The sequence below is a fragment of the Phragmites australis genome, chromosome 5, assembly GCF_958298935.1.
Source record: "Phragmites australis chromosome 5, lpPhrAust1.1, whole genome shotgun sequence".
Classification (NCBI taxonomy): Eukaryota; Viridiplantae; Streptophyta; class Magnoliopsida; order Poales; family Poaceae; genus Phragmites; species Phragmites australis.
Window position 1 is genome coordinate 33,548,176 of NC_084925.1, and position 71,822 is coordinate 33,619,997.

General features: G+C 43.6%; 4 protein-coding genes and 1 pseudogene across 7 annotated transcripts; 1 reads left to right on the forward strand and 4 right to left on the reverse strand.

The window, feature by feature from the left end:
• Window positions 1–911: 911 nt before the first annotated feature.
• LOC133919337 (E3 ubiquitin-protein ligase PRT1-like) lies at window positions 912–6,639 on the reverse strand. 2 transcript variants are annotated; one of them, XM_062363702.1, is made up of 8 exons: window positions 6,399–6,639; window positions 5,172–5,200; window positions 4,906–5,085; window positions 4,363–4,428; window positions 4,092–4,268; window positions 3,813–4,016; window positions 2,478–2,548; window positions 912–1,618 (listed from the first exon to the last, which is right to left on the reverse strand). In XM_062363702.1, the coding sequence occupies exons 1-8, from the start codon at window positions 6,518–6,520 to the stop codon at window positions 1,205–1,207; spliced, it is 1,263 nt and encodes a 420-aa protein (XP_062219686.1). In that variant the 5' UTR covers window positions 6,521–6,639; the 3' UTR covers window positions 912–1,204. The 2 variants fall into 2 exon arrangements, with proteins under 2 accessions (XP_062219686.1, XP_062219685.1); XM_062363701.1 differs by having other exon boundaries at window positions 2,478–2,566; window positions 6,399–6,638.
• Window positions 6,640–14,991: 8,352 nt separating this feature from the next.
• LOC133919338 (uncharacterized) lies at window positions 14,992–41,520 on the reverse strand. 3 transcript variants are annotated; one of them, XR_009909920.1, is made up of 2 exons: window positions 40,636–41,520; window positions 14,992–15,339 (listed from the first exon to the last, which is right to left on the reverse strand). XR_009909920.1 is itself a non-coding variant. In XM_062363704.1 (1 exon), exon 1 carries the CDS (start codon window positions 41,258–41,260, stop codon window positions 40,796–40,798), a length of 465 nt encoding a protein of 154 aa, XP_062219688.1. In that variant the 5' UTR covers window positions 41,261–41,520; the 3' UTR covers window positions 40,428–40,795. The 3 variants fall into 3 exon arrangements, 1 of the variants encoding a protein (XP_062219688.1); XR_009909919.1 differs by lacking the exon at window positions 14,992–15,339 and adding an exon at window positions 39,006–39,480; XM_062363704.1 differs by lacking the exon at window positions 14,992–15,339 and having other exon boundaries at window positions 40,428–41,520.
• On the forward strand, window positions 25,675–26,970 carry LOC133918003 (uncharacterized; annotated as a pseudogene).
• Window positions 41,521–49,791: 8,271 nt separating the features above from the next.
• Window positions 49,792–53,962, reverse strand: LOC133919339 (putative disease resistance RPP13-like protein 1). Its single transcript, XM_062363705.1, has 3 exons — window positions 53,838–53,962; window positions 50,728–53,759; window positions 49,792–50,360 (listed from the first exon to the last, which is right to left on the reverse strand). The coding sequence occupies exons 1-3, from the start codon at window positions 53,902–53,904 to the stop codon at window positions 50,274–50,276; spliced, it is 3,186 nt and encodes a 1,061-aa protein (XP_062219689.1). The 5' UTR covers window positions 53,905–53,962; the 3' UTR covers window positions 49,792–50,273.
• Window positions 53,963–64,385: 10,423 nt separating this feature from the next.
• LOC133919340 (putative disease resistance protein RGA3) lies at window positions 64,386–67,343 on the reverse strand. Its single transcript, XM_062363706.1, has one exon. It carries the CDS (start codon window positions 67,155–67,157, stop codon window positions 64,737–64,739), a length of 2,421 nt encoding a protein of 806 aa, XP_062219690.1. The 5' UTR covers window positions 67,158–67,343; the 3' UTR covers window positions 64,386–64,736.
• Between the last annotated feature and the right edge of the window lie 4,479 nt (window positions 67,344–71,822).

The following is a 71,822-nucleotide window of genomic DNA, read 5'->3' on the forward strand; positions in this document are numbered from 1 at the left end:
GGTGTCCTCCTTTTTCCTCACTCTTCTTTGTGTATGCTATGTTATTTACTTTGTGGTAAGTAAATTGATTGATTTGTACTGTATGTGTAATAAAGATTCTATTGTTCATGAGAAATTTTGAGCAAGGACACTGAGGCTACGCCCAACGGTTTTCCTTCGGGGACGAAAATCCCGTCGTGAAGAGATTTTCGTTCACTTCAGCGTTCCAACGGTTTCCTTTCACGGTTCCCTTCATGACAAGATTCTCAGAGTCATTCCCTTCAGAACGAGATTCTCTCTCCTTTCCTTCGCGATTCCCCTCGAAAGAAAGCTGTTGTAGATGAGAGAAAATAAAGAAAATAAGAATGAAAAAAAGAATCGAAAAGGAAACGAAATAAAAGAAATATGGTTAGAGATTGTCTGATAAGCTTCCCCAGGACCCCTCTGGGTTTCGGGTTTATTTCAAATTGTATGCATGCTGATCACAAAAGCCGTTCCTCTGGGCTCTGGTCATGGAGTACGTTGTCCGAGAAGACGAGAGTTGGGGCAGGGCAGCGGCTGGCACGGCCGACCAACCAACCAACTTGCTGCGCTGGTGTCCTCCACAGCCCAGCAGGCGTTAGGCTGCGGGCTGCCAAACTGCCTCCACCCAATTACCCCGCCCGATCGTGCAGACAGCCGCAGAAGTCTCGTCTCCGGCCGCCTCGTGCCCGTGCCCGCACTGCCACGTTGATTTGGGCACTCCCAACTCCCAACTGCCCCACTTGACTTCGCTGGTAGACCACGCTCCTGCACTGCACACATTATCAATTGGCTCCATTCGTAGGGTGATGCGAAGTTTTAATGCGCTACTGCAGGCACACGCTGCAAAAGGGGCATCGCCGCACCTGTCACAAGTTTTAAAACCCTAGCACAAGTCTGTACTCTACAGATTTCGTTCATGCAGTGTGTTCCCGGAAAATAAGTTGGTACAAATTTACAAATACAGTCCTTATTTGGATTTCCTATAGAAAGAACACATGCATGGATTTACAGAAGCAGGAAAACAAATCATATGGCCATTAGATGGCAGTAAGTACAGAACCAGAAAATTAAACAAGTCCGATCCAGCCATATTTGAGCTTGTGCAATCCCTCTTTCACATTGCATTCATGTAATGTGCCTCTAACAACATATATAACAAAGGCTCACGCTCAGAAGCAGCTTTACGGCAACCGCTTTGCCTCTAGAGCAGCTGGTTCTCCTCACCGTTGTCCTCCATTTCTTGATTATCAATGACTATATGCAACATTGTGCCAGGTGCAACAGGATCGTCTTCAATGTTTGGCCCTTCCAGACCTTCCGCGCCATTGCCCTCCATTTCTAGGTTATCAATGACTATCTGTACCATCGCGCCAGGAGCAACAACCGCATCTTCCATCATCAGCTCTTCCGGACCTTCCTCAGCTATCCCATGGAATCTCAAGAGCCTTTGCAGGAGTGCTGTATTATCAACTTCCATTCTGTGGTCAGGGGTATGCTGCTGATTAAAGCGTCCCGGGAGCTTTGAACTGGAGTTGTAGCAAGTTTCGCAAAGGTCAAAGCCAATTAACTCGGTGCAATCCTGGCATTTGTACCTCTTACCACGTATTGGATACACCTGCAAGGCATTCACGAGTTTCATCTTAGCAAAAGAATGAGAATAATTCTATAAACGATACGAACACGTCTTATCAATATCGTCCAATTTGATATTAAGGCTTGCCTCTTGCGAGTAACAAGATATTAGAAGCTTAAACAACAGCTAAGGTTAATAAGGTCCATTACTGAACAGTGAGGACGTAATTAGCAAGAAAAAAGCCATGATCCTGCAATAAAAAATATCTTTGATAAACCGAAACTGTGTTCTGCCAAAAGTCACAAGCTAGAGAACGAATATTACAGCACCAACTTGATGTGCTATGCCCAGGGCCCTCTAAGAACTGTAAGGAATTAAAGGCAGTTGTTTTTTGCAGCAAAAAAAAAAAAAACCAATATTGGTAAACTTCTAAGAATAGCTTGAAAAAATAAGCGAGACAAAAGACTAGTGTTCTCTGCACTAAAACAATAAGCATTTTGAAGCTACTCAGATAAATAATTGTAGCATGTTTGAAAGGTAACAACACTAGACTACACATAGGTTTACACATTTAGCATGTTACTCATCATAACCGTTCTTCTTGTAGAAGTTTTTAACAGCTTTGAAATAATGTTGGTCTCAAGAAACAACCGGAGGAATTTCATCAACCCTTCCACAGAAATAAATTATCTAGCATGAACAGTACACTTAATTGAAAAAGAAGAAGATGAAATCGAATCTCTATATGCCAACTCCAATGTGAATTATTTACGACTGTGAAGTGAAGGAAATCATTCTATCTACTCATAGTGGCCAAATTGGTAAAGGTTTACCCATTGAGTGTATGTTTTACTAATTACTGGTAAGCTCAAAACTTAAAAACTTTACAACTTGTACATACCCCACATGAGTCACATCCAACTCCAATGTGAATATTTGACAGGTCATCATCATACCGTGCTCTGCTGCTTTCTTTTGTACATGAAGTACCTAAACAGCACAAAACACTTGAGTTAGCTACAAAAGAAAAAAGGAGACAATATGTGCTTCATGCCTAATTTATAAACTTAATTAAGATATCAGATTGCACGACTTCATAGGACACAAACGTTTTTATACCAAGACAAAAGAAAGTTGCAAAATGCCTTGCACGACGTGTACCTAGACAATTTAAAACTTAAAAGTAATTCAGATAATCCAGTCCATTAAAGAGTTATCCTAGACACTGACTACACTACCAATCAGTAGCAGGTTCTTCCTCACCCTCCTATAGTGGTGGACCCTGCACCTGCCGGTTGCCCACTGTGCAGCTGTGGCCTGTGAACAATTGTAGTGAATTGTGCTGGTAATTTACTATCTCTACATCCTAGTGCAGTGGCTCTACACAACTTTAAATATTAGAAGACTTCAACTACACACTGCACAGCCCGACATTTGTCAACTGACAACATAGAGTAACCAGCAATAATGGCTATTCATTCTCAACACACCATAGCAATAGCACTATATCCCTCTTCATCCCTAAACTAACATCATCCAATCTAATATGCTAGTATTCCTCCCTAAATGCAAACGTTTAACAACTAATTAGCATCACATGTTAGTAAATTAATTCATCAAGAAAATGCATATTTTATAAAAGAGCATCGGTGCACAAGAAAACCAACTCAAAGATATCTTATACAACTCCATCTAAGGTATTTATGTAACATTATTGCTACAAGCCAATCACAACTAAAAATAATAAACTAATTTTGCTGTAATAACACTAAGAGAAATTACACCATAAACTAAGAACATGTACGGTTCAGTGGTTCTCTCATTTTACGAAGAGTTTCTGACACAAACTACAGACTAAAGTGTATTTTGTATTTATACAACCATGTGAAAAGTAAGCCTTATTGGTGACAATATTACTGTCAAGATCTAAGCATGACTGTTGGTACTCATCTTAAGCAAAATAAGAAAATCATAAGGAAACTACCAGTGGCCATCCAGCCAATAAACCAACAATAAATAGCACAGATAAAACAATTAGCATGGCTAACCAAGGGCAAACAACTTGATATAGAATGGTATATAGCTAACCAGTGGCACACCATTGACTGGATCAGCATGGGAGTAGCTTAACACTGTCGGATCAAGTTAATAAAAGGAACCATTCAATCCCATGCATGGTATGGGTTTCTGATTCTCTCCATATAAGTTACTGTCAGTGTGGCAACATAAAGCTTACCTGAAGATGATCCTTCACGATCGCGCTGGCCCTTCTTAAACTGAACTTTCTCCCCTCTTGATTTATATTCTGCTGGAAAATATTCTTCCAGGAAATGATCAAGGTCCAGGCAAACATTAGGAAACTCTCCAGGGTGAAGACTTCCACAAACTTGGCATTTGAGTGCTTCCTCATTTAAGGACGATAAACAGGATACACAATACACTTTCACAAAACCAACACAAGTTAATATCTCCAAAACAAGTTAAAAACGTTTTTTATTCTAAAATTAGAACTTACCATGACCACAATTAAGAACAGCCGGTTGATACAGCATCTCCTGACAGAGAGGGCATGAAACATCCTCCAACTTAATTTTCTTCGAATGCTCATCCACAATGTTGCCATTAGATGAAACTTCTTGTGGGGATCTCGTTCTACTATCTTCAAGTCTGTTCTCCCCATCTTTTCCAATTTCTTACAAGAAAAGTGGTACACCGTATTTAGGACTTTATGAGCTATCATGGGAATGGGGAGAAGTACAATGGTAATTATATGACACAATTCTTACCATTGTTCTTGGAGTTTAAAAACTCGATGATTTGGGGAGAGAATGTTTCTATACGCTTCTCTTCCTCTGAAATGTAAATCCAAAATGAACATAAGTTGATGCATAAGGAAAGTGTAGACAGCACTAACTAGTAAAATCTGTGAAACATGTGCTGAGTGAAGCAGTGAGACTCCAAACCTATCCCTGTAAAATGAGACACCATAAGCCAACACACCTATGCTCTTCACCTAAGAAGTAATACCATGCTCCTACTCAGCATAATTGTCTCTATTTTGACCCATCAATTCATGTAGTGTATCCTTGCTTAGTAGAACCGGTGTAGTATTTTAGGGGGGGGGGGGGGATAACTTAAAAAAGAAACAACTTCCAACATGGGAACAAAATAATGAGAATTAAATATGTAAGAACATTAAAATTTAGATAAAGCATTTGTACATAAAACACAATACATGCAGTTTCCAGGAACAGAATATGAACATTTAGTATGGAACAGCATTTTACCTATTATCACAAAAGATTAGTCTTTGGTCTTTGAGCACTCACCTAGTACTTCTTTTTCCCTTCTTTTGTAATCCGCAGGCTCAAGCTTTAGAATCAAGTGATGCAAGAGTTGACAGATACTCGGAAAATGTTTATAGGGTTGCCTACACACAGCACAATGGGATTCCCGGACGATATGCATAGCTTTGTGGACGCACCAGAAACATGACATATGGCCACATGCTGCACAAGTAGATGATAAATGAGTTTTGGAGAGTATGGCACACAGTCAAGCTGCTTTTATGTGAACAGAAAAAACAAACTCTTACCAATAACAACTGGTTTGTACAGAAGATCCCTGCAAAATAGATTGAGGGAAAATATGAGACCATTGGAATATTTGTGCAAATTTGAAGCCACGCACATGTCAAATAGCCAAAACAAAAAAAGGAACAAGAAAGTGTATTTTAAGCATAGATGGAAAATTCAGCGTTACCATGTTATTTAGAGATATACGAAGACTGCAATTTTGGGGGTCAGCATTATTGCGGTGCCAACCAACGCTGGCGCTACACGAACCTAACAGACGGCCAGCTGAATCATTAGATATTCTATTTAAGTTTGCATAGGCGACTATTTGATTAGTTGCGTTAGTGATAAGATTGGTTAAGACTATATTCTGTTGTTAGGAGTCGAGTCTCTCCTATACAAGAGGGAAGGCATTATGCTTACAATTCAAGCAAGAAGTTAACACCTATCCTCTATCTCTTTCTCTATCTCTCCCTTTGTATCCCCCTCTCCGTGGGCATTCTGCCTCTACTCCAGCCGCACCTCCTCCACTGCAACTGCAGGTCGAAAAGGCCAGGGTCAAGACCTCCCATCACCAACTGCTACATATCACGTTCTTCCCAGGAGCGTGGCAGACACCAAACTTGTACCTCCAGCACGAGCCAAATCTATTTATCTATTTATTTAATGTTCCACAGGGCGTTGAACCCAGTAAGTCGTTGTGCCTCCAAATCATGCTTGGTCATCAAACTAAAACGGTGTTACCACATTGTGTTACTGGTATTCCTGGATAAGAATTTTGCTATATATATGAGTTAGGTCAGCTGCACGCGCATTTGTTTCAGCATAGATGTAGACATTTGCAGATGAACTGTTGTGCATATTTTGAGGGAGATTAGGGAAAGGTAAATGTGGCCCCTGGGCTTTGGCGTGATCAAACTCAAAACGATTTAACATTCTGCAGCGTGCAAGCACCTCTAGCTAACGAACAAGTGCTCATAATTTTTGGGGAACAAGTTGTTCTAGAGTACTATCGACACAAAAGCTAACGAACAACGCAATCCAGCGTATTTCTGGTACAGAAAAACCCAGGAGCAATTTATAAGGACGAAGAAAAAACCGATCTGCGTAGGATAAAATCGAGGGCGCGTGATCGCGAGACAATCCACAGCACGAGTCTATGCAATTTACACGGTTCTGACCTTGCCGACAACAGGAGAGGAGAGGGGGGGGGGGGGGAAGGAATGCCGTATCGGCAACAAACTCACAGGCAGACGCAGCACTGGAACTGGGTGTCCTCCAGATCGTCGCAGCCGGGCGCAGCGACGGTGGAGGCGGCCTCCCCCTCCACCTTCTTCCCCGGCTCCGGCTGGTGGCCGTCGGAGGCCATCCTTCCTCCTCGATTCGCCTCGCCGCACGAAGGAACAGGTGGTGGAATCTTGCGCGAGAGGACAGAAGGCGACGGGCGGGTCGGGTCGGGTCGCGTAGGAATGGCACGGTGGCAGCCCAAGGGGCAGTTTGGTTGCATGCCTTGGGGGCCAAGCCAAATTTTGATTTTGCCAAGCTAAATAGGCCTGTCCTAAGCCAACTTTTGGCCCTGCCTCAGAAACTTCGGCCTGTCCTATTTCCACCCAAGCCAATTGCTGGGCGCGATTTGGGCGCACGAAATGGCGGCCCTGTTTTTTGGCTAGTGTGATCACCGAGTATAAAAAGGACTAGGTAGGCATTTCTTCTCCTGCAGGAGCATCCTTTTTCTTTCCTCATCAAGAGCAGCTGCATCTTCCCCCAATCTTATCGCCACAACATGTGCATAAGGAAGGGATTTTTTTATTTTAGCTTTTTTAAAACTAATATTTTAATAACAACCCATCAAAACCTAAATTTTCAAAACTAACCTATTTTGTCACGTTAAAGTGTCTGGCGTGACTCCCCAATGTAGTCACGCCATATTCATTGGCGTGACAAAGTGACCACGCTGCCAGAAACCCTGACACCTTTACATATGGGTTCAAAGTGGTGGCCTGATTCAGGTCAAATTGGTTTCGCGTGACTTGGGCGAACAGTATTTTTCGCGGATGAACAGTATTTTCTGCGGTTTCAATTATTCGTTTTCCGCTTTCTCTATTTGAACAGTAGGGTTGCCATACTCTAAAATTCATGAAACTTTTTCTATATGTCCTATAATTCATGATGAATCCATTTTAAAAGGATTCACCTCAACACCCCCATCTAGGTTTTAAAATAAAAAACTCCAAAAATGGTTACTTTTAGAAATTCTAGTATTTTTTAAGGCCTCAAATAAATTCCTAAAAATCTGAGAAAATTCACTAATATTCCTATCATGTGGCGTAATAATTTCTAAAATTATTTTTAACCCTAGTTTACTTGGTGAAAAAGTGAGTTCCTTTGCAATGCTCCATTTATATGCATTTTTATCATTTTATACTATTTAGCCTCGTAAACGTCCTCTAAATAATTAGCAATTATGTTCGATTTTCCTCAAAATTTTGCCAGCGCTTAATGCAACATGTACAGGTCCTATTTGCAAACATGCACATCGAATAGAGTCGTAGAATTTGAATTATTCAATTTCGAATGTTGGTATATGTTATAATTTGTTTTATAACAATAATACTTAGGTGACTTGTGGAGCCAAAAAGAATTACCATTTGCGGTCTAAACCATACCAAATTTATTGTATGGATAGTTCAGAATATATTTTAGCCGAACCACACACATGATTTTTAGGAAGACTAATAAACTTTAAATTGCGCATGTTCAAACATGGCTAAGTGCTATGGCTACCCACAGCCTTTGAGACTACATGGTGAATTAAGCATTTTGAAACGTACATTTAAATTAGGAAATAATTTCCAATTTTGTTGAAAGTAGGCAATTGATAACATTAATCTTCTTAGGTTTAAACCATGAGATATGTTCATCAAGAATCTATACACAATTTAGGTTACATTGAATAAAACAGTGGTAACCATTATCCATGAGTAGTTTAACTATGGATTAGAATGAGCCATCCGATGGTGATTACACGACAGAGCTTTTAGCATGAAATGATAACACATCTGTCGTGACAAGATTATCCAAATATATTCTGGATGACAAACCAGAAAAGTTCCATAGGCTTGATTTTGTACTATTGGATCAAGAGGTATCCACAAACATTAGGTACTTTAGAAAAAAAAATAAAAGAGTATACATCATTTACAATAATTTTCTATGCAAATGTATAGGGAAATGCAATGGAAGCTCAAGTGCCACAACACCATGTAGATCAATTCAAGACACACCTTAGAGAGGAGTTGTATATTTCATAAAGTTTTTCCAAGTGTTCCTAGCTAAGAATAATTATCGAGCAGTTAACCACATATACATGATAAAATTCACGGGTCACACTGAGGTAATTGAATTCCCTGGTGCTTCTTCAACATTCCCTAAGTATGCATATACTCTAGCATCCTTTGATACATTAAGGACTAGAATTGATTACACTAGAGACATATCAGGTAACTATATATTCATTTATATATTACATCTACCATTCCTAATATACATTTTATCTATTGTAATACCATCATATAACTTTAATAAAATAACATATAATCTAACATTATACAGACACAATAGGACAAGGGGTCTCTATTGAACCTGCTACAACAACTTATGTCAAAGGTATTAAGAAGACAATACGACACCTCTATATTTCGGATGGGAGGTATAACTACATAAAATAACTTATTGTAATTTATATACCAATCTTTACTCTTTTTCATTTATTCTTTCTCTTTAGTCTACTTATTTAAAGTTTATTAGTCTTCCTAAAAATCATGTGTGTGGTTCGGCTAAAACATATTCTGAACTATCCATACAATAAATTTAGTATGGTTTAGACCACAAATGGCAATTCTTTTTGGCTCCACAAGTCACCTAAGTATTATTGTTATAGAACAAATTGTAACATATACCAACATTCGAAATTGAATAATTCCAATTCTACGACTCTATTGGATGTGCATGTTTGCAAATAGGACCCGTACATATTGCATTAAGTGTTGGCAAAATTTTGAGGAAAATGGAACATAATTACTGATTATTTAGAGGGCGTTTACGAGGCTAAATAGTATGAAATGATAAAAATACATATAAATGGAGCATTGCAAAGGAACTCACTTTTTCACTAAGTAACCTAGGATTGGAAATAATTTTAGAAATTATTACGCCACATGATAGGAATATTAGTGAATTTTCTCAATTTTTTGGGAATTTATTTGAGGCCTTAAAAAATACTAGAATTTATAAAAGTAACCATTTTTGGAGTTTTTTATTTTAAAACCTAGATGGGGTATTGAGGTGAATCCTTTTTAAATGGATTCATCATGAATTATAGGACATATAGGAAAAGTTTCATGAATTTTAGAGTACGGCAACCCCACTGTTCAAATAGAGAAGGCGGAAAGGGAACAATTGAAACCGCAGAAAATACTGTTTATCAGCGAAAATACTGTTTGCCCGAGTCACGCCAAGCGTGACTCAGGCTGCCACGTCAAATTCACGTGTAAAGGCGTCGGGGTTTCTGCTAGCGTGACCACTTTGGTCATGCCAATGAATATAGCGTGATTACGTTGGGGAGTCACGTCAGACACTTTGGCGTGATAAAATGGGCTAGTTTTGAAAATTTAGGTTTCGACAGGCTGTTATTAAAATATTAGTTTTAAAAAGACTAAAATAAAACAAAAAGTCATAAGGAAGCTACTGCTATAGCAAGCGAGAAAGGAGCGACCGCCCAAGCCTCCGAGGACCACGCGATGCCTTCAAGGACGGGAAGCATCTGCTATGCAGCAAGCTTGAAGAAGCAAATGGCGTAAGCAATAAACTACTTATGCTGACTCAACTACTTATGTTTATTTGATACTAGCACTTCTTTCTATATTTGTAGGCTTTCTTTCTTATATTCAACTTCAAGAATTTGCTATGCTAGATTCATTCCATCCATCTATCAGTGTGCTGCCCACCTTCCTCCTCATTGACCGTGGGAGTGAGTGACGTTCCAGTCCCGATCTCTCTACATCTGTCTTTTGCGTGGTGGATTTGTGTTTTGTTTTATTGTTTATTCATACTTGGAGAGGTGGAAGCTGGCAATTTATCTGTAATTAATTACTTGTTTGTGTCGATACTGAATATTCCTTTGTTGGTTTTGTCGGTGGTGAGATGAAAGGTGGTGTCTAGCTTGTTCTAGTAGTCTTTCTGGTTAGGAAGTGAGCAAAATTGTGTAGTGTGCTATAAATAGTACTGAATTTGGTTTTTATCGACACCTATTCTGTATGCAAGGCAATATAGATTTTTTTAGTTCTGGATAAGACAATTATAGAATATCATTTATGTGAAAAAATTTCAAGTGGATACGGTAGCCCATGGATGGTAAAGATAGAGTTGTTTATTCCCCAGTTTGATTTATTTGTATTCCTAATTATCTGTTTAGTTCATATTTTATTTACTTAGCAAATGTTATCGTATTACATTTTTCTCATGTGCATTTGAACTTATATATGTCATATACATACAGATGGACAACAATTGACAGCAATATCTTAATTACTGCATGTGGAGGCAAAAGACACTAGCTGTTCTTATTCTTATGTTAGAGCATCTTCAAGAAACTCTCTAAAACTCACTCCCTATATTCTCACATAGGGGTCTTCCCAATAATATTCTCTCCTTAAATTGCTACACTCTCCAACAGACTCTCTATACTCAATCCCTATATTCCAACAGCTCCCCCTCCTATCTCACCGACAGGTGGACCCTAGTGTTAGCTCCATCTCTCCTGAATCCTCCACACATGCAGCAGTTGCTCGAATCCTCCACACACGCAGCAGCTGCTCGAATCCTCCATCTCTATCTCGAATTCTCCACACATGCAGTAGCTGCTCGAATCCTCCACACACGCACCAGCTGCTCGAATCCTCCATCATTGTTCACACGGCGGAGCGCGGATGCGGGGAGAACGACGAAGGAGGCGAACTCCTTGAACTCGCCGCCGCCTCCAGAAGCGCGGGTGGGGAAGCGGAGGATGTCGGCCCTGAGGCGCATCCGCTCCAGCAGAGGCGGCACCCTGTGGCGGTCCCCCAGGAGCAAGTCGAGGAGCGTCTACGTGGAGGCGAGCACCAGAAGCTTCCTCCGTGGCCGCCTCTCCACCATGGCTGCAATGGCGACGGGGGTCGAGAAGAGGAAGCACAGGAGAGAGAGACCACTTGACTTGAAGTACTGAACAAATTGACGATGCGAGGTTGGAGTCTTTGGGGAGAAGAAGCTCGCTGGCGCTGGTGAGGAAGGTGCCGCAAGAAGCAGGAAAGGAGAGCGACGCAAGGACCTGAGTGGATGGGCAGGTGGGCCAGGCACGGATAGGGAGAGGGACTTGGTAGGGAAAAATAGCGAACGAGGGGGCCGGTTTTGGGGTTCGGTAATTTTTAGGAGACCTATTGAGAATCTGTTGGAGATCAATTTTAAGGCTAGAATCCCTAAATATGACTATAGGATGAGTCTCTTGGAGATGCTCTTAGTGTTATGATAGAGAAACAGAGATGGTAGAAAGAGTAGACACAGAGGTGTGAAGTATGGGCCACTAGTTAGCATGGATGTATGGAGGACTAACTAATTAGTTAGATTAATCGACTCATCTGATAGGATATGCATTAACCAGTTAAGGATATGTCGATCTGTGTTTTACAAGCTATGTGCTTGCCTTAGGAATAAGGGGCTACTAGTCGACACATTTCATGTTTTTGTAGAGGAGCAAGCTGCAATGTTTTTGAAGATGGTTGGACAACATCATACAAATTCGTCTGTAGGGCATTCATTTTGGTGATCTGGTGAGATAGTGAGTAGGTATTTTAATATTGTGCTATGTGCAATGGGCAAGTTAGCTCATGAACTCATTTATGTGAGATCTACATATACACATTGCCCGTAACAGTCCTACAACTAATGGTTCTAGTTCGTATAAGAAGCGCAAGCTTGCTAAATCACCAGCCAAGAAGCCATCCAAGGACAAGCCAAGCCGTAACAAAATAACAAATGACAATGTTTCAGCTAGTATTATAGGCTTTCTGAGTCTCTTGCATCTTCTAACCCTACTGTTGCTGCACCTGTCCAAAATATTGAACAATTGGACCCTCATGTCAAACTTTGGAAGCGCATAGAAGACCTTACCATCACAGCCAAGGACAAGTTAGAGAATTGTGCCTATCTTGCAAGGCAAGATCAGGATAACTTTCATAGTTACCTTACTTTTGCAGTGATGCTACTTTCCAAGCTTGGGTCATTGAATTTTTGGACCGCAAATATGGGGGTGGCGGTGGAGGGGATAGATTTGGCTCTCTTTGAAGATGCATGTGTTGGTGTTGATGGCATTTTGTAAGTAATCTATGCTGCAAGTGATGACTGGCCACCTTATTAGATATGACTATGGCATGATGATAACCTTAGGCAATGTAGTTGTGGTAACCTCTCATGATTAGAGTCTCCTGATGGTAGGATGACACTATAGGTTATTTTGTGTTGAGCTTGATGCTACTTTTAATTGGACAATGGTGGACTGATGGTGTCCTTTTTTAACACTTGATGCTACTTGTTCATGATGAAGACGGTTGTACTTATTTTGTAACATGAGATGCTACTCTTAAATGATGAATTAATTGTGCCATATTTTGTATCATTGGATGTTAATACATGTGAAGTGACAGTGCAATAGATCATGTGAAAGGAGGTATCTCACCTATTCATTGGTAGAGTAACATGATCCAAAGTTTGATGTCAAACCAAATAGAACAAAACCAACCAAGCCAAATTTTGGCAACCTATTTCACTCCAAACCAAACATAGCTCAGGCATCTTTCCAATATTTGGCACTTTAGCCTGTTTATAAACCAAACGCAATTTTTTTGACCAAAAATTAGTATTGTCCAAGATTTGGCATGGCCCCAATTTTGATTTAGCCACCTGGGACTACAATCCAAACAGGCCCAAGAGCCGAGATACCCACCGGCTTCTGGAGAAGCTGCGGCCTTGAGAAAGGCCAGGTGTTGAAGGCTGCTTGGATCCGGGTCCCGTCCCGATTGCGTTTAGTGGCCGCGCCGCATCTGACTTGCGTCCGATTGGGCCCAAATAACGAGCAACAATCCTGTCCGTACATATGTATTAGCAACTTGAATTTTTTTATTTATATATTTTTCTCAATATTTATAAAATTATACAACCATTTCAACAAATTATAAGAATAAACTACCGTCTCGCTGCACATATTTGCTCATGTCCTCTGTATGTACACACGTTAGTACATGTGCGCTTATTTTTTTATTCAACTCTCGATTTTCATTTAATGCTAGTGACGTCCTGTCTGGCCCAGCATCAACCGAGCTCGAGGTATCCAGAATTTTAGTTGCATACTTCTTTAAAGCAAGAGGGAGTTTAGAAATTCCAGTTCGTTTGGCACCATGCTAGCAAATAAGATCCGCAGCTATCAAAGCCCAGCTGATAGGATGCAAGTTTTGCATTATTTTTTTCATTAGGTACCCAATAAGCTGAAGATTAATTCCCATTATATCCCAACTAGTACTTGTTTCCCGTTAACAAAGCCGGATAGGGATAGTTTCCGGATAACAAAGCCGGATGGGGATAGCGACCCAACCTGCCGAACCGATCGAGTGCCCATGCAGGCAAACGTCACGTTTAGCACCATCAACACTCGCACTTTAACGAAAGCCTTGCTTGACGTTGGCGCCCGGCGGCAAGTTTCTCTTCTTTTCCTGCTGAGCAGGCACGAGACGAGACTTGCTGAATGCATCTCCAGGCGAATCACCTCGACGACCATGCCGCTGCACACATTGGAACAGCTGCTAACATGTTATCGTTTTCTAACATTAAAAGAAACATGTTATCATCTGTTAATGTGATTTAAAGGAAAAACCCTTCGTTCATCGGTACCGTTGGAATTGCAGGTGGTTATTACGAAACTGCAGTGTCTCCCATGTGCTTGCTAAACATGAAACATATGTGCTGGCTCGTGTCTTTACTTTCATGGCTGTTCATACAATCATACCTTACCGTGCTGTGCTAGAAAATAATAAAGCTTTCGGAGACAGTACAGAATCGAAGGAAAGATCCAACTGGTAGCTGCTAACTAAGGATGCGTTTGGTTCATTGTATGAGGTTAGATGGAAGGATCTCATCTAGTTAAACAGTGTCATCCCTCTAATTGGTTGAATAAATAGTACCACTTCGTCTAGGATCACTTCGTACAGATTCTAGAATATGCTTAAAAGATGTTGTATCATCCCGTGTGAGAAATTTAGGTGTATCATGTCATATAGGATGCACTACAATAGAAATAGTCATCTGAGTCAAGTCATCAGTACCGACTAAGATAGAAGCGACATTGATAAAGTATCAGTGTCAGTTCATAATTTTTCGTACTTAATCAACGATTGAGCCAGGTTAAACTAGCAGTATCAGTGCTATCTCTTGGAACAAAACGGCACTGATACTTCAGTGCCGACTGGTAACCATGAGCCAGCACTGATACTCAATATCAATATCGGTTCGCATTACGAGCTGGCACTAATAAGTCTACAACATATAAAAGACGCATTCTTCTCCCTCTAACGTGAACATAACAAGGAGGAGCCTAACTTTACGCTTGGAGACTTCAAAATTTGGGAGAAAACCTGACGATGAGCTGCGCCTAGACCTCGCCCTCGACCCCTCCCTCGGGAGGAAGCCTGACAAGGAGCTCGCTTGCGCCCTCTCCTTCTTCTCTGGCCAGGCACCTTGAGCTCCTCCTCTGCCTCCACACCGACAGCCACCTTCGGCCACTCACCGACCACACCGAACCCGAGGTGACATCCCCCTTCTTCCCAGGAAGCTCATGCGCTCCTCCCTTCTCTCTCTTCCTCGCTAGATCAAGTCGCGACCGTCCTCTTAGAATGCTGCCACCGCTATTACCGTCGACGAGCCATTCACCGGTGTGCATGTCACAATTGACCCTTCAAATATGTTCCTCTCTTCACGCCGGTCCTCCTAGTACCACTCCTCAGCCAGACATCGTCGTCGTTTATCATTGGCGGCCGATCAAAATTGGGTCAAAGCCGATCCCCTCCCCCCTCTACTGTAGGTCGACCGCAATCATGGGCCCAGGACCTATAAAATAGAGAGAAGCTAGATAGATCTGAGTAGGAAAAGTATTGAGGTTAATTAGATTTTTGAAATAATAGAGAAATGATGAAATGAATATATGTTGTACTGTTTAATCAACTAAAAGATTATAAAAAGTGTAGAAAAATAATTAGAGCTAAGAAAAAAGGTGAAACTAATTTTATTGTATTCACATTGATCTAATATACATGTTAAAAATACATGCACTCTTGAAAAGTGTACCGAAATTCCTTTATTCTATTAATTGTATTGTAAATTATTAATTCCATAACTAATTAAGGAGAAATCCAAATATGATGACACCAAATTTGTTAAGCTTCTTTTATCGTCATCTATACAGAAAATACCATCAAGCCACGAAACAGTTAATTAACATAATTTCTTGATTAATCTTTAATTAACCCTTACATTTGATTAATTTCTAAAGAATTTAATAAAAATAAAATGGATAAACATTGTTTTTAAGACTTCTCTAGATGTATCTTACACATAAAAAAATACATATTGCCATGTAAGCCCTTCCTTTATATGAGTTAGTTTGCGTCCTCTTTTTTAATTATTGATTAAAAACAGCACGTAAGCAAATCATTAATAACTAAAAAAAACCCGTGACGGGTCAAATCGTGCCACAATGCCGTGCTACTTTCTAGTTGAGCTCTAATTAAGTAAAAATTATAATTTTCTCATTGTAGGGCATATAGAGATTATCTACTTTTCATTTGTGGCTACTTTTCTCATTGAAAGTATGTGATTATGTCATTGTTACCTAGATCTCCAATTTTCTAGTAGCGATTTAAAGAAAAAAACTGTTTAAATCACCTCTAAATAGATTAAAGCCTAGCTCTAATTTTCTAGTAGTGAATTAGTAAAAAAGATTAAAATCACTTCTAAATAGATCAACATATTAAATATGAATATTATGTTGTAGGGATGGTCAATCTACCCACTAGTCGTAAGCGGACGTGACAGTATTTAGAAGGTGGGTCATCTGACCCGGACCAAGTGCTGGAAGATGATGGGCCATCTAACATGGAGCAATCAAGATGCAAGGTAATTCAATAAATTACATGTGCATTTTGATATATCACATGGTTATCATTTCATTGGTTTTTTTATTGATTTCTAAAATATAATTATAATTATAAATTTACAGATGGACCGAATATGGATGTACAAGTCTGACCGTCGTGGCCCAGAGTTCTTCATGGCGTGGATGCTTTTTTGAGGGCTGCCGTGACGTACAGAAAGCAAAAAAATAAGCGCGATGATCACTATATGTTGTCCGTGCGTTGATTACAAAAATGAGAAGTAGTTCTTAGGGCATAGAGCAGATCCGTGCACACTTATTTCGCACGGGTTTCAAGCCTAGCTATATCTGTTGGACCAAGCATAGTGAACATGAGGAAGCTGCGCATGAAGAGTAGCCCACAGTCGAGGAAGATGGAGGAAACGATATGACGACTGATGAAGATATCGATATGTCAACATTCGAAGATACTTTTGTCGGCAACGATGATGACGATCTAGACGAAATGTTACGCAATGCGGAGAGAGACTTCACTAGTGATAGGCAACATAAAAAGTTTGAGCGCATGATAGAGGACTATAAAACACCAGTGTTCCCGGGCTGTAAGAAAAGCACAACAAGCTGCATGATGTGCTGACATTGCTGCAAATAAAGCCTAGCAATGGTTGGTCTGATAAGGGCTCGAACGAGTTATTACGATTCTTGAAGGACTTGCTTCTAGAGGGAAACGAGTTACCTAAAAAACATGTACCACGTCAAATAGATTATTTGCCCATTGAGGTTGGAAGTAGAGAAAATACATGCATGTCAAAACGAAGCATGTTGTTTCACAATAGGGATACAGACTTGGAAGCGTGTCACGTTTGCAGCGTATCACGGTACAAGTGCAACATTGATGATATCGATAGCGATGACATAGGGAAGAAGAGTAAGGATAAAAGACCACATGCTAAGATAGTTTGGTATTTCACTATAATCTCCCATCTGGAATGATTGTTTGCCAACAAAGCGAATGCTGAATTGATGTGATAGCATGTTGAAGGGCGCAAGAAAGTAGAAATGCTTAGATACCCTGTTGATGAATGCAATGGAGGAATTTCAATACAAAATACAAGGAATTTGAAGCTGAAGTGAGGAATATAAGGTTCAAGTTAAGTACAGATATGATGAATTCTTTCAGCAACATGAGCAATAGTCATAGCACTTAGCATGTGACTCTCTGTATCTACAGCCTTCCATCTTGGTTGTGTATGAAGCGAACGTTACTTATGATGCTTTTGCTGATCAGTGGGCCAAATCAACCTAGCAACGATATCGATGTGTATCTCTAACCATTGCTTTAAGATCTCCTTGTACTATGGAAAGATGGCGTACATGTGTGGGATGAATACAAACATGAGCATTTCACCTAACACTTAATGTTGTTCGTAACGATCCAAGATTGTTTTGCTCTTGCTAACCTATCGGGAAAGACTTTAAAAGGCTACAATGAATGTGTATGGTGTTTGGATGAAACATAGGGTTGTGGCTGAAGAATTGTAAGACAATAGTCTACATGAGTCACCGTAGGTTTCTACGCCCGGATCACTCATACCGTAGGAATAAAAAAAAGCTTTTGACGGGATGATGGAGACTCGTCAAGCTCTAAAGTTTTAAACTAGGGAACATGTACATAAGATGGTAAAGAATTTTAGAGTTGTCCTTCGAAATGGGAAAGAAGTACAAAATTTCCAGCGGGAAAACTCGTTTCTATGTTTAACAAGGAACACACTGGTCGCACATGCGGCCTTAGAAGGCCCGATTCGAACAAAACGTCGACACTTGCAAGAAATGAAAAAAAGAAAATATGCCAAAAATGATGGTCATTCCAAAAGAAGAACTTTCAGAGAAGAAACAGGTGAGGGGTGACAGATGCCAAAATAGAAGTAGTTGTGCAGCAAGCTAGGCAGCAAGCAACGCAGGAGCTGTTAGTCATTGTAGATAATGCTTTGGGGCCAAGCCCTGGTGATCCCTGGAGCAGTTGCTCATCCACGAGGCTTTCAGGAGAAGCCTTAATATGTCACACTATGGACGACATCACAGAAAGCACACCATGAAAGCTTGTTATGTCAGTCTTGGGTGTTCCCACCATGATGGCTAGGGGTCTGGTTGAGTAATAGGTGGAAAGGACCCTCTTCAATGGTCATTCGATACAACAGGGATACGCTAGGATACACGTGCACAATGAATACATAAGTACCATAAAAATAAGCTAGATTACCCTAGAGAGGTGGGGGAAATGAGGCTCTCAAAAAACATAGGCCATTACATCCTATGGCGCAAGTGCGACGTATTATTTGGTGAAGACACAAATGAGTCTGGGTCTAGTTCGGAGTCATCGGATGCACCCAGAGGATCTCTACCTCCTCCGTCGTTACCTCCATAGCCACCCAGAAGCTCTCCACCTCCTCCGTCGTCGCCTCCACAATCACCCAAAAGATCTCCACCTCCGTCGTTGCCTCCACAGCCACCAAGAAGATCTTCAACCCCTTCGTTGCTATTGTCTATCCCGCTTTAGAAGTCGGTAGCATCTGCACAAGCTCAGAAGTCGATGTCATCTTAGAAATTGACTTCATTACAGCAGCGAGTAGCAGCTAAGAAGTGATAGTCAGCATCTAAGAAGTTGGCATCTCCTCTGCCTTTTGATCAAACTGATGAGGAAATCAAAAGGAAAGTGAACACCAATATCACTACACACTTCAAACGTACTGAGCCAGAGAAGAATGCTATCGATCTAGCAACGGTGCCAAGTTTCTTCAGACTTTGGCAAGACCTGTGGACCCATCGCCAAAATATAACTACGCGCGCATTATGGGTAAAAAATAGTTAAAGAAGGCGTCGATCGAGAAGGTAAAAAAATAAAGAGTGTTAGAACAACAGAAAGAATTAGAAAGAAACTTTCTAATTGTGAATGGAATGACAAATGAAACACTTTATGATGAGTCCAAGGTCGAAAAGGCAAAATCTAAATGACAATTTAAGCTTGGTGAACCACTGGTTGAGTCCCTGCTAGAGCTAACAACCCAAATGTGGATATTTCATTCGTGGTACTTGGAACAATCAAAGGCCGGTAGAGAAATATTCACGTTCCAATACATGCATTATGATTTCCTCCACGCAGACGACGAAGTCTGTATTCATTTCGATGAAATGTATCAATTGTACCACCAAGACGCCCTCGATGTTCAACTCTTAAGTTGTGGACTATGTAAGTGTCTTACATGTATAATTCATAGGATAGATTCTTATACCATTAGACTAGATGTTTAACTTGTGTATGTAAAATGGAGATATATACATGTGGTCAAAAGGGCATCACTGAAGTAGGATTCCTCAACCCAATGAAAATAAACCAAACGATGGTCGTCACCTAGCCACAGGCAACCGAGGATTATGCACTTAAATTTATTCAAACGTACCAATTAAAGAGATACATACTTTTACCTTACAACTTTGGGTATGTGTTTCTCTTTATGTTTGTACTACTCTTTTTTAGCATAATGATATTAGAACTTAGGACTAATTACCTATGGTGACACATGTGTAGATTTCACTGGACACTCTTTGTCATCTAGATTGACTATAGCAGTATTGTTGTCCTCGATGAGAAAAAGATCCAGTAGTTGAATACCAACCCATCATAGACTTGCTACAAAGATAAACTAATTATTTCATTAACACTTTAGTAAACTTCGAATTGATTGAATCTAAGTCTAGTTACGGTCAATAATCTCACACGTACAGGGTGTACGTGCGCTATGTCAAGAGGAAATGATGTCACTTTCTATTCCGAAATGAATGAAAAATCATAACAGACTTTCCTTGTAGTCTTCAGACCTAGAGCAACAATTTATGTGGCTACTATGTATGTGACTTCATGCATGGATGAAGCAAAAATAATTATAGTACCATTACCAAAACTTAGGTAAGTGGTATACATATTGATGATTAATTTTAACTTCATAATCATGTTCAAATAGATTGATTTCTTCAATTCTGGTAATTACAGGACCTTGAGTTAGAAACAGGTATCCTCATGCCACAGAGAATCAACACAATTCAGGAACAACTCCGCAGGTTCATTAATGACCAAGTCATTCTAGAGTTCAGGTGGTACCATATTTTCAAATGGTGATATTCGGACGCCGTCCCTTCACCTAGCCTATGGAGTTTGTTACATGATTCTTCAAAAGGCAAAAGGCGTAGTTCAGAGTCTTTGGTCAATAAGAACAATTGAATGACATCTCTTCTTACCCTTTTGTTGCATACTTATGTTAATTATGAACTTTTGTTGTAAACATGTATTAGTTATGTTCTCTGGTCAATGACATGTGAAATAACTTGGTTACGTATGCATGAATAAGATGAGATTTGAATGAATTGTGTATGTGTGTGATATTATATGTGCTGAGATAATTATATGTGCATGTGAAACTTGAATGCATGTTTATCTTGTTGTATGTGCTATATGTGACATTATTTGTGCTATTATTGGCAATGACTAGATTCTATACAGGGGGAGGGGCCATCTATCAATGCCAATTTTTTATGAGCTGACACTGATACTCAACCATCAGTGCCGGCTCATTACCAAAAACCGGCACTGATAGTTGAGTATCAGTGCCAGTTCTTTGTTATGGGCTTGCACTGATAGTCTCAATATCAGTGCTAGTTTTATTTTTGAGCCAGCCTTGATACTTATTATTAGTATCGGTTCAAAAACCGTCACTGATAGTCTGTGACTATCAGTGCCGAGTAATCAGTGCCGGTTTAAAAACTACCACTGATTGCATTTTTAAGCCGGCACTGATGACAATTTCTATAGTAGTGATGGGACAACCGCGTACCTCACATACCCCTTCTTTCCTTTTTTTTCTTTCTTCAGTTCACCACCTTCCCTTCACCTCTCGTGCACTCTCTCTCTTAGTGGTGACGACTGGGCGACTATGCCGTCCTTTGCCACGCCACAACCAGGTATGCCCCTGTGACAACCCAGATTGCTTAAGCATGTCATTAAGCATTATTAGCATCATGTTTCTTTATTTTAATAAATTTTTGACATACAATTTCAATTAAACATAAATGGTTAAAACTAATATTAAATGGTGCTTTGTGAAGGAACTCACGAAATTGCTAAGAAACATAGTGTTGGAAATAATTTTAGAAATTAGTCCATGCCATATAAAGAATATTACTGATTGTTCCCAAATTTTTGAGAATTATTTTGAAGACATGAAAATTACAAAAGTTAGAAAATGTTGCAACTTTGGAGAATTTTAATTCAAAAGCTCAGGATTTTTAGGCCAAACCACTTCAAATGGGTTGCACATGAATTATAGTTACACACAAAATTTGTGCCCCAAATTTTTGAGCTCAGGAAGGCTTTCTTTTGGATGAAAGAAGTGGTGTGGATATTTTTGCTCGGCTATGCACTGTTCATCGAGCCCCACATGTCATCCCCTCCCTCCTCTTGCTCTGTCGGGCAGCTTCGAGAGAGGCGACCGTTGTTTTCGCTGATTTCCATGGCCAGGCCATGTCACCGGCCATTAGGACACGCCTCTAACTTCACGAGGGTTCGGTCGGCACCATTATCCCTCCCCTTGCCCTCTCTCCCTCTCGTTGCTCTCTCTCTCTCTCTCTCTCTCTCTCTCTCTCTCTCTCTCTCTCTCTCTCACGCGACAGAGCACAAAGCAACACCTCTGTTGGCCAAAATTTGCCTTGCATGAGCCACAAAACGTGAGCCCTGAGCCTTGTGGAGCACCGTGGAGGGTCTAGCTGCGCCTCCCCAACCGAATTGCCGCACTTCCCCGCCGGATTGGAGCTTCCCGTGTCGTCTTCCTCGGCTCCGGTGTTTCCCTTCCGCCGCTCACCATCAAGCCGCCAAACCACTGCCTCTCTGGTCCAACCAAACCCGTGGTGAGCTTCTCCGTGCTGTCCTTTACCTATTGTGCATGTTCTTTTTGCTTTAGCCCATCGTCGGCGGGGTAGTCCGCGATGGTCGAGCCGCCGTCGCCTCCCCGCGTGCTCTGCCAGCCGAGCCACAACGGAGCTTGTTGGCCAGTAGCCAAGCCGTTGTGTTCGCATGCCCACGTAGAATACGTTGGTGCCCTCGACCGGGCCGAATGGCTCGCCATTCTCCACCGGCGTGCCTAAACTGAACTACCACCGTAAAGTTCCATCGTGCGCTGCCGCTAGCTGCTCTCTGGCCATCGCCGTCGACCACCTGTGCATCCACCAGATCCACGTGTGTGCGCTAGTGCCCCTGCTGCCTTCCACTGGCCATGCCGTCGCGCCTGTCGCTCCCAACGAGGCCAGCCAAAGCCGCCGGCCAGCTCTGCGCTGTGCGTGTCGTGGCCTCGGTCGATTTTGACCAAAGTCAAGCCAGCCCACTCCCCCCAGTCCATGGCTGTAGCTAGCTAGCGCCGGGGTGTAAAAAGGGATTCAGCATTTAAATATTCGGTAAATTCAGAAATCATGAAATTGAATATTTGTTCAACTATTAAATCATCTGCAAATTATAAAATGCATAGAAAATTAAATATAGCTCCAAAAATTGTGAAAGAATTTTTGTTAGCCTTGTATTATCATACTATACATGTTAAAAATACTAGGAGCTATGAAATATGTATTTAAATTTCATGGGTTAATAAAATAGGTTTAAGCTTCATTAAATCATAGTTAATTACTGGTAAGTCTAAAATTGATCAAATCAATTTTGTAAATCTTTGTATGTTATTACCTGTTCATTAAAAATACTCACACTCATTTTAAGCATAGTTATCTTCTATTTTGATTTAAGCTTGGTTTAAGCTAAGTTAAATCCATAAATTATTAAGTGTTTACCAATAAATTAAATTAGGGAAATCCTCAATGATTTAAACTCATGGCATGATGCATTGCATATCCACTGTGATCATGCACTGTGGAGAATCTTTCATTATATGTGATCATACTCATTGCGATGCATCGTTTCTTTTGTTTAGAAGCCGACGCTACGGATTGTCACATGATAGAACCTGAGAACGAACCCACTGATTTTTGTGAGTGTTGTGTAGGAAGCATTTGTAGGCACCAGGTAAGCATCTATCATATTTCTTCTATACTTTTGTGAATTTTTGGTTAATTTACGAGGTCTTGCTATATGTCATATCTGCATGTTTTGCGAATCGATGTCAGGAATCGAGTAGATCCTAATTGATGCATAGTACCTACCTTGATGAAGTTGTTAATCCTAATCCTTGTAGCTTGGGAATAATTGTATCATGATCCAATTTAAAGGTGATATGAGAATTGCTTAGCCATTGCTCACCGTCGTTCGCGAGCTACAGGACTTTTCAATTATTGTTTCAAAGGAATGATAAGCTGGGGTGATGAGTTAGAAAAAGTGAGACGAGATGTGAGCGGGTGCTAGGGGCAGTTCGGCACAGGAGACCCCAAGTGTCATAGACCGTTTGCATCATTTAAGCACCGTCTGTGGTGTCTGTTAGCTTTAGCACTTCTCTGTACTTACAACATGTCGTTCTAATTATAAGATAAGTCGATTATCGTATGCCATGCTAACACTTGCCTTGCATCCCTATGACACATAAGAGAAAAAGTATGAGGAGAAGCAAGGTGACGGGTGCCGGAGCATGACCGGGACTTGCTCGCGGTAACCCTAGTGCCATAGGGGCAAGTGCAAGTGGGTAATTCCGAGTATGAGAAAGGTTATCTCGGGGGCCAAGAGTATGGACCCGAGTCATGTGGGTAAAGATGTGCCTCCTGCAGGGTGTAAGAACAATTCGAATTATCGCGCTCCCGGTCATGAGCATGCTTTAGTTTCATCGGGCAACATCATAGAGTTACCGTTCAGTTTGAAAAATGGAAAGTATGTGGGCTTCTGGGAGAAGTAGGTGCTGGTACTTACTTAAGTTGAGAAAGTTTACTTTATTGAGGATTATGTTTATTGTCAGTCGATGCTAGTTGTTCATGTCATTACATTGGTCAAATTGCCTTTATGCTAAGTCAACTTGTGGCTAATTCCTTGCTAATAAACTCAATGCATTATCTTTTGAGTCGGGATAGTATATATCCATATTGTGTAAATCTTGCGAGTAACTTCATACTCAGGATACTACCCTTAAATTGATGCAGATAACGATGAAATGGTTTATGAATACTTTTATCCTATTGATGCTAGAGATGGTCAGGAGTAGAGATCGAATGTACGAGTTAGTCCCGGTGGTTCCTTATGGGCAAGGGCACCATTGGCCTTTTGATTTACTAATATCTTTCCGCTGCATATCAAAACTCTGTTAGTAAGTAGAAACTGAACTTGTGATCAAGTTATGTAATAAAAGTCAAAAAATTTGCACTCTATTCATATCTTGTGATGAAACTATGTTGTAAATGATGTATGTTGTGATCTTGGGTGTTGTTGAGCATATATCAGGACGGTCAGAATTACTCTCATTTTAATCGACTTAATTATCGATTAATTATCGATTAAGCCGGATGTAATTTGATCAGGTCTGACAGCCCCCACCCCTCCCCTCCCCCTCTCCCTCTCCTTCCTGTTGTGCAGACTGAGCACACCCAGCTATTGTTGATTTTTGTTTTTGCGGTAGCAAAAGGATTATTAATTCCTGTTTAAGTCTTTGGATTTGATCTCCTGATGAAGGTATGTTCTAAAGTGCTCTTTGTCCCATCAAATGGCTTGGTTGTGGAGGTGGATTTATGTACTATCTTGGTATATCTAGCACTTTGTGTGTTGATTCATTAAAAAAAAATGAGTACATCTGAACATGTACAATGCTCTATGTTTCAGTGTAGCAAATTTGCATGATTTTTTTTCAGTTCAGCAATTTTTCCCCTATTATGACATGAACATAAACATATGTGCCACACTGTACATTATTATTTTCTTCAATTTTCTAATGCCATATCAAATTGGTAGCATGATGTGAGACCATTTTTTCAGACTTCATCGTGTCAATGCATTTTTTTTGCATGTGAGCTGTGACGCAGACTGAAATATGAATTGGATTGCAAAAAGTTTTCCATATTAGCAACTGCTTGACTGAATCGTACTTTGATGGTTACATGAGGTTCTTCTGTGTAAGACATTATGCCAAAAAAAATTCCTGTAATGAACATGCATATAGATTTGTTGAATCGTACTTTGATGGTTATTAGTGCTGTTGTTACGCCGCATAATTTTCCTGTTATGTAACCACATTTTTTGACACATGTTTGCAGTCCATTGAGTATTGTAGATGGACAATAGGAAGCTAAAAAGGAAAAGAATGTTGATGCTCACGGGTGTTGTTGCATATGTGGCTTCTTGCATGGTGATTTTGTTTGTCCGATCTAGACTAAGAAATAGGAGACAACCAATTACCTATGATCCAATGGAGGAGAGGAATAAGGTTAGGATTGACTACCTTAATAATATAATTTATAAGAATGATATAACCTGCACAAAAACAATAAGGCTGAAGAGAGCTTCTTTCTTTCATTTGTGTCAAGTTTTGAGAGAGCGTGCTTTTCTCCATGAAACCATCCATATATGCATTGAGGAACAAGTTACCATGTTTTTAATACAAGCAAACACAACGTATAGAATAGGATAATTGGTAGTAATTTTAGTAGATCCAGTGAAATTATTAGTATTTTAGACTAGTCCTCCATGCCAGAGGTGAGTTGAGAAATAAGCTTAATCGGCCATCTTCTTTGGAGAACCCAACTAAAATTGTAGGGAACCAAAGGTGGGATCCATATTTTAAGGTATGAAACTTGGCAATTGATAATTAGAAAAGTGAGATGAAAATTTTGTGGTTGCTGATTTTTTTTAATGTGTTGACCAAATAGATTTGTATTGGAGATATTGATGGAACACATATAAGAGCATATGTTAATAAGTCCATGGAACCAACTTTTTGTGGTAGGAAGTTATTTCCTACTCAAAATGTGATGGTGGCTGTAGATTTTGATTTGAGATTCACATATGTTTTGGCTAGTTGGAAGGGAACAATACATGATGTTGTAGTTTTAGCTGATGCACTAGAGCGTCAGAATGGCCTACGAGTTCCTGAAGGTAATAGAATTGTTTTACTAGATGTTTATGCCTTTGCCCATTTATTAAGACCAATGTAATCACCATGTTTGTAAAATATCTTACGAAAATTCTACTTAGTTGATGTCGGATATGGAGCCAAACCTGGATTTCTGCCACCTTTCGGTGGGGTAAGGTACTACTTGAATGAGTGGGGGAGCAATCATGTGTAAAATGAGAAGGAGTTGTTCAATCTCAGACACTCTTCTCTATGTGTGACGATAGAGTGTGCATTTGGATCACTAATGGGGAGATTCAAAATTCTTGATGATGCTACCCCATTCTTCCCCTTCCCTACACAAGTTGATGTGGTCATAGCTAGTTGCATCCTTCACAATTGGGTTCTTTCTCAAGGGATTGACTGATTCATTTGGCCTGAGACCATTGGACACCTAACCCTCAAAGATCAACAAGGCAACAAGCACATGATCATAGGGCTATGGTAGATAAGATGTAGTTGATTGCTGATAGAATGTGTGCAAATTTTCAAAACTACTATGGCCATTAATGTACTAGATCATGGCGGTTTGTTTTCACAATTTCTATATATCGAAACCGTGTCCAAATCTCTCACACCTGATTGGGCCCCGTAAGCTACAGTATTCAGAGCTCCTCACATCGAGAATCCACCAAGTCTCGATCGTTCGATCCACCAAGGGAAAAAGGGGGAAAACAATGAGCCCACCCATTGGTGCTCATTGACGGCGTGCAAAACCCTAGCCATTGGCAGCAACCCACCAGCTCCCAGGCCTCCACACGCGCGCACGGCACGAAGACTGGTGCCACAGAGGCTAATGTCGAAGTCGTCGTTCCGAGGTCATCGTCGTTCGTAGATGTCGTCCACCTCGAGCCACCCAACGAGGCTCCTTCGGGGCGCCTAGCCATCATCCGGTGATAGGCGACGGCTGCCCCCAAGGCTGCCCAACGACACTCCCCCCCCCCCACCTGTCGACACTCTTTGAGATCTCCATGTCCCCCCGTCTGCGCTGCTCCTGAGCTCGGCAGCACAACTGCCTCCGACCAACACCAACAGTGGTGGCCTTCGGCCTGCCCTCCAAGGCGATCGGGCCACTCCAAGTGTTGGCCCTAAGTCTGCCAACACGGGCACGCTCGTACTTACACGAAGGCCTGACCCGAAGATGGCCGGCCCGATCTGCCCGGTCAACCCTCGGTCGACAACCACACCCCCTCTAGCTGCTTGCCGGCCCAATCCGACGCCGCAGCGGCCTTCCGATGGCGTAGCAAACTTTGGTTGGCGGAGATGGCAACTCAGCCCCGTTATGGCGGCGCCTGCTCCTCCGCCTGGTGTTAGCGGTGCCCCTTCAGCCTAGATCCAGCAGTCATGCACCAACCGGCGGTGACCTACCAAAACGAACTCGGCTCTACCTCAGGCCAACACTGGCGAGCCCCGCCACCGAGGGAACTGGCTGTCGGATCTGGCCACTTAGATCTGGCCCTAGGCCACCGGCCTTATCTCTTCGTCCACGTCTAACCGACGCACGGACCCCACTAGTAAATCGGCCCACCAGCCTTGGTTCACGGTGAACCACTCTCGAGCCTTTCCCCTCGGCCTACAATCTGTAGACCATGCCTATAGTACAGTGTTCTCACTGGTCCACAGCTGCAGACCAGCGTACACCACACACGTATTTCTTTTGGGTTCACAGCGCTATTACCAATTCCATAAAACAATATACATTTTCTTTTTCAGGATTATCCGTACTGACAAAACTTCCGAGAGTCATATCTTTTCCATCCTAACTCCGTTTTTGGTGGTTCTTCCGCTGATATTCCTTTAAAATCATGATCTATATTCCATCCAATCATGTAATTTTATGAGCTCTTTTAATTACACATTCGGCTTTGTTTGTGGTGTAGTACTTTAACCTTGAGATTGGATTTAGCTTTTTAGCTAGCCGTTAAATGGATGTAAGTGTAGATTAAATTAGTGACCGTGTTCTAAGCTATAATCATAGTTTAGCCCATTTAATAACCTAGCTTAAGTATAAGATTATCCTTTAGTTAATTTAAAAATGTTTTAGAATAACTAAAGTTGCCTTATTAATAATTGAACAGAGTAGATTAACACACATGCACTCCAAGACTTGCCAATAATAACCTTAGAAGCCACCATGTAATAAGATAAATAGAAGAATTTACCTAATTGTAATTTGATCTAGGTTATCTCTTTGAGAATCAAATAGCGGTATACATCATCATTTGGTTAGTCATCATCATCTGATGGGACTCAGTGATGACATAGGGCCGTCTAATTCTTCAAAAGCTAGCGTCATACAATAGAGCTCTTCGGGTGAGTTCGCTATCAACAACCAAACGACACGAATGGTGGAGAAAAATTTAGAGACCATAAAGCAGCTCATAAAAAGATAATAGAAATGAAGAAGAGGGGAGAAAAGAAAAAAGAGCACGGTGATTTCTTTCATTTCGCGAACGAGAGTCAAGTTCCATCAATATCCTTCTCCTTTCGATCTTGCATTGAGTACATAAAACATGAGTACGACATGAGTATCACAGATATAAACAATTTAAACATGGGCCAGGGTCTTAGATACATTTTGTCATTTTAATGGGCTCAATAGTGTGCATTATAAGTATTTTCCTGCTTAGGCATGAGATATATCTCCTTCTCTTTCTAATACAGATTGGAAATGAAACCCATCTTAATCAGAGTTTTCTCTATCATGGACTGCTTCACCTCAAATAAAAAACTAAAATATATATAATATCTCACATCTCTTTAAGTATATGGAACATTTAATTGTATGGAACCTTTTATTTGTAATATATGCTTATTGTATTCCTACATCGTTCGATACTATATGAATTATAGATTAATTAAACAGGGGTCACACAATAGGTAGCAAACACAAATGAAGCGCGGCAATGCCGCATAGTGTTTCTAGTTTTATGTACTAGATCATGCTGTTTGTTTTCTCAATTTTATGTACTAGCGCATGGTTGTTTGTGTTATCAAATTTATGTAATAGACGTATGGAACATTTTGCTATTTATTTATGAAACATTTTATTTATTTATTTAAGGAATCCTTTGCTATTTATTGGTGAAATCCGGTGCTGTTTTTCTAGGCTTATATGCATCCTTTTGATGGTGTTTTGTGAATCCTTGTACAATTTGGTAGGAGATGGCCATGGAACAACAAAGGTAGAACCTGGTAGGCAATGGAGCTACTGGTGGTATTGTATGGACAAATGCAATGTCAAGTTTTGTACTAACCTACTTAACTCAACTTGTGGCTAGTGGCACTAAAACCTCTACATGCTTCAATAAAGTTCATCTCAATAGTTACGCAAAGGCTTTGAATGTTCAAGTCAGCGGTGGACAAATTAGTAACCACTTTAGAAAGTGGAAAAGGATATATGGGAAGATTGAAAAGCTAAAGAAGTTGAGTGGAACTCTTTGGATGAAGATACTTGCATGATAAGTCTTGGGGCAGAGCATTACAGTAGTTGTATCAATGTTAATTTACTGCATATGAATAAAAGCATTATTTTCTGAACTTGTAAATTTGTTGCATATTTCTTTGCTGAATTCATTACATTTTGACATGCAAAACCACCGTGATGATACTAATTACTTAAACACTCCAATTGAGTACTATCATGAGATGACCACCATATTTGGCAATAGTTTAGCAACAGGTGCTTATGCTAAGAGAACAAGTGACTCTCTTGCTCCAGAGGTGACTGAAACTGAGGGTGCACTAAAAGTCATATATGCTGAAATTAGATCCCCCACAAATGAGCATTTGGGTGGTGAGGTAGAACGCATTCAGGTAGCTATGTTAGAGACTCCTATGGTACTAAACCACCTCCTGCAAAGAAGCCTAGGCTAGTAGATGATGAGGACTTGGTGGTTATGATGAGCAATAGCCTGGCACAAATGGCCGCTGCTTTCAATAAGGCTGCTTCTTCAGACAATGACATCCTTAATGGACTTTATGAAGACTTGATGAGTATATCTAGCTTCGAAGAGGCACATCTTGACCACTATTATGCTCATCTATGTGAGAATCCTACACAAGCAAGGGCATTCCACAAGTTGCTAGTACATCAATAAGTACCTTTCAGGTAGTTTATGGATGACCAGTACCTTGTGGTCTCTCTTTTGCTAATTACCAACTAGCTATGGTGGTTAATGAATGCTTGGTACCTTGTGTTGTCTCTTTTGCTAACTACCAAAACTTAAGCAATTGTGGTCTATGGTGTGTAATCTGGTTGTGACAATCTGATTGTGTTATGGACATGTACTAATGGTTATGTAGTGCATTATGGACCTCTATATTACTGTTTTTATTTTTCTGATACCTGTATGAACTCCCTTGGGTCTTGTAGATGAACTCCTTTAGGTCATTTGCTAACTACTAAAAATGAAGCTATGGTGGTTTAAGATTAGTTGTACCAACCAAGACTTGTCTTTGCTTTTGTATCAACCAAAATTGTTATTGTGACAATCTGGTTGTGTTTAATCTAGTGCATTATGGACCTCTATCTTACTTTATTGGTTTTTCTCTTTGTCAGATACATCCACTATACCGAGCTGTACTTGTTTGTTCTCTATCTTGCTCAATTTTTAGGATTTGAACATGCAAATGCACTATGCTGTCCCAAAATTGATACATGTTTGAGAAATTGGCGATGGCAATACCATCAAAAAAATTGACAATTAAATATAATAGAAATATTAATTGAGAACTATGTAAGAAAAGAATTAAAAACACAAAAGTTCCATTGCAACAACATATGAAGGTAAAATTACCATCTCTAGAGAGGAGATTACCATACCTAGACATATTCATACAACCAAACAAAATTTTATATGAGCACGTATTATCTCATACAAGTAACCAAACAAAAACATATATCATCATGTACAAACAACCAAACACCCAACATTTACCATTTCATCCAAAATCATACTACCAGTATCATACCATCCAGAATCATCATGAGAGGATCGGAAAGTGACCAGCCGATGGGGTCAGCCGGCCATCAGGATGGCCTGGCCAAAGCATCGAGTAATAGTGTAATACTTTTAAGAGTTGAAAAGTGCTGTTTTTTATTTGTCCTTATAAGATCCCATGAATAGACATAGTAATAACCTCCTGCCTCGTTTAGTGTTTGCTATATTTTTTAATACTTAACTCTACTGTTCATTGGCTGCACTGGGGAGACAAACGAAGTTAAATGAACTCATATTTATTAAGATAAAATCTAAAAATTACACGTACATATTTTAGTATTATATCAGGCATATCTATTTTGCTCATAAAATATACAAAATTACTTACGAATTTGAATCAATTTGTATTTTTCAAATTTGCTTGCAATAAAATTGTTCTTATTTTTTATTGAAAATATGTAGTAACTAGATATTGTCTTTGAATTGCTCTAACTTTTTCTAAAATTTATTAAACATCCGATTTGAATTATCTTCACTTGTTTCTTAAATCGCTTACGAATCCATTCTAATTTGCTTACAAATTTTCACATAGTTACTTACATAAATGCATTTAAGAGCAGACAAATAGATGAATTTTTTATCAAGTGCTCATCTGTTTTTGCCACACATTGAAGTGGGTCACAAAACAGTGTTGTAAATCTAAATGTAAAAAAGTTCCAAAATAGAATAAAATGCACGTGTTCAAATTTTTGTTATTAAAAATATATGTACGTGTCATGAATCTAAAGCATGAACATACAATTTTTAGATGTATCCATTTATTAAAGTATAGGAACATACGATAGATTTCCTTGATACTGTGCACAAGGCTAAAAGAACATATACTTTAAAACGGAGGTATTATGTCGCTTTATTCGTTTAAAAAAATGTCGATTTGTAGAAGTACGTATAGAGCCGTACGCAAGAATTTCCCTCCGGTGACACGAGCTGCTGGCGAACGGAACGGTAGATCAGGAGGAGCAGGTGAGTACGAGACGTGAGCTGGAGCGGTAGTACACTATTTGTGTGGTTGGTTAAGAATTAGTAAGATGTTCCCCGGAAAGAGAGTTATGGTAGCTGGTAGACCCTGCTGTTCAATTGACATACGCATCCAAGCTAGCTTCAAACAAAAAGGCTTTCTGACCACATTTAAATTATAATTGGCCAGCATTCCATCTAGCTCATCGGTGACAGGCGAAGGCGAGTACTACATGACTGCATCCTATCCAACAATTGCCCTACTATTGTACAGATAGCGAATATAAAAGTATGGACATAATTTCACATATAAAGATAAAGTAGCATACCATCATATAAAAATTAAACATGATCTACTTTGAAGATAACAGCATTAGATAAGCAAAAATATCAAATATTATATCTAAAACAATAATTGAGCAACAGATTGCTATTGCAAAAGAATTGCTCTCAGATACTTTACTACATCTAGTCCCAGGATACTGAGATCCTGCCCCCTAGCTTTTCAATGAACATATCATCGACTGGCACGTATCTAAGTTCTCATCTAGTGTTTAGAACCTGAACATAGCTCTCTAAAAATAAATCATCATGAAAGGTGTTGCTACCACAACATAGAGTACAAAAATTCTAAACTAAGAAGTCAAAAGATACTATAGTGACAGAGACAAACTGACCAGCAGATAGCAAAGTGTATTGACAGCAACTGAGAAGCTATAGCAACTGCAGTGTCTATAACCAAAATTAGCAATCACCTCAGAGCTAGCAACAGCTACAAACCATGGATCAAAGGACTAGAGGCTCATGGGACAATCAACTCAACAGGAATTCCCTAGTATATAGACACAGAATAAGTATAACACCAATTGATTTCCAGGCTAGCAAGAACAATCGAAAAACTAGAGAGAACAAACAGGTCTAAACTCTATTGTACTTAGAAAAACATGCCTAATCTCATATCGATTATTCCTCATCGAGTATCGCTGCACATATAGCCTGACTACTCAGAACCGAGAGGGAGGAGAATACTCACAAAGTAACCCGCTGGAACACACTGATAATCAAGGCAAGGCACAACAAGTCAGCCGCTGACTCAGAAACCCTATGCATCGTCGTTGCCGGTGGCGTGGGTCACTGAGATACAGAGCCTCTCCACACTACCACGACACGTGTGGGCGAGCCTCAGCTATGCAACTCCGGTCACCAACAAGTTCTCCTTCATGGCACCAAGCGAACAAATCGAGCTTAAGAGAATCTCAAACCTAATCTCATCGTTGCGAACCGAAAAGGGAACAAAGGGGAAAGTGAGAAATCCAATTCCAAAATATGTGTCTACCGAGAGGAGAGGAAGCAACAGATAAAGGGGAGGCTCACCTCGCACGTCAAGGCCGACGAATCTGCCTCCGAACCGCATGCACGAGGGACCCTGGTGCTCCCATCCTCATCCGCCGCCGCCGCCCCAGAGCTTCCCCAGGCGCTCCCATCCTCATCCACAACTGGTGTCACGCCCCTGCCCAACCCTAGCATCTGGTCGCCGATTTCAGCTGGACAAACACAGGCCTGGGCCAAGCAAAAGACACAAGGCCGACCCAGCCAAACTACTAGGATTCGGCCCATAAAAGAAATTCTCACATTAAAATTTCTAAAATTTTACAACAATCCCCACCAAATTTTAATGTTGGACGTATCCAGTTTTATATAGAGGATTTGAGTAAAGTGTACCTTTCGGGTTTGAACACAATACCTAGTCATATAAACTTCGGCTCGAACAGACAGAGGAGAATTACACCTTGATCTTCTATCTTGGTGTAAGAGATTTCATCCATATAACACTATGTACTAGGCTGCCAAGCTTTTATCCCTCAGGTTGGACGTTATGGCCATGTTCGAGTATCTTTATTCATGAGTATTATGTAGAGAAGTACTCATCTTCTCCATGATTGCGACCACACGATCATACTCATATAGGTGAATTCTCCTAGAAGTCATGTAGGATGACCTCTATTGTCATTCAGCACTAAATTCATTAAGAGCTGTTAGCTCATCCTTTCCTACAGAAGAGCAACGTAGCCAAATGGGATTTAGTTGCTCTTATGCTCACCCAGCTTATTGTCCTAGAGCCTAATTCGTGGGATCTCTGGTCTCTTAGGATATGTTACCGTCGGTATGAACCTTTGATGCTGACTGAATGACTTTTCTAGCCATTCCTTTTGTGAAAGGAAATACAAGATTCCTTTCAGACTGAATATAATCAACAACGATATACCCGTCTCTAATGCATGGCTGAGCAACTTGAGACGTCATTTTATATACTTTGAAGTCTTCTTATTGTCCTTCCTACTCTTCACCTTAACTAGAATGGTTATCACAGTAGATGAGAACAATCGAAATTGCCTTATCCAATATTGGTAGGTCAGAAATAAGTTCTCTAATCCATTCTACCTCTACGGCTGCTGAGTCTAGCACCACTAGCTCAGCCTCCATTGTGGAGCGAGTAAGGATAGTCTGTTTAGATGATCTCCAAGACACAGCTCCGCCTGGCAGAGTGAAAACATATCCACTCGTAGCCTTCATATCATCCGAGTCACTGATCCAGTTGAAATCACTAAATCCCTCTATGACTATAAGATGGCCAGAAAAATAAATCCCTAGGTTCTTTGTCCCCTTCAAATACTTAAGTATCCTCTCCAGTACTATATAATGATCATCTCCTAGGTTAGACGTATAACGACTCAAACTGCATACGAGATGTCAGGCCTAGCTGTGCTGGCCAAATACATGAGGGAACCTATCACCTGTGAATATTTTAACTGGTCTTTCTCATGGCCTATATTTTTCTTTAGCTTAGCATTTAGATCATAGGGCGTGGCTACAGGTTTACATTCTATCATACCAAAACGTGTAAGCACCTTATACACACAATGGGATTGACTTAGAGTTATCTGGTACTCGCCCTTTAGCAGCTTGATGTTTAGAATTACATCAGCTTCTCCCAGGTCTTTCGTATCGAAGTTCTGAGATAGGAAAGATTTGATCTGGTTAATCATTTCCACATCTATCCCAAACAGGAATATGTCATCCACGTATAAACATAGAACGACACCTTGTCCCCCACCATAAGGATAGTACATGCACTTATCGACTTCATTAACACAGAAGAGATCAAAGTAAGTGTAGTATCAAACTTTTCATGCCACCGCTTAGGAGCCTATTTGAGACCATACAGGGATTTGATTAACCTACATATTTTATTCTCCTGTATTGTTACCATGAATCCATCTGGCTGCTGTAAATAAATCTCATCGTCCAACTCTTCGTTGAGGAAAGCGGTCTTGACATCCATTTGATGCACAAGGAGATTATGACAAGCTACCAATGCTAAGAGCACACGGATAGTGGGCAGCCTAGCAACAGGAGAATACGTATCGAAGTAGTCTTCTCCTTCCTTTTGCGTAAAACCCTTTGCCACCAACAGGGCCTTGTACTTTTCTATAGTACCATCAGGTCTACGCTTTCTCTTGAAGATCCATTTGCAGGCGACCAGCTTGCAGCCAACTGGGAAATCTGCTAACTCCTAGATTCCGTTAGTGATGATCAAATCCATCTCACTACGGACTGCTTCCTTCAAGTACTCCGCTTCTGGAGAAGCGTATGCCTCTTAAAGGTTTCGTGATTCATTATCCACGATAAAGGTAACAAAGTCATCTCCTAGTGATTTTTCAGTTCTTTATCTTTTGCTCCTCCTAAGTTCCAATTCAGGAATCGTGTCATTAACACTCTGAGGAGCAGGGTTGTCAACTAAAAAATCATGGGTAACTACTTCCTTTTCTCACATAGGAAAAGATGTGCTCAAAGAATGTCGCATCCCGAGACTCCATTATCGTGTCGACGGTAATGTCTGAGACCTCAGAATGGACCACTAGAAATCTATAGGCACAATCGACAGTCTTTAGTCCTAATTTCCTTTTCTTCGGTAATGGAACATATACTTTAGCTAAACAGCCCTAGGTGCGAAGAAAGGACAAATTCAGTTTTCTCCCCTTCCATCCTTCATAAGGGGTTGTGTCACGATTCCGAGGAGCGACCCTATTTAGGATATAGTTAACGGTGAGAACAGCCTCACCCCCCCATGAGCTAGCCATACTAGAACTTTGTAACAATGCGTACTACTTCGCGTACTACTGCCGAAACTCTGTTCCCTATCAGAACGGATCCACCATATGCAGCCTAGAGAGAAGTAAAACATGTTTGATCAACACAAATATGTCTTGTAGCACCTACATCAATCCACCAACTTACTGGTGAATTTGTCATAAAAGCCTCAAATACATACCCACTAGTGGAGTCGCCTTTGCTGGTATCATCGGTTGTTGCAACCACTACATGCACTTGTGCTTTGGTTGCCTCCTGCTGCTCAGGTGTCGACCCCTTGCCCTTACGATTGCGGCATGTGTTGGCCTTGTGATCCAACCCGCCGCACATGTAGCAGACAACCTCGAACTTCTTCTTCATAGCATTAGCCTTCGCTGTAGAAAAACCAAGCATGGCAAGGTTAGGTTGAGCAGGTGCCTTCGCTTAGACTTCTCCTCGACATTTATAGCGGCAATGAGCTCATTAACAGTCAATCGCTACTTTAAGTGGCGACGTGCAGTGACAAAGTCACGCCAAGAAAGAGGCAGCTTGGCCAGAATGACATTAACCTAAAAGTTCTCAAGGAGAACACAACCATATTGGCCTAAGTCTTGCACAATCAGCTGGAACTCATGGATTTATTCCGTGACTAATCTATCATCTCTCATACGGAAGTTCAGGTAGCTTAACACCATAAAGGACTTGTTGTCAGCATACTTGTCATTCAGCTCTGTCCACACCTTCTGTGCTTCCCCGAACCCCATGTAGATGTCGAAGAGCCTGTTCGATGGGACGGCCAAGAGACGTGCTAAGGCTGAGGCATTAGCCTTCTCCCAATGGGTCACTAACGCATTGAGATGTATTCTTTCGATATCGTCTTGTACGGCTTCCCCCGTAGGGGTGGGCGACTCTTCAGTGAGGACCTGGAAATATCCGAGGTCCATCAAACATAGCCTCGTCCGGGCCTGCCAGTGGTTAAAGCCAGTCCCATCAAAACTTTCAAGCTTAATCGCGTTTGAGGATGATGGTGGTAGGCCAGAGGAGCTAAAATTAGCCATCTTAGAAGCAATAGGGTTTTTGAATTGTTGTATAGATAGTGAATATAAGAGCATGGACGCAATTCCACATATAAAGATAAAGTAGCATGACACCATAAAAAGATTAAACATGATCTGATTTGAAGATAACAACATCAGATAAGCAGAAATATCAAACATCATGTCTAAAACAAATAATTGAGCAACAGATTGCTATTACAAAAGAATTGCTCTCAGATACTTTACTACAGCTAGCCCCAAGACACTAAGATCCTGCTCCCTAGTTGTTCAATGAACATATCATCGACTGGGCATGTATCAAAGTTCTTATTTGGTGTTTAGAACCTGAACATAGCTCTCTAGAAATAAATCATCATGAAAGGTGTTGCTACCTCAACAGAGAGTACACAAATCTGAATTAAGAAGTCAAAAGATATTGCAATGATAGAGACAAACCGACCAGCAGATAGCAATAAGTATTGACAGTAACTGAGAAGCTATAGCAGCTGCACTATCTATAACTAAAATTAGCAATCACACTCAGAGCTAGCAGCAGCTACAGACCATGGATCAAAGAACTAGAAGCCCTGGTATATAGACATAGAACAAGTATAACACCGGTTGATTTACAGGGCTAGCAAGAATGATCGAAAAGCTAAAGAGAACAAACAGGTCTAAACTCTATTGTACTTAGAAAAACATACCCAATCTCATATCGATTATTCCTCATTGAGTATCACTGCACATATGGCCTGACTGCTCAGAACCGAGAGGGAGGAGAATACTCACAAAGTAACCCATGGGAACACACTGATAATCGAGGCAATGCACGGCAAGTCAGCCGCTGACTCAGAAACCCTATGCGCCGTCATTGCTGGTGGCGTGGTTCACCGAGATATAGAGCCTCTCCAAACTGCCACCACACGTGTGGACGAGCCTCAGCTACGCAACTCCGGTCACCAACAAGTTCTCCTTCACGACACCAAGCGAACAGATCAAGCTCAAGAGAATCTCAAGCCCAATCTCGTCGTTGCGAACCGAAAAGGGAACAAAGGGGAAAGTGAGAAATTTGATTCCAAAATCAGTGTCTACTGAGAGGAGAAGAGGCAACAGATAAAGAGGAGGCTCACCCCGCACATCAAGGCGAACGAATCCGCCTCCAAACCGCATGCGCGAGGGACCCGAGCTCGACCCTTTTGCCACCGTCACCCTAGAGCTTCCCCAGGCGATCCCATCCTCATCCATAACCGGTGTCATACCCCTACCCAACCCTAGCATTCGGTCGCCGATTTTAGTTGAACAACCATAAGCCTGGGCCAAGCAAAAGACACAAGGCCGATCCAACCAGACTACTTAGGATTCGGTCCAAAAAAAATTCTCACGTTAAAATTTCTGAAATTTCTAATATGTGACAGGCGAGTGCTTCATGACTGCATCCTATCCAACAATCGCCCAACAACCCGAACCCACGAATTACTACGTTGCCAAGGCCTTCCATAGGAGACGAACGTGAGCCCATTGTGAAGTTCATCTGCTTGTGCACATCTTCTCCCCACTCAACATACCAGGGGCGTGTCTGCACAAACCATTGTTGCGCGCACATCTTGCAAGATCCTACAAACCATTGTTTGCGTACATCGTTTTGCTTCCCGATAAGCAGAGAATAACAGGCATGTTTCTTTCACATCACCTTTGCCCTGCTTTGTCCACTCATTCATCGGTTTTCTTTTCTTGTTGCCAGCAGCTGTCGGTCACCCGGCCGGTCTACTGTACCGAAGCGTCCTCTTGCTCTTTCGATCCCTCGTGTCGCTGTCGGAGAAGAACAGCAAAGCCACCCACTCCTGTGCAACGGCCATCACTACTCACTAATGCGGTCCGGTGACCCTGCTGCGTAAGTTGGGTGGATGCAAACAGGCTCTAGAGACAACGCCTGGTCAAATCAAATCGTCCCGGCAAAAGAAAAACTTTGCTCAGATGAAAATGACGCCGATCGAAAGTTGCGTAGATCATAGCTTGCATCCGAATTGAAAAACTTTTATTAACGAGAAAGTCAGAAAGAGATACTTGAGCGATGCTTGAAGGCCATCTGTTCTGAAATGCTGAGGCACATCAAATTAGAACTGACAGAGGAGTATCGTAATTTGCAGGCCGAAGCTTGAAAACGAGTACACTTTTTAGTACCGCGCTAATATAAATCAAACCACCAAAGTCCGGACGCAAAAATTTCACTAAGGCATAGTGATGCATGACTTGAGCTAGTATTTACGTTCAGATTCGTGTTAAAGAAGGTAGGTTTGTTCTCTGAAGTTCCTTCGGCTGACCATGCAACTTCAATCTCCTGGCTGCTGCGGCATTTTCAACGCGCAGCGCAGACAATTGAACACAACTGTTCACAGCTTATTAAACGAGAACATAGACTTCTCTTCTGGAAACGAAGAAGAAGAATGAGAACAGAGACCAGAACCATGAATTACTCGACGTTTCTTAGGGGGACAAGAGTCTCCTCATTTGCAGAGACTGGGGACAAAGCAGAATGAGGAAGGCGTCCCGTCGATTCGATAACCTGTTGGATTCGATAACGTCTGCAAAGTTGCGAGAACACAAGATGCCAACAAAGAACAAACCTACCGTCTTTAATTTGCTCAACGAAACACGGAGGAACACCGAGATGAGAGACATATGCAAGCAAAGGCCCATTCGCGGGACCTGTGGGAATTGCCAGGGTCCCTTCATCCAAATTCATAAGTTAATGGATTACTAATGGTTGCATGCCAAGTTCATAAGCTACTACTACTAAAGGATCGATGATTGATTCATCCACGCATGCATGCGTCCCAGATTTACCGATACAGAGAATTCATTGAGGGAAACATGTTAACAGACGCGGCAAAGGCTAGCTAGTGCCTCCAGTATCTCATCCAAAACTACATTAACCTTTCTTCACAACAGAAATTGATTTACTACACGGAAAATTAGAAGGAGAAGACACGACAAACCTGCTTGCTATGTCCAGAGCATCGGCTGTTCTTCGGGGTCGATCGGTCGCCGCCTCGTGCGCGCGCAAGGCCGGCGAGGAGAGCGCAGCAAATGCCGCCCCGCCGCGTGCCCCCCCCCCCAACACCCCTCCAGCCTCCGGAGCGCAGACGCGGTCGGACACTACTCCTTGATCCGGAGCCAGCGGCCTAGCTGCGCCGGGTTGACGACGCCGGGGATGCGGGCCCCGCCCGCAACGAGCAGTCGCGACACCTCCGTGTACCGCCTGCGCGCCTCGAGCGCGGCGACGGCAGCGGGCTCCTTCTCCTTCCGGATCGGCTGCGGCGGCACGAGCCGCCGCTCGCCGAGGAGCGTGCCGCACCTCAGGAACTCGTGCGCCAGGTACCCGGCCAGCAGCTTGTTGCCGCCGCCTCCGCCCAGGCCAGCCGCCCCCGGCGGCGGGGCAAGCAGCGGCTTGGCGCTAAGCCGAGCCGCAGGGCGATCCGGCTTGCCGCGCGGGTCGGGCTTAGCGAACGGCGGCGGCCGCGCGAGCGGCACCGCCTGCTCCGACGAGTAGGACGAGGAGGGGTAGTAGTACTCCCGCTCCTTCCGCTTCCCGAGGAAGGCTCCGCCACGCGGCGCCTGCATCGCCGCACGGATCGACAGCTCGACGGCCGCGATGCGCCACCGGGCACGCGAGCCGGAATCGTCCGATGGCGACAGGCGGGGCCCGGGGAAGAAAAAGAGGGAAACGGTTGAGTTGGAGAGAGTGGGGGAGGCGTGGTGCGTGGGACCCACTAGGGACTGCTTTGCAAATTCACGCACGAAATTTCAAATGAGACGCATCTCGTGGAGGAAGGAAAGAAGAGAGGAGAAAAGGTAGATTGGCGAAGAAATGGAGAAGGGGACCAGGGAAGGTTCTCTTTTTGAGGGGGCTCTATTTATATCCAAGGCGATTAGGTCTCGCCATTGGATTTGGTAGAAATAACGGAACTGCCATTGCGCGGGCTGTGCTGTGGCCCGGGAACGCGGTAGCGGTGTGAGGGTAGTTCAGTGGTTGCAGCCATATCGTTAGGGCAGGACCGTCATTGTGCTTGGGCCCTCGTGTGGAGTGTGGTGAGCGGCTTGGAGCGATTCCAATCGTGGGCGTGGCGTTTTCTCCCTGTTCTCCCGAGGCCCAAAAGCCCACGAAAAGCGTAGATAGAGAAAGGCGTTGGCCCAAAACTAGTGAACCCATCTCAGCACGACTGCCTTGCACCAAGGATCGGACCGAGGAGCTTCAAATTTGTTGCAACTCACGATCGCCGGTGCAGAATTTTTTATTTTTTATTTCAAAATTCAAAAAATTATAAAAATAAACGTCCATTTAAAAAAATACAAAACTAGGCTACTCTAACTCGTTGGAATGACGAGAGACACATGTCGCGCCTCCAACGAGTGATAGGTTTGAAAAAAATAAATCTATCGTTCTTCCAACGCGCAACATGTTTAAAAATGAAAAAATATTGTGTTCCATTGCACTCAAAATTCAAAACATTATCAAAATATTTATGAAAATTCTGAAAAAAAAATAGTGGTATAGAGAATGATGTAATCTAGTTCTATATATTTTTTAACCCAAACAATTACTTGTATTATGAGAAACAAAAAGACAAATTTTATTGTAGAGAGTTTGTACAATGAAATTTATATTTTTTGTTTCTCATTGTACAAATTATAGTTTTGTCTCAAAAAATTTGGAAAACTAGATCATAATATACTTTCATCGCCAAATATTTTTATGACTATTTCAGTATTGTTTTAAATTTTGAGAGTAATAAAATGTAATGTTTTAAAAAAATCTATCATTCGTTGGAAGTACGACATGCATGATGACAATAGCCTAGTTTTGTAACTTTTTTAAATGGATGGTCATTTCTACAATATTTTTTATTTCAAAATATAAAAAAAAAACGTCTATGCAAATAGCTCGTCCATCTGGCCTCCGCACAAAAAACTGCTTTTCGCAGCGGATCCAAATCCTCTAATTTCACTAAAGACAGTGATTTGTGATGTGGTAAACAGTAGCCTGACGATACAGACTGTAGATACTGTAGCAACGAAAATGTATGGATTTACTGTTTACGAAACATTATAGCACGAAATACTATCCATCCGTCGCCGTAGAACGGATCCATGGCAGCATTGACTCCCACCGGGCCAGCAGGTGAGGAGTCCTTTGGATGCGCTCTCCTCGCCGAACAGATACTCTTGCTTTAAATGCGACTGCTACACTGCTCCTTCCTCCTCCAGTGCCCCTCGCCAGCCGCAAGCATCGGAGATCAGAGCTCGAGCCAACCGACCAAGATGGCAGCATCGGCTCTGAACTCGCTCGCCGTCGCCTGCCTCCTGGCTCTCGTCGTCGTCGTCGCCGCAGGTTTCGACTCGACCGATCTCATCGTCCCCCCTAGCCCCTGCGCCGGCTGTGCCGCCCGCAGGTCGCCAGCGCCCTGTATGAGCATGTCTGGGCGCCGGTTTCTCTAACGTAATGACACGTGTGACGTCGCTGCTAGTACGTATATTTTTTTTTCCGAGCATGCCTGGTTGCGGCTCGCACGCGACAGAAAAGCTGATTAAAATTTTGTGCGTCGTCGTGGTGACTGACCATGCAGGTGCGACGCCTAGGACGGAGCCGGATCCTGACATGACAGTAGTAACAAGGCCCTCCCACAGCAACAACGGGTGGACCGATCATCTCTGCAAGGACGTGTGCAGCGCCAGCGGGTTCAGCCGCTACGACTTCGCCGTGCCGAACGCGGCCACGGGTGAGCAGGCGCGCTGCTGCTGCTGCCCAAGAGACTACAAGCACGTCTGCATCGACGCGTAGCAGGGTTGCCGTCGCGGCCTGCGAGCGTCGCCTCAAGCTAGAGGCCCAAAAAATGCATGTAATACGAGGGCCAAGGGGAATAATTAGGTAATAAAGAGAATAAAAGTGAACCGACATGTCACGATCGTATGAGTTGGAGATACGTATGTGGCATAGATAGTATTGAAACTAGTAGCAGGACGAGGTTCTGGACCTCGACGGCGCGGCAGAACCGTGATTGGCACCGCACCAGGAAGGCAGGTAAGAGGACACGGTATGTCTGCACGCCGGGCCGCCCCATCATCGATAAAGTTATGAGTAGAACCCAAGTTCAGGAGCACGGTGAGTGTCGTTGTCCCAACATGCGTAGACACCTTCATCGTCATACAACCCGATTGCTTGATGCCAGTCAGCGCATGGAGGGAGATGGCTGGCTCGTCAGTGGTGGTGATGGCGAGGGCCTCGGCCATGGAGTCGTCATCTTCGAACCCGACCACCTCAATGATAAACAACTTTTTGCAACGGTGGCCGAAAGTGTATTTCTCATCACAATTGTAGCAAAGACCTTGGGCACATCGCTCGGTCATCTCTGCTGGAGTAAGGCGCTTGCGCGGTAGGGTTGCCGTCAAAGATGTAGATTTAGCAATGCCAGGCAAAACCAAGGACACGGTGCTCACGCTATTCGTCAGTGATGATGCTGCCCCGTTGCCGGCCGGAGCGGCCGAGGAGCGGAAAGAAGAGCGTCCACCACTACGTGTCCCACCCACATCCGTGGCAGGTAAGAGGAGCCGTTGCTCATAAGCGTGCCAACATGATGGTGTCGTCGAGCGTAGCTAGCCTGTGCAGCGCCACATCTGTTTTGAGGGGATTGACCAAACCAGCAATGAAGAGCTGCACTTGCTGAGATTCGGTTAGTTCGGCGTCACGGCAGGCCGACGTCAAGAATTGATCACAATATTCGTTGACGGTGCCAGTGCGCTGTAGCATTGCGATCTCGCCCAGTGAGCTATCCGTCATGGGCGGGCCAAAGCGAGTGTGGACCAGCTGGATGAAACGACGCCACGATTAAAGATGGCCAAATGGGCCGTGCCTATTGGGCCGGCCCGAGGCACGGAACTGTAGGCACGGCCCGGCCCGAGCCGAGATGGGCCGGGCCGGCACGGCACGAGGCCACGGGCCGTGCCTGGGCCGAGCGCGCGGCACGGCGGGCCGGCACGGCACGGCCCGGCCGAGTCGGGCCGGCACGGCACGGCCCGGCCCACGGGCGGCACGGGCACGGCACGGCCCGGCACGGCCCGGCTCAGGCACGGCTGGCCCAGGAGGCACGGCCGGGCCGAGCCGGCACGGCACGCGACGGCCCATCACGGCACGGCCCACCGTGCCGGCTCGGCACGCGGCGGCCCACGGCACGGCCGGGCCGGCACGGCACGGCACGGCCCACCGCGGGGGGCACGGCCCGGCCGGCACATGGGGCACGATGGGCCGGCGGGGGCACGCGGGTTAACGGGTTAAACGGGCCGGGAACGGCCCGTTTAACCCGTTAACCCGATATTTTTGAATTTTATAGCCGTTTTGTGACCGTTTGAGCTCCAAAAAATTCGAAAAAAATTGCAAAAATCACCATTTTTCACCTATAAATAGAGGAGCACCTTGCCCTTCCATTCCACACCAGTAACACCATTTTCTCTCTTGTTTCCTCCTCTCATTCTTGTCTCAAAGTTCGTGAGAATTAGCGATAATTTGGCAAAATTAGTTTGAATTATTGCAAAAAAATCCGAGCAATTCCAAAATCGTCATCCTGCTGATTTGCTATCTTGAAGTTGAAGAAATCTTGGTGATTTTTTTGCATTGTTGTTGAGTCTTATTTTATTATTAGTTTTATTATTTGATTATTTCTAAATCTGAATATTTGCAATTTTTGTAGTGTCATTCGATATTGATCATGGATGCCGGTGATCATGATACATCCATAGATCATGATTTTTTTCTCCAAGGACTCACAGGGGACTATGGCCCCTTTGATACTAGTGCTGCAGGTGATGATGGACCCGACGGTGAACCTCCGGTTGGTTCACATCCAGATCCAGGTGATGCAGCAGGAGTGCCATCGTCAGGCTCTACAAGTGCGCACACATTAGCAAGCAGCGGGTCTAAAAGATCAAGAGCCGGTACTTCCGAAGTTTGGCAAGACTTTGAAAGGATCTACAAAGAGGAAGATGGGGTAAGTGTCAGGTATGCTAAGTGTTATATTTATAAAAATGAATTATCTGCAAAGCCCTCGGGTGGAACGGGGCACTTGAAGAGGCACGCCATAAGTTGCAAGCGAAAGAGTGGAGCAGCCATGAAGCAGACGGTGTTGCAGTACAACCCCGACGGCTCTGTTCATCATTGGGAGTACGACTCTGCCAATGCTCGAAAAGAGCTATGTCGCTTCATTGCAAGAGCAGATCTACCACTCAATATCGGTGAGTGCTGCATTTGAAGATTACATTAAGCAAGCTCATAATCCTAGGTTCACGCATGTTTCTAGACAGACAACTAGTAGGGATATGGTAAAATACTACAATACGTGTCGTAGCAAACTTAAAGAAATGTTGCAAACATGTACATTTTCAGTTGCTTTGACCTCGGACATATGGGCAGGTAGGGCTAGAGAGGATTATCTTAGTGTGGTTGCTCATTTTGTTAATAATGATTGGGAATTAGAAAAGAGAATAATAGGTTTTCGCTTGATTGACAACACGCATACCGGTGAAAATATTGCTGAAAAAATATCTCAAGTAGTTGCAGACTTTGGCCTCACGAATAAAATATTTTCTATCACTTTAGATAATGCCGGTGCAAATTCTAGAGCAATGGATATTCTTACTCCGTTGTTTAGTACTTATGCTGAATCTTTCTTGTTACATCAACGTTGTGCTTGTCATATTATCAATCTTATAGTAAAATCCGGTTTGAAGAGGTTATCGCGATACTTAGAAGATTTTCGTACTGCAATATCTTTTGTGAACTCCTCTAACCAACGAATTGCAGCATATAAACAGTATTGTGTTGCAATGGGTGTGCGTCCACGTAAGTTTGCTCTGGACATGCCGGTGAGATGGAACTCTACTTTCTTGATGCTTAAAAATATTATACCATATAAGAGCACATTTGGTGTGTTTATTCATACACATTACCATCAGCATGGGGGTCAAACTTTACTCACGGAAGCGCATTGGTATGTTGCTGAAAGGATACTGGAGTTTCTTGAATTTTTTTATGATTCAACTGTGAGTTTATCAGGAGTTTATTATCCAACATCTTGTTTAGTAGTGCATAATATTGTTGAAATTGCTACTCATTTAAACAACTATGAAAATGACAATCTTTTAAGAGATTGTGTAGTTCCTATGAAATCTAAATTCTTAAAGTATTGGAAAGAAATTCCTTTGTTATACGCTTTTGCCTTTATTTTAGATCCTAGAGCTAAAATTGCAGCTTTCTGTAGAGTTCTCGCAATTCTAGGTGATGCTCTTGGCCATGATTATTCTAATTATTATACTAATGTTCGTTCTAAGTTATTCGAAGTTTATAGTAAATATGAAACAAAGTATGACGGAGTTCGCCTGCAACGACCTCCACTAGCACCCACAACAAGTAAGAAGACGACAACGTGGGGAAAAATATTTGGTGCAGGTTCTTCATCAAGAAGTTCAGACTCTTCGTCACGATCGTCTACGGGCACCAGAATTCCAACATCCGGAGGGGAGCTAACTACCTTCATCGACAGTGACGTTATCAGCCACGAACAAGAAAACTTCAACATACTGCAATGGTGGCATGAGCACAAGACGAATTATCCAGTCCTTTCACTGTTAGCGCGAGATTTGTTAACGGTTCCTGTATCTACAGTTTCTTCTGAGGCTGCCTTCAGTCTTACAGGAAGGATAATCGAAGAGAGAAGAACAAATCTGTCAAGTGAGATGGTTGAAATACTCACCATAGTAAAGGATTGGGAACAAGCTGAAGCACGAATGCAACACACTGCAGAAAATACTGAGCTTGAAGAATCATTCCAAAATTTGTATCTAGATGCTGATGAGAACGTGTAATTTTAAATTTTCTGAGCTAGGTTGTACTCTTTTTTCCTTTGCTAGAAAGGTTTTTAATGAGGCAACCTATCAATAAAGCTCATTTTTAGAATTAATCATGTGCCCCTATTATTTTTAAGTTTTTTTATTCATATTTTTTGTTTATTTTTTTAAAATACCCCCCACGGCCCCACCCCCACCTACCTCTCCTCTCATCCCTATAAATACCATCTACTCCATCTCAAACTCCACCCTGCCCACCCATCTCTCTTTTCCTATTTGCTAGCCAAGTAGCCAGTATTCACTTCACATCAAGAAACTAATTCCATATTTCAATTCATGGATCAAGGCGCCGAGAACTCAGGTGTATGGTCCCAAGTGTGGCAACATTTTGAAAAGGTCTGCAAAGAAATTAACGGGGAACAGGTAAGATTTGCTAAGTGTAATATATACAGTATAGAAATAGGTGCCAGATCTTCACATGGAACGGGACACTTGAGGAAGCATATGAAAAATTGCAAGCAAAATTCTGGGGTTTCTAATGAAACCATGTAATTTTCGGAGCATAATCATTGGTTGTACTCTTTTTTCCTTCTAGTAGAAAGGTTTTTAACGAGGCAACCAATCAATAAAGATGTTATGTATTTATTTTCCATATTTTTTATTGTTTTTTTTGATTTTTTAGCTATTATTTTTGATTTTTTCCTATTTTTTTGAGTGCTGACGGGCCCAACGTGCCTCCACCGTGCCGGCCGGGCCCGTCGTGCCTTCCCGTGCCGGCCGGGCCCGTCGTGCCTTCCCGTGCCGACCTGGCCCGTCGTGCCTCCACCGTGCCGATCGGGCCCGTCGTGCCGAACGGGCCTATCGTGCCTCCACCGTGCCGAACGGGCCCATCGTGCCGAACGGGCCCATCGTGCCGGCCGGGCCCATCGTGCCGACCGTGCCGTGGGCCGGCCCGGCACGGCACGGTGACAGTTGGGCCGTGCCGTGGGCCGACGGCTCGGCACGCGGGCCGGCACGGCACGGCCCGTAACAGTAAATGGGCCAATCGGGCCGTGCCGATTTCGGGCCGTGCCGAGATGGGCCCGTGCCGGGCCGGCCCGATTGGCCCATTTGGCCATCTTTAGCCACGATGGTGTGCCAGAGTTCAATTCAAGGTGATAGTACCACAGTTGTGCTGCGCCGGTGAGATGCAAAGAGGCATACCAAACTTTCCTATCATCCGGCGTGCCCTGGCCTTGGAAGAACATGTCGCATCTGTTGAGCCAAGGAAGAGGGTCCTCTTTGCCATCAAAAGTTGGGAAATCTAATTTGGCGCGTGGGTGGAAATGGACATTGCCGGAGTCCTCGTTAGTGTGCGAACCACGGAGGCCACCCGGAGGAGTGCGATGCACCGAGCCTGACGAGAGCTGGTCACCACGCCCCAAAAGGCCATCACCGTTGGCAGCCTTGGCGCTGGTGTCCGCGGGTCTCCGAGTGTCGTCGGTGTCCAGGATTGCTGGGTGATTTGTTTCCAGGTGTGTGATGGCCAAGTTCAAGGCTTGGACCTGCCGTATTTCCTCAGTGATTGATGTCTGAAGACTGGAAACCTTGACGGGTAACGCCTCGAGCGTCGAGGCGATTGGCACCAGCGGGTCCAATGCCGACACCTTCTTGGTAAGCTCAGCCATAGTTGCCACCATATCATTGATAGCTTTGGTCAAGGCTTCCATCGTCGTCGGAGGATCAGAACCGGAGCTAACTGATACCAAGTTGTCACGATCGTATGAGTTGGAGATAGGTATGTGGCATAGATAGTATTTGAAACTAGTAGCAGGATGAGGTCCTGAACCTCGACAGCACGGCGGAGTCGTGGTTGGCACCACACTGGGAAGGCATGACTAACAAGGAGATACTTGATATATTTCTTGATCTCAAAATCTACCATGTGCTCCGCATAAAATAGCCAGAGTCGGCCCCTAACAATCGACTTCTAATCTGAATCAAATAGGAATCCTAATTCTAATATGAACTGACAAGTAATCAAAATAGGAAAGCTAATTAATGCATATCTCTAAGTCCGAATTAGTTCCTTGTATGCTGGCGCCCTCTTCTTCCTTCTTTGATACGCCAAGCCCAACATGACACGACATCATAGTCATTTTTAAAGAAGTAGATAAACATCAGTTTTTTCATCGGTCAATAATTGATTATTAGAATATCTCGACATATATTGTCAATATCACATGGAAAAAAATAATGTAAAATGATAAAGTGTCGTGAAACTTGAAATTTATAACTACATAATCACTCGTGCTTATAAAAAAAACTCTATTGTCCCCACCTCTAACATATAATAAACCGGAAGAAACTCTTGCCTACAGAAACTTAATCAGTAAATACCTCTGAAAAATGAAATACCTAACATCATAGTCATGAGTCAGCAACACAGATAGGTGCTGAATACCTAAGATCAGATTAGGATAACACTGCATCAACAAAGATGAAAATCCGGAACCGTCGAGATGCAACAAATAGAGGGCAGGAAACTCAAACTGGCCCTGCAAGACAGCGGTCTAGACACCCACAAGACTGACTGAAAAAAAAAAACACAGGACGAACAGAACGGAGTTCTTCAGCATCGGAAACAGAAGCTAGTTCAGAATTCGCATCGACCCCGTGCTCTGCATAAGGCCTCCATCGCCACCTTCTCGAGTCCTTCAGATAACCGTGAGAGCGCCAATAACATTGTCACCGTGTTCCTTCATGGCTTATGACTCATGGCTCCTTGCATCACTGCATCATCAACTCGTTTGCCCTCGCATTTCCGCCTGACGAACTTCCGGTATACCTATGTGCAAAACGTTAGCTCACCAATCAAAGCATATATACCCAAACAAATGCCACTATAACAATGACGGCGAAATGAAGGCACGCATATACTTAAATATACATCTCAGTTCAAAAAAATACTTAAATATACATAAATATATCGATGCTAAGGACAGAGTTATTGTGTTATAGCTTTGATAGGCCGTTCCACTGAAGTCTAAAAACCACCGTGTAATGTATTTACCTCACTGTGGCCTGCTCAGAGGCCAAATTCTCAACTCAGGAATCGCAAGTGCTAAATGTCGGAAAACAAGGCCAAAAAGCTTGCAGAATATTATAGCAAGGCTTAGGCATGAGTGCAAATTACATAAACGATGGGTACATACCTCACTCGCATCAGGCAACTCCTCAAATCCATTTGGCCGCCATTTGCTGAGCGCATAGCAGTTGCTGTGGATATCGACAGTTTCAAGAGTATCAGGAAGTGGCTCATCTTGAACGAAGTTGAGCCTCGGGCAAGTTCTAAATTTGAGATGCTTTAGTGACTGCAGGCAGCTGAGGCCATCCACCGAACAAAGATGTTCACAACATATAACCTCTAGCATCAGAAGTGAGCGCAGTTCACATGAGAGGGAAAAGGACATCCGCCGTCTCAGGTCACCAACTTTCAAGGTCTGAAGAGACTGCAGGCCAGGCAGGTTCAACTTGCTGCAAGACATAATTGAGATATCGGATATGAATTGGAAACAAGGAATGGACTTTAACTTTGGACACCTCTCGATTGACAAGCTGCGAAGCGAAGGGAAATCTCCATCCATCACATCATGCCAACACTCTAGATTGTACATATCACGCAGCTTCAGTATCTCTAGCTTTGGGAAGCTCTTGTGACTGATGTTGTCGGTGGCACAAAATTCATAACTTATTAGTTGAACTCTTCTAAGATTTTGAATGAACAAGCATCTGAGGGCTGGAAGCACACCGAGAGGTGGGAGCTTCTCACAATCATAGCAATTATCAAGTGTGATGGAGTCTAGGTTAGACTGTGAATGATTTCCTATCCAGCTAGGGAATTTCAGGCCATAGTAACCTTTTATATTCAGCTCTCTCAGTAGAATATGGGGTTCAAGTGCTTCAAGAACCTCTTCTGCAACAAATATGCTGTCGTTGCTTTCAACATCTTCTCCTCTCTTGCACCACTCTAGCGATAAGTTCTTGAGCTTCTTTGCAGCTAGGCAAGCTCCCCTTGCATCCTCTGCATTTTTAACATTATTCAGACTCCGGATGTGGAGACATCCCTTCAGGCTATTCAAATATGCTAGTTCCGAAACTTTGCAATCCCATGAAACACCTCCTACAGTAAATGTTGTCAAAGTCCAGAGATTTGTTAGTTGCCCAATTCCAGGAGGAACATAAATTTCACCATGCTCTTTAGAAGCATCAAGATGACAGAGGCTAGTCAAATTCTTGATATCATTGGGCAGCTCCACCAGATAAGCTGAATTTTGTAGCTCCAAAGTTTGCAAGTTGAAAAGGTTGCATACGGAATTCGGAAGCCTTCTGATGTTTGTGTTATTTAGTCCAAGAAAGCACAAGGAAGTTATGTAACCAACTGATTCTGGAAGCTCTTTCATGTCTGTATGACTCAAATCCAAAGTCTTCAAGCATTTGAAATTATGAAAGCACTCACCAAGTGCCTTAACATCCATAATATGGAACTGACTATCACTAGATTCGAACTGAGAGTTACATACAAGTAAAAACGTGCTCAAATCTCTAAGTTCTGTGAAAGAGCTGAAGTATATTTCAGAATCACAGTGTTTGGGGATAACTGATAAATGATGAACATCTTTTGGTATGCAATGTAACTCATGATCATGTGCTCTGAAGAATTTATTACCAGAATTACCAGAAGCAGACCATGCAAGATGGGAAGACAGCTCAGACATCACATACTTTTGTTCTCTGAGCTCACTTGACGGCGAATAATCGAAGAATGACCTGAACAACAACTCATCGAAGGCATCATTGCAGTTATCATGTCTGTGCTTTTCCTTCTCTGGTACAATAAATCCTTGCGACATCCAAAGCCTAAGCAACTTCTCTCTGTTGTAGGTATAGTCTCTTGGAAACATTGAGCAGTATAAAAGGCGCCTCTTCTGATTTGGATGCAAGCAGCTATAACTGAGATATAACAGATGGTGTAGGTGGCTATATGGTTTGCTCAAGATCTCTGTCAACTTACGACCAACAATATCATCAAGACATACCTGAGTGGAAGCTGAGTACAAAATGCCACGAATTACCTTAGCAAATATTGGAAAGCCCGAACACTCCGAAATAATTTTGCTAATGATTCTTTTCAGGGGGGAGTATTCTACAAAATCGGGCTTGGCCATGTTCAGGAAGACGTCGTGCCTGAAAGGCTTCAAATTGTAAGTATGTGCTGTGCCAAGGTGCCCAGCAACCATATTGCTGCTTGTGGTAACCATGACCGCACTTCCCTTGTCACCAACGCTCAACAAAGGAAGGAGATGCCTGCAGACATCAACATTATTCTCATGCAAATTAGCCCAGACAAGCAAGAACGTCTTTCCCATGAGCTCTTCTTCCAATACCTCCTCAAGTCCCTCTCGCTCGCTGATCCTGCATGAGACACCAGTAAGAGATGCCACGACAGATCTGAGTAATCCCTCATAATCACATGCATCAGATAAGCACAGCCATGCCCTTGCATCAAAGGTTCTGCGCATAGTGTCGTCACAGTAAACAAGAGAAGCCAGAGCTGTCTTGCCGAGACCTTCAGCACCTACGATGCAGACGGTAGTAAAACGTTTGTTGCCGGGGTCATGTGACAAAATGAGTTCCATGATCGCATGCTTGTCAGAAGCTCTATCGAAGATCCCTTCATACTTATTGTCTACTCTTCCTGTGATCTCCTCATGCTTATTGTCTACTCTTCCAATAATCTCTTCTTGAGTATCCCTTACTCCTCCTTCGATCTCCATATTACGCAAAGGTGAAAAGGCTACTGAGAACCCCTTCTGGTCACAAGTATTGACATTGGTAATGGCAGAGTCATCTGTTTTAGCGCTCGTAACATCAGAGATGTTTTCAGGTCTGGGAATAGGACTGCTGGATGTATTGCCAGTCAATTGTTGGACGAGCGCTTTAAAAGAGGAAACATCTGTTCTATACACACGAGTACTTTTGCCATGGATGACTATGGAAGTTTTGTTCTCTGGTTTTGAAGACTCCATTTCTATAAGTGAAGTTGCATCACCTGCACCACCTCTTGGCAATCTTCTCTGTTTTCGCGATCTAAATGGGACATGCTTGTAAGTCTCTGCGATCACCATATCGTCCATCTTGGCGGAATACATCATCACCCTTTCCTCATTCGGCAGTGGCGGCACACCTGATATGGGTGAACCTGACAGTGGTGAGATCAAGAAGCTGCAAAGTGAGGAGCTGTACTGTATGCAAGTTGGCTCACCAGTGGTCCGCGGCGATGGCGAAGCGGTGGCCGGCATGTGAGATGCGAAGATCGTCTTTCCTTCCATCTTGGATGCCGGCAAAGCTAAGCGCGCTTGAGGAATGGAAACAGGGTGGCATTGCAAAGGGCTGGCTTAATTTGATACCAATTCCAAGTCAACAAGCCACCATGTTAGCGTCAACAAGTGGACCCCTAAATAGCAACCGGTGCTTCGTCCATATATGTTAATAATTAGTCAGTGATTTCTTTTGACTTTGGCTGCAGATGTCTGGTATGACCCACTTCGTCACTTCAGTGGTCACTGACTTGATGAGGATGCTTTGTGTCCATTTGTCTAAAAAAAGGTGTGGAGATAATATACAAGGTTTATAGAATCAAACATGAACCACTAAAAAAAATCTCTGGAGATATTACGGAAGGTTTATTGAATCAAACATGAATGAAACTCCAATTTGTAAAATTATCTATCACAGAAAAACAAGAATCGGTTTATGGAATCTGTTGGTGTAATAGATAATGGGTGTTCATGAGGTAGATCCCGCACCACTATATATCAGATGGTAGTAGTTATTGTCAAGACCATGATCTCATCGCACGAATAGCGCGAGCTCGTGCAGCCAGCCTCTGGCCACAGAGCAAAATCCTGCGACCAGCATTATACTTATCTAACCAATCAAATCTCATTTAATATTGTTCACTCAAATATTTTCTTTTCTCATACGCTCGCTTTCGGTGAGGTATGATCCACATGATCTGTCCCGTAACATTTAATAATAGTCTATTACCTGTTTTGACATAGTCTGTTTTGTAAAGACATCTTACACATTAATAATGATACAATACTGTATAGGATCTCTCACATCTGTCGCGAGCTGAGGCGCACCCAGATGCCAGTAGTGTACAAGTGAGAGGTCATTAGACTATCTCCAACGGTTTTCCTTCAGGGACTAAAATCCCTTCACGACGGGATTTTCGTTCCCTTCAACGCTCCAACGGTTTCCCTTCACGGTTCCCGTCACGACGGGATTCTCAGAGTCATTCCTTTCAGGACGGGATTCTCTCTCCTTTCCCTTCGCGCTTTCCCTCGAGGGGAAGCTATTAGAGATGAGAGGAAATAAAGGAAATGAGAACAGGGAAGGGAATCAGGAAGGGAACGAAATGAAAGGAATATGGTTGGAGATGATCTTATCCTGCAGTTCACGGTGCTACATGCATTTGTTAATTTGTCCACCGTAGGCACCGATGCTGACGAGCGTGCAGTACTATAGTACTGGCTGCTTATCCGGAAATAAAAGGTTGTTTGAGTTTGCTGCTTATCCTGAAATCATACACATGTATCAAAAGTACAAGTACAAACTTCTTTAATCCTGAAATCATCGCACACATGTAGTGTACAGAATCACGATACAAACTTCCTCCAGATTCTTCCAAATTAATACTAACGATACCGTTATGATCTATTTAGGGATCGGACTTGCATATGATATCTTCAGATCATGGGATCGAGGATTTGTCCATGGTTAAGTACTCAAAAGTCTAGAGCTTTAAAAGCATTAGGTTGTAGCATTGGACAATTTAGTAGTTAATCATCTGCAGAATAAAAGAGATAGTCACATATCTAATTCATGGCTGGCTTTGGTCATATATATTATTTGAATGTGTGGCAAGATGATCCAAGGTAGTCTCTAATGCATACCGGAATATATGCTAGAGAAATTAAGGCATTATCAACTTCTCATTCTAGAGAGAGAGAGAGCTGATAATGCCCTGCCCTGTCAATTTCTCTGTATGCATGCTGCGTGGATGCAGGGAGGATGTGATGGTTGCTCCTATGTATTTTGCTAGCATAGATTATATATGTAGGTTAAGTGGAGTTGTATTTATTGAAAAATAAGAATATTTAGTTAGTTGTATTTGTTTGAATAGGCTGAGGTGAGCTTTTATTTGTTTGATTGAATCTGAGACTGTATGAGTGAATGCAAAAGTATTTGCTCGCATGAACTTTTTGTCAAAGCCCACGGGTGTGTTTGGTTGCCTGAATTCTCTCTAGCCCGGCTCGATGGATACGTATAATCTCGTGAAGAAGTGTATTTGGTTGTCTGCATCCATTGTTCCTACCTACATAAGCGGATGTAAATATACGGCCTTATCCTGACTGGGCGGGTGCAGACTCATGCAGACGGATCTACTTATCAGTGTCATAAAATCATCTTCATACGGATAATCAATCACAATCTCAATCTAATTCATGGCCGGCTTTGGTCATATATATTATTTGAATGTGTGGCATGATGATCCAAGGCAGTCTCTAATGCAAACCGGAATATATGCTAGAGAAATTAAGGCATTGTCAACTTCTCATTCTAGAGAGAGAGAGTTGATAATGCCATGCCCAGTCAATTTCTCTGTGTGCATGCTGAGTGTATCTATTGAAAAAGAAGAATATTTAGTTAGTTGTATCTGTCTGGATGGGCTAAGCTAAGACTTTGTTTGTTTGATCAAATCTGAGACCATATGAGCGAATGTAAAAGTGTTTGCTAGCATGAACTTTTTGTCAAAGCCCATGAGTGTGTTTTGTTGTCCGAATTCTCTCTAGCCTGGCTCGTTGGATACGTATAATCTCGTGAAGAAGCGTGTTTAGTTATCTACATCTATCGTTCCTGCCTGCATGAGCGTATGCAGATATACGGTCTCATCGTGACTGAGAGGATACAGGCTCATGTAAGCGGGTCTACTTGTCAGTGTCAAAAAAACACCTTTATACGGGTAATTAATCACAATCTTAATTCTTGTATTCGCTCATGCGATATCAAATTCAGTCAACCAAATAAAAAATCAACCCAGCTTATCTAGACAAATACAACTAACCAAACACTTTTATTTTTAACATATATGACTCCACTCAGCTTGCTTTCCCTCATTCTGCTTATATGATACAGCTCTACAAAACCTTGTTCGAGCAACCAAACACACCCCACATGTCGAGCACTATCAAAACCGCGGCCTGTGAGCCTCACACCCAACTTTTTGTGAGGAAATCTTTGATGTAAACAAGCAAGGGATGCAAACTTCAAACCGTAAATATCGTTCGTTTGATCCTTATTCGAATGTTACGATTGATCATATAATTCTACTAGTGAAGGGGTTTATTTATAGAAAAAACCTCATGTGACCACAAAATATCGTGAAATAACTACTCTACTGGTAGAATGATGGGATCAGTCGCAACTTTTATAGGTATAGTATGGATGGCATTCACTGTCAGCATATTTACACTTATTTGCTTGTCTGCATTAAATAATTTACTCCTTTCCGTAGCATCTTATGGGATTTTTATGGTGCCAAAGTTTGTGACGTCGTAACATTGAATTACGGCACCAAAGAACATGGCACCGTGCTATGACACATCAACAAGGGCTTTCAGTGCACATTCTACATGTCAAGTGCATGACGTTAAATCAGATGGCATCGTGCACATAGTCTATTTCTGCACAATATTTTCTAAGGAGCCCATTTGTAAAAATTGTTTTTTAAAAAAGGTTAAAAAGTAATAATTCCACCCATCTCCTCCTCCCTCAGATTTTCATGCAAGCAACACCAAGATCTCGCAAGAGGGTACGCCCAAGAGGTTAGCGTGAGTCACAATGCAAAGGCCTATTTTGCATTGAACGTGACATGACAGTGGTTACCGGTGAATTGAACTCAATCTAAGAGACAATCCAAACAGGGAAAAGGGAACACGATGGTCTGATTTCTTTCGCTCAATCCTAATAAGTGTGTTCTTCTGAGTTTTGGTATTTCCAAATTGGCGCATGTTATAACTATCGCCTCTTGCGAATGTTAAGGGTGTGAATATATGTTTAGATGATCTAAGTTCGAGTCTTCTTAATATGAATTTAAGTGCTTATTTTTTTAAAATAGCTATAAACCTACTAAATGTCTTGACATCTTGTTGTTGCAAAGACCGAAAATTGTACTTCTGTCATTTAAAAACCAAGCAGAACAATAAGTTGTCCTACCCATCGCAGTGCAGGCTGTTGTGAACGTTGACAGTGTTCACAGAAGTTTGCATTGGCCACCCGAGCCCAATGTACTACGCATGACTGGATGTTTGTGTTGTATGCAGATCGTAACCTGATATGGGTGTAGCAGTAGCACGTGTTCAACGAGCGGGTCACCACCATGTGAGGTATGTGGCAGGACGTGGTTCGGGTGGCTCAAAGTCGTGGTGGGGCTCCCTACAACATCACACCGAGGTGAAGCTATAGGACTCCTCTCCAGCATGGTCAGTGCCTGATGTGTGCTGCACAACGAGTGTGTTTTGATTGACACTGGCGCTCTCCCTGCCAAAAAAAATAGGCATTGACTCTGCTTCCTCCCATGCATTTGGATTGATGTCAATAGTTGGTGAGCCTAGCATCTCATCGCACATCGCTTAGTTTTTTCTCATCAACCGCGAATGAAATATAGACGCCCGATTCGTATGCCAAACTTTTAGTGAGCTAACCGATTGGCGGGCTTAGCTAGGGTTCAATCCAAACAAACTCGTAACATCTGTGAGCGTTGGCATGCAGTGTGAGCTTGATGATGGCGATTTCACTCACGATATCACTGCAGAGGCTCGCAGCGGCAGTGCAGGGTGGAACAGAACTACACGCAACCTCCCGTCCTATGTTGGTTCGAGCTTTCCGATGTGTTTGTAGGAACGAGATTGACAACTAGAGGAGTAATGAATAGACACCTCAACAAATTTTAGAAATTGACGATCTTCTCTTATTTGGATCATCCAATGCACTTAAAACTCAAGCGGAAGCAAAAAATAGAGATAAGTATTAACAAGAGAAAATCGAGACAACACAACTCCACGGATGGTATATGAACTATATATTCTATTTAAGATCAATTTATGTGTCTTAGCACTCGAAAGACTACAACATGCAAAGAAACAAGAAAAGATAAATACCGAGCAACGAAACTCTCTAAGTTAATTGTCTAGAAGCAAGAGAATTTAAGACCCCATCACATAAGTGTGTGTATACGAATTTTATGCCTCTGACAACAACGAGAATGACCTCACAAGGTGCTAAAATTTCAGCCAAAAATCAAAACAAAAATCAAATCTAGAAACCGAAAAACTTGCAAACTTGCAAGTGAACCAATAGAATAAAACTAGAATGAGGTGAGCACAATAACATGAAGAAAAATAAATTTTATTGCAATAGAGATCAACCATATTTTAGACAGATTACAAAGATTTTTCCTCACAAAACTCTCACATAATGCATAAGCTAAGCATTCATCTTCATCTTCTCTAAAATTGTAGCACAAAACTCTCATATGGATGACAATGGGTTTAAAATAGCTAGTTCATCTCCTCTCATAGCCCTACCCCTCTATTTATAAATCTAATAAACTTGACGCTTAAGTTTTCTAGCTTTTCCCAAAATACCCCTTTCTTATAGTACACTCCTACGTACCACCGAGTGTATTTTGGTTCATTTTTTTCTCGATTTATTGGACGACCGTGATGCCTTCATGATTTAGTTTTGCCTCGACGCAAGCTTCGCAATGGTGCCACATACTCCTCCAGTCCTCCCACAGTTTTGAGATCAAATTGTAAAACCCTAGCATACTTCTCGAAACATAGCTCCTCACTTGCTTACAACTTAAGCAAGTACTCCGATATCGACGCGTGTATTCTATCTTGCGATCATAACCGTCGGCAAGTCTCTCCCGCTCCCGATCCCTCGGATTGCCTTGTCACTTGCACCGGCATCCCCTTCGCTTGACTTTGTCAACACGCCGTCTCCATCCATTTTTCATGCTTTACTTGACCTCCACGTATTCAGCTATGATCACTCTTGACTCCGTCCGACCTCCTTGATCGTCCGGCACCAAGCACTCCACTTAGCCCCAATCATCCTACCGTCGACCGTCAAGTTGTATCCATCACCTGTACACCATGAGACAAGTAAACACATATCTCTAACTTTAATTCTAGTTAGTTCATAATCAATATGCTCAAATAAAATTCCAAATCAATTCAAATCACATCAAAGCTCATACAAAACTGAGGATCATCAAACTAAATAAATATCAATATCAATCACTCATCATCAGTAAATCAAGATATATTTCAACTTAGTTTCTCATATCTGTATACAACTGTCCTCTCAAACTGCAATAACTAATGAAATCCTTGAGGGCAGATTTTACTTTACTGTATTATCTCACAAAGACTTCCATTATGTTTCATATGCAACGAGTGAACATGCAGCTAATATGGCTCTAGCAGGGGTTCATTGTTACTTTACACGGAATACCTGAGTAAGGAATTAGCTTGGAATTTGCATTCTAGAGCTATCTTTTCAGATATGTGTTTATTGTACTTAATCTCTCTATGTCGTGTTTGCATTCAGGTTATTGGTGCTAGCATTGGGTGTACGATATGCTAAGAAAAGATGCATGTTCCCATTCTCTTCCCTGCATACAAACATATATATCTTCTGTGAAGATTGTGTATGTGAACACCTGACAATGATACCGGAGAACAGGAGTGACCATGGTTAGAGTTAGTGTTTTGGGTTGCTCCCCCACCCCTGGGACATAGAAATTGGAGGGAGGCGAGGCGGCGGGGCGCCGTTGGTCATGGGTGGTTGTCAGAGTTGGGACAAAGGTTTCACAAAGGTGAAAGGTTAGAGAAGGGTGGGGTGGAGGCAACGATGAGCGGTAAGCAGTGTGGCGAGACAGTGTGGACATTACCGGGCCACCAGTAGTGGCAAGGGAGGTAGAGACGTCACGGGTAATCGTAGTGCTGGTGGACACGTCAGTGGTTGCAGCTGGCAGTGCGACATAGCAAGGCGAGGTGGGGGCTACGGTGGAGGGAGATGCCTCCATAGTTGGGTTGCCACGGCAGTGGGAACTCAACGCATGAGCGGCGGTAGAAGAAGACAAAGAGTGAGGTGAATGGGTTGTGCCCTTGGCAACCACACGACCCGTCACACTTTAACCTAGTCCACTTTGTAATAGGTGTTTGGTAGAGCTTGAATGTTTTGTGTGCAATTTTGATTTATCCCCTTCTATTGTATACATTTATTTCTTCATGAAAAATATTAAATGTGATCTTCCCGAAAGAGTGGTGCGTACCCCTGACCCCTTCTTCTCCATACATCCAATTTTGTTTGCCTCTTGAAACGTTTAATTCTATGTGACAATGTTCTGAGATTCGAAGGGAGGGAGAGACGGCATTGTCCTGTACACATGATTTAGAGGCAACGATTTACATATTTGTAAATTTTAATTTTTGAACTAGTTCAAAGTGAAATTCTTGTACTCTCGCTGTATCATAACAGGTTACTACAGACGAATATTAAACTCTATCACAAACGAGTTTAGATTTCGTCTATGTAAAAGTGTTTGTGATATCGAGCTTAGCACAGACGAATATGTATGTGTCTGTCTATGTCTTATGATACATCATAAACGATTTTTTTTAATATCCGTCTGTATTTTATGATATATCATATATATTTTTTCTTAATATTCGTCTGTGTCTGATAACCTGTTACAAATATTTTTTCTTAATATTTGTTTATGTGTTATCATATATGGTTTCTATCAAAAATGACTTTTCGCATACCGAGATAACCCATCATGTTACAGATACGTTGTTTTATATCTGTTTCTGGTATTTTGTTAGTAATGAATTTAAAAAACTGTTTGTGATACTTCGTCTGTTTTTATTACTTTTGTGATAGTGTCTTATGGTAATTTACTAACTCAAAGTTTAGCACCAAATTCCTTTCACGCGGATTTTCTTCACAGAAAGTTTTATCCAATAGAACATTAATTTTAGAAAACAAGGAGCGTGATCTAGAAAGTGCCGAACAATTTGCATCTCACCGTCGCTGGCGCTCCGAGCAGCTCCGAACCCTCTAACACGTCATTTAAATTTTTTATGGAGAATGATTTTTTAGTGAAATGATTTTATGATTGAAAGTAATTCTCTAGGATAAACTATATAGACAAAGTAATTCTATGCGGGAAGTGAATCAGGAGAAGATGTTTTTTTCAGCTCCCAGCTTCTAGTTTATTTCAGATAATTACTCATACAGATTCCACTCAGGGAGTTAAAAGCTGAAAACTACTGTTTGTCAGAGCTCCCCTGATTCCAGCTAGAAAGCTACTCTGAGAGCTCTGCCAAATAAACCTGAATCTTCGAATATCACGTAGCATGGAAACGGGCTTTCAGCATCCCAGCAGAGTCGGCATTCCTGTCGTATCACTATGCATCTACTGCTATAGTGTGAAGATAGTGAGATATAGTGATGCGGCTCGAGGTTAGTATTTTAAAATTGGAGTATTCTCTTTTCTTTCATATTACTATTTATAAATGATCATCGTATGTTTGAAAAAGAAAGAGAGTAATAAAAAATAGGAAATAAAGTAGCTCTTAAAAATAGAAAAAATAGAAGATATTGTAATAGTGTTAGAAAATGATTTTTTAAGAATCTATGAGAGATGACTTCACATGATACTTCCAGCAAGGACAACGCGCATATGATGCTCTCAACCTTTTAGTGCATAGCCAAGATTGTTGAATCGGTGGGTAGGATCTCTCCTTCTCCGCTCCTCTATAACCACTAAAAATTTAAAGTGGAATAACAACGTGACACATAATATATAGTATAGACTTATTTATTTTATTGTAATGAAAAAATCTTGTTACAATGGGATATCTTCTCTGGTATATAATGTTGTTGATATTTATTCTTTTCTCTATGTTCTTATAACTTCCATCATTTTCGTAATGAAATATACTTGGTTATTCTGCCATCCCAATAATAAGATTTTGCACGTTTTATATGTTGGGTTTTCATTAATACAATTACTCTCTTTATGGGGTGTTTCACCTTCACAGTGTTCTCTCAAAGAGAATTCGATGAGTTACTAATAATTGCTTTGACATACATCATCAGGTTTAGAACCCACAAGCGTCACTGTAGATTTTAGATCAATGATCAACAAATTATAACTTAGTGATATTCTGGCAGGAGTTTCTAAGATATACACATTTGATTTTTAGTAAACATAACTTCTAGTTAATATATTCATGATACTCCTTCTAACTTCATATTCAAAATATCTAGCATCATTCGCTTCAAACTTTATGGGAGCATTCATGAGACTATAGTTCAATTTGGCTCAGTGTGTGATGCTATTTCTGAACAAGCTTAGAGGGATGCTTAATTGAAAATCATTTCCTACTTCTAGCTTCTAGGAAAATAATCTAAGAGATTTAAATTATGGGTTTTCTCTTCCCCTAATTCCATCATTAGATCTTGTTTATTAGCATACTTAAAATTCCCTATTATTAGCCAACTTCAAGTGGAGGCTCATAGAGGTATGTTATCATGGTGAAATTATGTAGAAAATATTCACACACTTATTCAAGTATGTGGGTTATTCATTAACTCCTCCTCTGCTCGGTCTAGTTGGCCTGAGACAGATTGGTGGCTAGGGTTTTTAACCTAACCCTAGCCGCCACCGCCACTGCACCATTTCATGCCCATGCATGTGTGGGCGCAGGTGGATCCACCTCGGATCGAGGTGCGACCGCAGTCAGGGCGGAGAAGGCATCGAGGACGATGAGTCGGCGACTGCGATGATGTCGAAAACATAGCAGTACGGCTCTGTGCGGTAGAGTCCATGCGCAAAGGAGGTCATGGTTGTTATGTGGACAGGGAAGATGAGGAAGGCAATAGCGAGCTTACTTGCTCGCTATGTGACGCGGAGGAGGTGGCCATGGCCGATTCGCCGGCTTAGGCACATGAGAAGTCGGCGGTGCCACGTTATGTTCAAGAAGAAGGCGACAGCAACAAATTCGACGATGCTTCATGCTCTCCAATGTTGAGAAGATGCCGGTGGTAGCTTCATGCTCCGATGGTGATGAACTCAATGACTACGGGGTTTGCAGTAGTGACTTTGGGGTGAACTCACTGACTTCCATGTCGACAGAGATGGCTTTGTGACAGTTCATGGCACATGTGCGCGTGTGTTTTGTGCTGTGGTGATGGCCTTCATGTTGCCACATTCTTTGTGCAGGAAGGTGGCGTTGTCGTTAGCTTCCATGCTAGCACCGGTGGCAAGTTTGCCAGTGGGGATTGCGGGATGCACCGAGCTTGTACGTGTGTGTGTATTGTTCATGTACGAATAACATGGCAAATTCAAAAATCTGGCACAATAACTGGTGCACAAGAGTACTGTAAGGCGTGCAACCGGTAGATCGTGTGACACAGGAAGTAGTTGATACTGTATAGACCGAAAGCAGGCAGACAATTGGTTACCGCCAACAATGATGAGGGTACCGTCGATATTGCCATCAATGATGTAGATGACATAGTCGACAACGACGACGGGTATAGCGAAGTGCTAATAACATGTTGAATAACATTATTGGCGGTTAGAATCTCTCCCTCTGACTCTCCAACACAACCCACAACCAAAAATAGAGCAAGAACAAGAAACACAATTTATGATGTAGACTTCTCTGATTTATTGCAATGAACAATTTTTGTTACAATAGGTGTCTCCCTCTCGTATATATAGGGGGGGGGGGGTGAAACCCTCTCCCCAAGGGAGTAGATAGAGTAGCCCATCCAACATAGGATTAGGACTCTCTGGCCTATTCTGTAAGGAATTCAACAAAGGTTACACCCGTTCAAGAGCACACAAATTATGCATGAGCAATCAAATGGAAAATTTATTAAAAAATATTTATTACAATAACAGTAGTACAATATAAGTACTTCATGAATCCATCATACAAATGTGAATAAATTGTATTAAGTAGAAGTAGCCCATGTATGGAAACAGGAATGATTTTGCCCTTGCACACGTTTAGCAAGTGACATCCATCAAGCATATGCACAGCCTTGAGCATGCTAGCACAGGTTCATCTTGTGCAAACTGCAGCATTGGGCATTTTGTGATTTTCAACAACTGGAGCGCCATGAGGTGTTCCAACCGTCCGATTGACGAAAGTTTCTTGCAACAGCTAACCTCCAGAATTTGCAACAAAGGTAAAATCGGAAGTTGAGGAAGATGCATCATTTTGTCAAAGCCTTCCAGTTTCAAGTATTTGAGCGCCCGCAAGACAGGGAGGTCACAGAGTTGCTCACAGGACTGGATTCTCAGGTTTACCAAAGAACCAAGCTGAGGCAACTTTCTTAATTTACTGCATCCACTAACATTTAGATCTCGTAGAAGAGGGAAATCCCCATCTTCTACTCCATCCCATATCTCCAAATCGTACATTTTCCTTATATCCAACGTCTCGAGTGCTGGAAATCCTTGAGTTAGCAAACCACTAAAACCAATGAACTCTCTTCCAATGATTTGCACTTTCTCCATTTGTTGTATAACAAGGTGTTTGAGGCATGGCAATTGTCCAAGTGATGGAAATACATCACAATTTTCGCACCCTTCCAGAGTCACTTTAACTAAATTAAAGAAGTAGCAACTTCCCAGCCATGATGGAAATTTGTCACTGCAGTAACCACTTACTATCAATTCCTCTAGATTTGGATGAGGTTGGAGCTTATCCAGCACCAAACTTGAGGTCTGCACATCTAGAAGTTGTGACCTAGCAGTGAGGCTCCACCATTTCAGCACCAATTTTTTCAGTTTCGTCTTGCTGTGCATATCTGCATTTATAGCATCTCGCACGTGGCATACATTCATTAATCCTGAAATGTGCAGCTCTCCACTTAGGTTTACCATGTAGCGCAGCCCACTTATACCACAATCTACAGAATTATCTGCCACATAAAATGCATTCAGTGTCTGAAGACCAGTTAGAAGCTCAAGCTCAGATGGAATGGAGATGCTTGGGTACTCTGATACTGGTAGTTCTAGGTGCCGAAGATTAACAAGGTACCTAATTCCCCGTGGGAGCTCAGTAAGACAGTGGGAATGCTTCAAATCTAGTGTTTGCAGGTTCAAGAGTCCGCAGACTGATTCAGGAATCCTTTTGAGTTTGGTATTCTTCAGACCAAGGTACCGCAAGTGTATCAAATTACCAATAGAGCTAGGGATCTGACTGATGCTAGTATTACTTAAATCGAGTGTCCGTAGGCATTCCAGGAGCAAGAATAGATCGTATGGTATCTTAACAAATAAGGAATTCCCTTCAGTTTCATAGCAGGACCTTTTGATGACCAAAAGCGTGCGCAGATCCTGCCTATGGAAGAGCTGACCTTCTATAGTTAAATCTGATTCGGTGAGTGATGGAAGCATTGATGAATGCCTAATACTCTCATGATTAATCATATCACATCTGTTGTTGTATTTGTATGAATCAATACTGGAATATTCCTTTTCAGCAATAGACTGCGCTAATACATGAAAAACATCATGCATTTCATACCTTCCCTCAGTGACATCATAGAATGGTGACTCCTGGAAGAAGCATCTCCCAAGCAAGTCGTCAAAGTACTTGCGACCAACATCTTCAGGCAGCAACCTTTCATGATGTTGAAGAAAACCTTGTGCCATCCACAAGCGGATCAATTCCTCCTTATCAAATATGTATCCTTTGGGAAACAAGGAGCAATATGCAAAACAATTTTTCAGATGTCGTGGAAGATGATCATAGCTGTGCCTAACAATCGGCAGAATCTCATTCACCAATTCGTCGTTGTTCCACACATCACTGTGTAAGACCTCCCACCACTTCTCTCCATCAGGTTTACACCTAATCAGACCCCCAACTGCCTTGGCCACAAGCGGCAGGCCCTTGCACCCCTTGACAATCTCCTCACCGACTGAAGCCAATTTAGGACACATCTCCATCTCATGGTAATCAAAAGCATAGCTCTTGCAAATCAACCAGCAGGTAGCATCAGATAAACAATTCAGCCTCAACTGACGTCTGTGATCACATCCCATGGTCATGCCCACCTCCGCATTGCGGCTAGTAACTATCACCTTGCTTCCTCGCAGCGCAAACCGAAGAGGCCCCTCGAGCAGCTCCCACACGGCCTTTTCGATGTTCCACACCTCATCGAGCACAATCAAGAACCTCTTCCCCTTCAGAAGGTCCACGAGCAGGCCCTGCAGCAAGCTCAATTCAGTGATGTCACGGGTATCCCCTCCACACGCGTGCACCATCGTCTTGGTCGCGCTCACCACATCAACACCTTGCCCCGAGTAAATCCATACGCGGCAATCGAAGAAATCCCTGATCCTTTGGTCGTTGCAGGCGAGCTGGACGATGGCGGTCTTTCCCACGCCGGCCATACCAACGACGGACACGACCATGAACACGCGGCCACCGCAGTCCTCGGCAAAGAGAAGCTCAAGAAGGCGCCCGAGGTCGCCCTCCCGGCCGTAGAGCTCACCGGAGCTGAGGGAAGAGGTCGGTGGGCGAGCGGAGGAGCACAGCCGAACCGCCCCGTCCTCCGGCGTCAGGCGGAGCGCCTCGCGGTCGGAGGCGATCTCGTGGTATTTGTCGGTGTATTCAGAACCAGAGGTCCCTAAGTCCCGAGGCCAGGCCGGCTATCCACCACATGTCACCACCCTGCGAGGTAAGAAAAAGCTAAATCCCGGGAGAAGGTGCTCGGGGCCGCCGCCTCTGGTTCCCGAGCACCCCAGTTCCCCGATGATCTGCAGGGTTCAAATACTAAGACCGAAGTGCTCGGGAGAGAGTGCTCGGGGCTGCACGTGGCAGCCCCCGAGGACTCGGTGCCCCGAAGGTCCCACCGCAGTGCTCGGGAGAGAGTGCTCGGGGCTGCACGTGGCAACGCCACGACGGAATTAGGGCTTAGGTGCGCCATTTGTATGCCGTACGTCTCCAAAACTTCCAGAAAGAAGGCGGAGAACGGCGGCACTAGCCCCGCCGCCACGAAAGAGGTGAAGAGAACGGTCCGCCCAGGGACGGTCGTCGCCGGCGTCAGAGTCGCCGGCCTCACCACCACGGCACCTTCCTGACCCTCCGGTACCAACAGCTTCCTAATCTTATCCGCCGCCTCCTCGTTCCTCAGACGAGACTCCGGCAAGATGCTGTCCGAAGTCCTATCCCGGCGTCCTCCTCCAACCCTCATCATCTCAACAGGGTGGAAGGTGTTCTTTTTTGGTGGAAAAGAGAGAGAAGGGAGAATGCTCCGGTCGCCTGGGATTTTCCTGAGGGCCTCGGAGCACCAAGAAGGCAGGAGCGCAAGTGCAAGAGAGCGTAAAAATGGGAAACGGACCGATCCGTTCCCCCTTTTTGTATCTCAAAATTCGAAAACTGCCGCCCCAGACGGTTCGCTCGGCGAAGCGTCGCCTCGATCGACGCAACTGTCAGACGAATCTCCCGCCGCTCGCGCGATGTCAGCGGTTGCCAGGCGTATTTTCCTCGATCTGCGCGGCGACCGCGCGTGCCGCCCGTATGGTTATCATACCCTTCGGAAGTTGTGTGGACACGTGTCCACTCATTTTCCCGTTGGAACGTACTTAAGATCTAGGTCCGCAAGGGCCACCTTTCGAAAGCTTGCCACATGGCGTCCGCGCTAGCCTTGGCCTCGGTTGCGACGAAGGGCCCATTCGCAGTCTCCGTCCCATCGGCTACCAATGGGCCCGGGGGCTACTGTCGGTGTATTCAGAACCAGAGGTCCCTAAGTCCCGAGGCCAGGCCGGCTATCCACCACATGTCACCACCCTGCGAGGTAAGAAAAAGCTAAATCCCGGGAGAAGGTGCTCGGGGCCGCCGCCTCTGGTTCCCGAGCACCCCAGTTCCCCGATGATCTGCAGGGTCCAAATACTAAGACCGAAGTGCTCGGGAGAGAGTGCTCGGGGCTGCACGTGGCAGCCCCCGAGGACTCGGTGCCCCGAAGGTCCCACCGCAGTGCTCGGGAGAGAGTGCTCGGGGCTGCACGTGGCAGCCCCCGAGGACCCGGTGCCCCGAAGGCCCCACCAAAGTGCTCGGGAGAGAGTGCTCGGGGCTGCACGTGGCAGCCCCCGAGGACTCGGTGCCCCGAAGGTCCCTCCGCAGTACTCGGGAGAGAGTGCTCGGGGCTGCACGTGGCAGCCCCCGAGGACTCGGTGCCCCGAAGGTCCCACCGCAGTGCTCGGGAGAGAGTGCTCGGGGCTGCACGTGGCAGCCCCCGAGGACCCGGTGCCCCGAAGGCCCCACCAAAGTGCTCGGGAGAGAGTGCTCGGGGCTGCACGTGGCAGCCCCCGAGGACTCGGTGCCCCGAAGGTCCCACCGCAGTGCTCGGGAGAGAGTGCTCGGGGCTGCACGTGGCAGCCCCCGAGGACTCGGTGCCCCGAAGGTTCGCGCAAGATCATTCAACGACCCGAAGGGTCCCGTCGTCAGGGTGTCATCCAGTCAAAGGCCCAATGCCGCATTTAATAGGCACGCGCGGTCTGACATCCTGACATCCTCAGCTGCCCACGCCCCAGTGTCAGACCCTGCCATGCACTAGCAGGGGGCCGTGGGTCCATTAAATGCACGGGTCCCGTCCCGTTTCATCCAGGTGCCTCGGGATAACGTTGCCAGAATCGAAGCACTCCGCCTGCCACCCTGCCCTGGCAGAAGAACAAGACAGGGTGGGCGCACTGGGCACCTCTGAGGCTGACCGGTGGGCCCCTTTTAGGGCGCCCCGAGGCTTCCGCAGCGGCTGGTGGTCGAATGCGCGCCGCATTTCTCCACCGCCCCTGTCACTTCGCCAAAATGAAATGATTACGCCTTTCTCCGTGGCACCTTGGCATTCGCGTCCCCTCTTTCCCATTCAGGATATGTTGGGGTCGGCGCGCCTATAAAAGGAAAGGATGGAGAACACTAAAAGAGAGGAGAAAAAGGCCTTCGACCACCAGACGACCAACAATCTCCGACGAACCAGGCCAAAGATAGATCGACAGACACTCGAACCAGCTCAAGTTAAGCTAGAACATAAGAGCCTCAAGCTCTTTGTAAACAGCTCTCCCCTTAGAACCAGATACCTCCTTGAAGAGTTCCCTTCAAGGATAAATATAGTGTTCATACAGGAGTAGGGTGTTACGCCTCCGTGCGGCCCGAACCTGTCTAAAACCCGGCGTACCCACTTTTTCTTGCATTAGGGTGATCGTCTCCCGCCGGCCATCACATTTATTTCCGCTCCCGCTTATTTCCCAAACAAGTTTTTCCAGGATCATCCCCCCGGCCGAATCTCTAAAAAGGGGTCTCTCGGGATCCCTGCGACAGGAGTTCACTCTCCGACAGCGGGCGCGCCAGGTAGGGGGGAATATCCCTGGATTGTTTGTTTCACTTTTTTCTTCACAGGAAAAGATGGTAGGTGGGCACCGTCTCCAGCGTTCCGGCTCCACTTCCAGTAACGGAACGCTGCCCCACGAAGAAAGCCCCGTCGCTGCTGCGTACCCGCGGCAGCCGCCATCCACGCGTGCGGCTTTTCCCGCCCAAGGGGATCAAGGCGCTGGGCCCATCAGCGCCGCCGCCGCTGCCAACGTACTTTCCGACCCCCAGCAGGTGGTCGGGACCCCGGCCGCCAGGTCTGCCTCTGGACCACGTCGGGTGCCGCCTCGGTGCAGGCTCGCTTTCAGTGAGGCCAGCCCAGGGAGCGCGTTGCTTGCCGCACAAGCTCTCCTCAGACACCCGCCCATTCAGGCCACGCCAAACACTCCGGAAGGCCGGTGGATGCAAGACGTCGTCGCTTTGGTCGGCACTGCTCGTCGCCAGGTGCAGGCCGGGAGTCCTCGCGCCACTTCTCAGCACGGTGCCGCCAGAGCCGGCTCCTCAGCGGGCAACACCCGCACGGGCCGAGGGGTCTCCAGGCGGAGTGCCGTCCCCCTGGCCATGTCCGGAGCCCGGGACCTTCGTTTGCACCTTGACGAGCGGAGGGGCCACGAGGATGCCCGAGTCACTCTCGAGCGTCAGCGGGAGACCCGGCAGGGGGTTGGGGCAGAGGATCAGGCTTCCTCTCTCCCGGCGCATGACCACCGAGGATCCCCGGCTCGCCGCTTCTCACCACCAAGAACCCCCGCTCGTGCTGCGGGGTACGGCACCGGTTGCCGTGCCTTCACCACCGAGCTCCGCCGGGTGAGGTGGCCTTCCAAGTTCCGCCCCGAGCTGCCGGAGAAGTACGACGGGTCCATTGACCCCGTCGAGTTCCTCCAGATCTACACGACGGCCGTCCAAGCGGCCGGAGGCAGCGAAAAGGTGATGGTAAACTATTTTCATGTTGCCTTGAGGGGTTCCGCCCGCTCTTGGCTTATGAACTTATCCCCAGGATCTATCGGCTCCTGGGATGACCTGTGCCACCAATTCGTGGCCAACTTTCAGGGCACGTTCGCACGTCCCGGTCTGGAGTGCGACCTCCACGCCGTCCAACAGCAGGAAGGGGAGACGCTACGGCGATTTATACAGCGTTTCAGCCAGGTTCGCAACACTATTCCGCGAGTGGCCCCCCATGCTGTTATTGTTGCTTTTCGGCAGGGCGTCCGTGATGAGCGGATGCTCGAGAAGCTAGGTACGCACGAGATCGAGACCCCTGCGGAGCTTTTCGCACTGGCCGATAAGTGCGCCAAGGCTGCGGAGGCCAGGGCATGGCATGCTCCTCGCCCCGTTTCCGACCAGCCAAGTTCTTCCCGCTCTGATAAGCGGGAAAAGAAAAAGAGAAGGAAGCGCGAGGCCGCTCCCGTTGAGCTAGCCCAAGTCCCCGCTCATAGGGAGCCGCAAGAGCCCGATCGCCGGCAAGAGCGTCGGCCGGGTGTTGATCGGCGCCCCGTCAGGGCCCCTGCTCGGGCTCCTCCTCGGGCCTCTGTGCCCGCGAGGGCCCCGGCACCGGCTAGGGCGTCAGCTCCAGCGAGAGCCCCGGCCCCTGGCCGAGCTCCTATTCCAGCGAGGGTCCCCGCTCCCGCGGGGCCCGAGCCAGGTAAATGGTGTCCCATACACCTGACCAGATGGCACGACCTCACGGAGTGTCGTACAGTCAAAGGACTCGTGGAGCA

What these genes read in the sequence shown, in the direction of transcription:
- LOC133919337 (XM_062363701.1), bottom strand. Translation starts at nt 6,520, where the DNA reads ATGGCCTCCGACGGCCACCAGCCGGAGCCGGGGAAGAAGGTGGAGGGG. An exon ending in TTTAAACTCCAAGAACAATG is followed by an intron (nt 4,269 to 4,362) that starts GTAAGAATTGTG and finishes TTTTCTTGTAAG; the next exon opens with AAATTGGAAAAGATGGGGAG. An exon ending in TGTTCTTAATTGTGGTCATG is followed by an intron (nt 4,017 to 4,091) that starts GTAAGTTCTAAT and finishes GTTTTGTGAAAG; the next exon opens with TGTATTGTGTATCCTGTTTA.
- LOC133919340 (XM_062363706.1), bottom strand. Translation starts at nt 67,157, where the DNA reads ATGGTCGTGTCCGTCGTTGGTATGGCCGGCGTGGGAAAGACCGCCATC.
- LOC133919338 (XM_062363704.1), bottom strand. Translation starts at nt 41,260, where the DNA reads ATGCAGGCGCCGCGTGGCGGAGCCTTCCTCGGGAAGCGGAAGGAGCGG.
- LOC133919339 (XM_062363705.1), bottom strand. Translation starts at nt 53,904, where the DNA reads ATGGAAGGAAAGACGATCTTCGCATCTCACATGCCGGCCACCGCTTCG. An exon ending in GCCATCGCCGCGGACCACTG is followed by an intron (nt 53,760 to 53,837) that starts GTGAGCCAACTT and finishes CACCCATATCAG; the next exon opens with GTGTGCCGCCACTGCCGAAT. An exon ending in AGTTGCCTGATGCGAGTGAG is followed by an intron (nt 50,361 to 50,727) that starts GTATGTACCCAT and finishes TTTTGCACATAG; the next exon opens with GTATACCGGAAGTTCGTCAG.